Raw genomic sequence first — 66,509 nt, 5'->3', positions numbered from 1 at the left:
TATGTGAAATGAATCACCAGTCTAGGTCCGATGCATGATACCCAATGCTCGGGGCTGGTGCACGGGGATGACCCAGAGGGATAGGATGAGGAGGGAGCGGGGAGGGGGGGTTCAGGATGGGGAACACATGTACACCCGTGGTGGATTCATGTCAATGTATGGCAAAACCATTACAATATTGTAAAGTAATTAGCCTCCAATTAAAATAAATAAATTTATATTAAAAAATAAATAAAATAAAATTCTCATTTGGGATAAAACATTTTCGAATAGGAGTTAGTATCAAACAATTAAATACCATTTTAAAGTAAAAAAAAATAAAATATTTTAAAAACAAAAGTATTAGTGAAGTCATTTACATCATGCCATTTCAAATATGCTAGTTTTGTTTACACTCAGGCACGGAAACATTTTCATTTCGCATCTGGATGGTACTGCCTTTTATTTTCATGGATGAACAAAGTTCACCTCATTTGGGTATGATTGACTCCTTCCAAAGCTAAAAAAAAGCAGCATGCCGGAAGGGAAGAAACATCTGTCTCTTCCAAGTACTGAGTCCTTGCAGAGAAAATCATGGTCCTTGCCCAGGCAAACCCTCCACAGTGCGTGGTGGCGGATCCCAAGTCTGGAGCAGGTGGAGGGGTCACTGGCCTGCTCTGCCCACTGCACTGCTGGTCCCATCTTTCACATGCCCAAGTGCTGAACACTCAGTCTGTGCAGTAAAGTATTTGGAATCCCTGCTGGAAGACATAGACTACAATTTTTGAGGCAGAATCAGAGAACTTCCAGAGCTGAGAAGCTCTGAGAGGCCGTCTGGTGTGAGATCCTCGTTTTTGAGTGGGAACAGAGGCCCCCAGAGATGAAGTGTCTGGCCCTTGGTAGCACAGCTCGTCGGTGGCTGAGCTGAGGCTGGATCTGCTGACGTTATTTATGAAGATATCGTTCTGCTTTCCTTAGGGAGGGCTCCTTGAGGGCTGGGTTTCTGCTGATTTCATCTCTGTCATCCTTATTAACTTATTAGCGTCTCTAGGACTGACACAAGGATTCCCTGCTGCTCTGTGAGTTGTTCCTGGGGCACGGAGGACAGTCCCACGCAGCTGTGGGAAGGGCTGATACATGTGAGCTGCAGCCAGCCCTTACTGCGTAACATTTTGTGGTTTTAAGAAACGTGTTAGAGATCGGAATTGTGTGCCTCTGACTCAGTAATTCCGTATTCCCTCTGGGAATGACTTGAAAAGAAAAGACATAGTAAAAATAAATTTGAAATATTAAAGCACAAAGATGTTCATGACAGTGATTTTTATCACAGCACAAGGTATGTAGCAAAGCAAGGTCCAGCAATGAGGACTGATGAAGTAAATGGTGTCTTGTGTTGTCATTTCAATGATGCAAGAACATATGAGATAATATTAAATAGAACATAAAAAGCGAAACTGTATAGACCCTATGATTAGAACACAAAAAAGCAATTTATTTTCTTTAAAAAGTACAACCCCAAATCATGAATGTTATGAAACTAGAAAAACTCATTGTCTTGGATTGGGTAGATTGTAGGTAATGGATTTTTAAAAACTCTATCTAGGAGTTTCTCTGTTTTGTTTAATGAGCATTTCTTATAGAACAACCAGCCTCTATTTCCAAATAAAAATCATACTGATATTTATTATATCATTTGATAACTGCAGCCTCCTAACAGCTTAGGTAAAGCATGCTTTATTACTTCTCATTATATAAACAATGCAAATGAGGCTCGAAGATTTTTTTTTTAAAAGCTCAATTCTTCTCAAGTGTTAATCGTTCAGTCGTGTCTGACTCTTTGTGACCCCGTGGACTGTATTGTCTGCCAGGCTCCTCTGTCCATGGAATTTCTCCAAGCAAGAATACTGGAGTGGGTAGCCATTCCCTTTTCCAGGGAATCTCCCCAACCCAGGGATCAAACTCTGGTCTCTTGCATTGAGGGCAATTTTTCTAGCGAGTGTTGGAGCTGAAATTCATAAGATTTCCAGACTCCTGAACGGATGTTCTTACACAGCCCGGTCTGTCTGTGTGGTGTTTGCCCTTTAGTTTTACCCAACAGCACAGCACGCTTTGTGGCAACTGGGAAAAACCAGCACTTGGTCCTGTTATATTGGCTGGGTAAGTTTTCTTGTTCCTCTACATGCCCTAATAATGTACCTCTTAGTAGCAAGAAACTAGCTCTCTTGGGTAAGGAACTCACTAGAAAAGCTCTTTTTTAAACAGTTTTCTCAAACCCTGGAGCAGACTGTCTTAGAAACCTTAGGAAGTGGTGGTGGTGGTTTAGTTGCTAAGTCGTGTCCAACTCTTGCAACCCCATGGACAGAGGAGCCTGACAGGCTACAGTCCATGGGATTCTCCAGGCAAGAATACTGGAGTGCATCGCCATTATTATTATCATTGAGATTATTGTGATTAACTATTCCCATTGTCCAGATGGGGAAGCTGAGGCCCAGGGAGCTCAAGCAACTAATTCTTTCAGGTTTACCCACTTAGGAAGATGCATCACTGGCAACTCTCAAATCCACTCCCTTGGCTACTCTGCCAGGATCTTCCAAATTTATCTGATAATAAGAAGCCCACGTGGTTATGTAAACATACAGATTTCCATGTCTCTTCTATCAATCATGATTCAGTGGTTATGGGGAAGGCCTGGGAATCTGGATTCTTAGTGCCTCAGCTGATTCTCTTGATCATATAACTACAACTGTCTCATTTTTAAGATACCAAACCCAGAGTCTGCCTGGCAAATGCAAATGATTCCTGTTTCTGTATTCCTACACCTGAACTCAGGTCGTGCTTTTAAAATGTGAAGTCAACTAAACCCCATCTTTATGTCCTGGGGGACAGCCTGGTTGCTTCCTTATCATTCAAAGAAAATGGTAGGCTATAAATTCAGGGTGATTGGGTATTTTTGAGAATACGTGTGAAAAAACCCCAAGCAAATTAAACCCAAAGATTCATAATTGCCACTGGGCCTCACTAAAGTTCTACTCAAATATATCAAAGTTTCAGAATATTCATTAGCCCTCCTGTCTTCGAGGAGGGAGTGTTGTTATTGATGCTGCTGTCTTTTAATTTTTAAAAAATTCTCATCCTATTACCACAATTAAGATAAAGAATTTATTTGAGATGACACAGTGTGGTAAAAAGTGAGACGAGGGTATCTGAGTGCTCCTACGAAATGGCTGTGTGCTCTGGAGAAAACTATTTCCCAGACTCCATTTTCCAAACTGTTGAATGGGAGGTTCTCTCTAAAGCCCCTGCTCTTTATGAATTAAACAAACAAAATAAAAACTAAATAAATGAATAAATAGAACCGATAGCACAAAAATAAAACCAAAAATGGCTGTTCTAACTTGTAGCAGCATGCTCATCTCAAAAACCCCACCTGGTGGGTGGCTGCTAATGTATTTTTCTGAGAAAATATACAGCAGATGTTCTTTGGGACCCTCTTTTGTGTCAGGCAATTAAGACAGGAGCTGAGAAGAAAATACCGAGCCTCCCTAATCTCACCGAAAAAAAAACCAAACAGAATACTCTGACTTTAAAGTGTTTACAGTTTAGGAAGGAGAAAGACACTAATGAATCACATAAATAATGACACATATTACAATATCAATATTGCATATTATGTCAACAATAGGCTAATTATTTAAATAATATTGGAACAGGGGTGAGTGCCATGAGAAAGAGAGGTTTCCTGGAGGAGGTAAGGATGGATCTGAGAATGAAAAGGGAAGTGGGAACATAGAGCTCATTGGGCCCTAAAACATAATGGTTGTCAGTCAAATCTGACTTTAAATAAATGGAAACTCCACAAAGAAAAATTAACCCCAAACAGAAGTAAATTTGCTGCAATTCCAAAAATTCTGAATAGTTGCACCAGCCTGAGCCAACTCTTGAAATCTAATAACTATATTTTGGGGAATTTTGCAAGTGGTTTGTTTCACACAGCCATTATTAAAAATTAGACTGTTTAACTTTTCAATTAAGTAAATCATATTCAAAAGAAAGGTAATATATATTTAAAGGTCATCACTTCCTAATTATTATTACCATATTGCTGATCTTGAGATTATTACTATAGCTGTGTGATGGAAATGCTACGTCAGATGTGCTATTCAATCTGCCCCTTTTCCCAACTTCACGTTCTGTGATATATTGGTAGCTGGAAATTGACTAGAGTAGGAATATTTGGGCTTCCCACGTGGTGCTAGTGGCAAAAACCCTCCTTCCAGTGCAGGAGACACGGGTTTGATCCCTGGGTTGGGAAGATCCCCTGGAGGAGGGCTTGGGAACCCACTCCAGTATTCTTGCCTGGAGAATCCCATGGACAGAGGAGCCTGGCGGGCTATAGTCCATGGGTTGCAAAGAGTTGGACATGACTGAAGCAACTTAGCATGCACTCAGGGGTATTTATCCTCTAGGAATCAGCCAACAGTAAGAATCAGAGCTTTCTTTTTCTCTACCCTACAGAGCCAGCCAGTTGTTAAACCAATGCCCCACTGCCTGGAGCTGCCCTTCAGAGCTGCTGACTCCAGCTAGCCATCGAGTCATGAAGTCCAATCAGTCAGCCCACTGCAGTGTGAGGACCAGTTGGTGGACCTCAGTCCCCAAGGACCCAGAGTGGCATCCGGTTGCTTTAGAAAGGCAGTTGAACCTCGGTGAGGACGAGCACAGGACAGAGATCACTGCTGTGCTTCTAGGGCATTTGAGGCTCAGTCTGACTCTGTCTGAGCTGGCATCATTGGGCACTTTGCTGTACTGTAGGTGGCCCTGCAACAGAGGTGAATGAATGAATCAATATTTCTTCAGTACTTGGAAGCCAACAAGTAAGAGGTAAAGAGGAGGGAGTCTGTAAGAAGAGAGAATAAAAGGAGAGATCTGTGGCAATTTCCTCCTGGGGAAGTTTAATAACTACTATTTAAAATAATAAAGTCATTCATTGTCATGGTTTAAAAAATTCAAAACCAGAATTTATGAGGAGGGAAAAGTAGCCCCCTTCCCCATCCATTCCCCTAGCTGTGGTTTCCCTAGGTAGCCTTCCAGACATTTCCATGGAAATGCAAAATTTCTCATTCTCTTCCCACACCAGCTTGCTATGCTGTTCAGTGACTTGATTTTGCCTCTTACTCACTTAATGATGGGGCCAGGCTCTTCAGAGAGGCAGCGCAGCCTAGTGTTTAGAGCATCATTCTGGAGTCAGACTGCCTTGGCTCACCAACTACCAGCAGTATAACCCTGGACAAGTTCCTCTCCTTTCTCAGTTTTCTAATCTGTAAAACTGGACCAGAGTGAAAGCACCTGTTTCATAGGACTTTATGAGCTATCGGTAATAAATACATGTCAAGCCTAAGGGCAGAAGTGACACCTATTAACTTTTTATATCAGATCATTTCTTTCACTTCATTTTTTAAGTCACCTACTATTCCATTATATGAATTTACAAAACTATATTTAAGCAGGCTCCTTTATATTTAGGTTATCTCCAGCTTTTTGCTACTACAAACAATGTTACAATATAATCACACAAACATATTTGCACAATTGTGTCAATTTATGCACAAGAACAAAATTCCTGAGAGTTAAACTACGGGCCAAAATTTAATAGCTTTTACTAAAATTATGTGTTTCCCTGGTGGCTCATGGTGAAGAATCTGCTTGCCAATGCAGGAGACGCAGGTTTGATCCCTAGGTCAGGAAGATCCCTGGAGAAGGAAATGGCAACCCTTTCCAGTATTTCTGCTTGGGAAATCTCATGGACAGAGGAGCCTCATGGGGTACAGTCCATGGGCTTGCAAAAGAGTCAGGCACAACTTAGCAAATAAAACAACAACTAAAATTACTCCAAATCAGTTTACAACAAATATATGCACCCCACAAAGAACATCAGAATGTCTGTTGAATTTCAAAGGCAATAACTGTAGGCATTATCCAATCTTCTCATATTTGGATAATCCACTCACTCTTATCCAATGCAGTGAGTGAAAAGTATCTTATTGTTTACATTTTTCAAATTACTGATATGTTTAACCATCTAGTCACATTTTTATTACCTATTGGTAATTCTTTAAAAAACATGTAATGTTTTTGTATTTTGCCCTTTTCTTTATATTTTTGCAGTTTGTTTTCTGATTTATTTTTAGCCACACAAAATATTTTTATGTAGTCAAATTTATCAATCTTTAACATAATAGTGTCTGGGTAGTATGCCATATATGAAATAACCTTCTTCTGCCTTTTTGTTAAAACACAATTATTTAAATTTTCTATTTTTTTATGGTTTCACATATGATATCTAAATATCTGAGACATCTGTAAAAGTTGTAAAATGTGCATTAATGATTAATTTCACTTTTTCCAAATGTTTAGCCAGTTTTCTTAGCACCATTTATTTAATAAACCATAGCTTCTCCATCAATTTAAATAAGACTTTTATTATATGTAAGATTCCTGTATATATTTAGCTTGGATTTTTTTAATTCATTGATTTGCTTCCCTTGTTCTGCACCAGGACCATATTGTTTTTATTATTGCAGCTTCATAACATCCTTTAATATCCTATCGTGCTAGTTCCCCACAATATTTTTTATTTTCAGAATTCTCCTGGAAAATCTTATCAGATTATTTTTCCATATGAATTTTGATATCCTTATGTCAAGGTACTCCAAAAAAATCTCAATGAATGCTTAATTAATAATCACTTCCTTGATGCATGTATTAATTAACTCAGTGAGGGAGGTCCTTTTACAGTGTATACATATATCAAATCATCACACTGTACACTTCAAATGCCACAATATTATTTGTCAATTGTACCTTAGTGAAGCTGGGAAAATATAATTACTTCCTTCTTTGAAAAGCTCTTTCTGACCCACTTTCTCTTTTATGCTTCACAATAATGTTGGGAATCCCTCTTTATAGGTAAAAAATCTGAGACTCAGGGAAATAGTGACATTTGCCTATGGTCCCCCAGCTGACACAGAGGCAATGTCCTAAGACTCAAATCCAGGTTTTCTTTTTCTTTTTTTAATGCATTAAGATGTTTATTTGGACTTCCCTGATGGCTCAGACAGTAAAGCGTCTGCCTAGAATGCGGGAGACCCAGTTTCAATCCCTGAGTGGGGAAGATCCCCTGGAGAAGGCAATGGCACCCCACTCCAGTACTCTTGCCTGGAAAATCCCATGGACGGAGGAGCCTGGTGTGCTGCAGTCCATGGGGTTGCAAAGAGTCGGACACGATTGAGCGACTTCACTTTCACTTTCAAGATGTTTATTGTAGTTTCATGTATAAGTCTAAAAAATTGAAAATATATATACACAGCAATAAAATGGCTACAGTTGTGTAGTACTGATCTAAATATTTTCATACATAATACCTCACCTAATCCTTATTGTGATCTTATGAAATAGATATTATTATTAGTGTAATTTACAGATGGGAAAAAATTATATAGAGATGAATGATTTGTCAAGGCCTAATAAGTAGGGGAACTGATGTCAAACCCAGGTTTTTCTGACTCTAAATCCAATGCCATATCCGTCACCCCCAGAAAATATAAATGAAAGAGTAAGTTTGGAAAAAAGGAAAAAATACAGTCACCTTTATCCAGAGCCTAAAAATAAATCAGTCAATCTGAACTTACTTGGAATCCAGGTATATGTTGAGCTGTGTATTGTGAAATGTCAAACGAAGCCAAATGACACATAATGTCAATGTGGTCCACTTACATTGACCGATTCTGACCTTCCTCAGGCTAGTCCTTACGGCTGACTGTGAAGGAGTAAGTACCAGACAGTGCCCCAGAGGTTCTTGCTAATATTATGTAAGTACAACCAAACTCCTGCTTTGGGCTGCTTCCTTAAGAATGGAGGAAAAAAAAAGAATAATGCTGAGACTTTGATCTCATGTTTTAAATCTGGCTGTTATAAATAGATAGATTTTCAGCTTAAATATACTAATGATTTTTTTTCACTATGCAAATTATATTGGTTCCTTAGCAACAGAACAAATAAGTGTTTCTCCTCTAATTCTGTGTATGTTAGTTTAGAGAAGGCACACAATAAGTTAATTAGAGAGTGGTTGGGGGTGATTTGTAAATGTCATATTAACATGCTCCTTGCTTTGTAGCAGCCGAAGACTTTAAAATAAATGGATGCCATTTTCTGGCATGGTGGATTTATTTTATTTGTCTTTAGAACATTTCTGCAACTAATATTTGGAATAAAGATTTAGAAGTGACCAGCAAACCAAACATACCTTTGGTTGCAGCTTCTAATAATATATGTGCTCAGTTTCAAGAAAAACAGGGATATAAAAATCTAATCTGAAAATGAAGATAAATCAGGGCATTGTTAGGATCCCACTGCATTAGAGATAGTCCTTAGAGCACTTTCATTTTACTGGGGGGACAAGTTGGGCTTAGATGGGGCAAATGACCTACACCAGAGCCCAGTGTAGGTGCTTGGTTATGAAATAATATAAAATATCTATTGGTCTCTGCCCCCGGCTCCCAGACTAGGGCTCCTAAAACTCTTGTAATTTCCTAAGTGGTAAGAACATTAGAAGCATCTCTTGTTCTAATATTGGTCTTTGACCTCTGTGGCTGACACAGAGCTCCAGAAACCCTGGAAATTTCCTGGGTGACAGGATTGTCTTTTGTTCTAATGAAACAACTTGAGTGGGTTCCTGGGTGAGAGCGGGTCATGGGAAAAACCAAGTCATGATTAGAAGTTTAGAATTTTCAGCCCCACTGCCCTCCACCTCCATTTCCTAGAGAAGCGAGAAGGGAAAAACAGAGTTAATGATTGATCACGCCTACGTGATGGAGCCTCCATTAAAATCTCCAAAGTATGGTGATTGGAGAGAATCTGGATTGGTGAGTATATGAAGTCGCTGGGAGAATCGTGAGCCCAGGTGGGACATGGAAGCTCCATGTCCCTTCCCACATACCTTGCCTTGCACATCTCTTCTATCTGTGTCCTTAACCATATCCTTCAATAAACTGGTAAATGTAAGTGTTTCCCAGAGTTTTGGGATCTGCTCTTGCAAAATAATCCAACCCAAGGAGAGAGGTCATTGGACCCTCCAATCTATAGCCAGTTGGTCAAAAACTCAGGTGGCAATCTGGGCTTGTAACTGGCATTCTGACACCACCTCTGGTAGGTAGTGCCAGAAGTGAGTTAAATGTTAAGATATCCAGCTGGTGTTGCAAAGAATTGCTTGTGGTGGAGGAGAAACATACTGGGGCTCAGAAGTGTCACAAGTGAAGTGTTCTTTGTGAGCATGGCAGTAGTGTGAGAGTAAAGAGAGCACACAGGCAAGAAACACATAGTAAGAAAGAACTGGGCTTTTCCCGCACACACGGGAAACTGAGTTTTCCCTTTGTTCTGGTGAAGCTTCTATTAACATTCAAACCCAGGACTCCCTGTTCTGTCTGCCACCTCTCATTCCAAAGCTTGCCCCTGTGCTCCTTAAATAACCACTTTTCTGGTGGCTCAGTGGTAAAGAATTCGCCTGCAATGCAAGACCCACAGGAGAGGCAGGTTTGATCCCTGGGTTGGGACGATCCCCTGGAGGAGGGCATGGCAACCCATTTCAGTATTCCTGCCTGGAGAATTCTATGGACAGAGGAGCCTAGCAGGCTACAGTCCATAGGTTACAAAGAGTCGGACATGATTGAAGTGACTTGGCATGCATTACTATTTGTTGGTAAAGCTTAGTTTATATTTCTGCCTTTTCTGAACTTGATTTCTGTCAAAAGTTACACTTCTGTCCTTTCCTCCCACCATGGATGAACCATATTACATATGATTCATGAACTGTTTGCAGGGACAAGAGAAGGTAGGGGTTGTGCTGGGGGGAGGAATTCTGTGATATCCAGGATAAATTGTGAGGTGTAAAAGCTGAAAAGAGCATTGAGGAAATATAAGCATAAATTTATTCATTTAAATAATAGCTCATTTTCTATTTTGATTGTTTCAGTTGCATGGTATGTTAAGTTTCAGCATATATTTATATCAGTTTAAACCACTATCTTCATTATGATTATTAAAAATGTAAGGTGGAAATTCCAGGAAGTCCAGTGGTTAGGATTCAATGCTTTCGCTGCAGAGGACCTGGGTTCAATCCCTGATCAGGGAATTAAAATTCCACAAGCCACACAGAGCAGCCAAGAAAAGAAAAAAGTAAGGCAAAGACTGCCTTTATGCTTTATATCACCCAGCAGAACAAAGAACAGTTAAATAGACAATGATACAAGCTTTGCATTTAGAGACAAAAGCAAATTTTATGTCAATTAAGAATGCATTTAGCTGCAAGTACTAGAAAACCCAACCAATAGTGGCTTCAAACAAAGGACAGTCACTGTCAGGTTATGTTAAGTCTGGATATATGCAGTCCCAGTATTGGTTCAGAATACAAATGACGTCAGGGTTGAAACAGTGGTCCCAGCTGGTGCCACTGCTCCAGGCATGACCTCACATAACCCGTCCAAAGGCAGGAAACACGTGGAGGCCAGGAAGTGAGCATGTGAATCTGTTTCCTTTAAATGGGAAAGAAAAAAAAAAATCTTTCCCAGAAGCCTCCAAAGGGTGTTCTGTTATAGCTCATCAGCCAAAAGAAAGCCAACTTTAGCTGCAGAGAGAGCAGGGAAAACCTCTTTGCTGGGAGACAGGTAAGGATGAAGGGATTGGGCATGATGCTCCTTGGCAGCCCTGGGGCCTCCCACGTATTGACTCTGCTTGCAGCATCTCTGTGGCAGTCTTCATACATGCTGCTGCTGCTAAGTCACTTCAGTCGTGTCCGACTCTCTGCAACCCCGTAGACGGCAGCCCACCAGGCTCCCCCATCCCTGGGATTCTCCAGGCAAGAACACTGGACTGGGTTGCCATTTCCTTCTCCAATGCATGAAAGTGAAAAGTGAAAGCGAAGTCGCTCAGTCGTGTCCGACCCTCAGCGACCCCATGGAGCACAGCCTTCCAGGCTCCTCCGTCCACGGGATTCTCCAGGCAGGAGTACTGGAGTGGGGTGCCATCGCCTTCTCTCCTCCGTCCACGGGATTCTCCAGGCAGGAGTACTGGAGTGGGGTGCCATCGCCTTCTCCGCTCCATACATGCTAGTTGTGTTCTACTGTGAGGGGCTGGGGCTTTCTCTTTTCTGCATGTTGGCATTCCCTTGGGGCTGGGAAATTACACCTCTGGGAGCAAATCAGATGTGGAGGAGACACTGGAGATGAACACCAGCTCCCTGGCCCTCGAGTGGGGCAGCTCTAAGACATATTTCATGTTAGTTTCCAGTGGTTTCCAGTGGGATTGAGCCCAACTGCCCGCAGAAATAACCTGTTTGTCCATGCACTCTGAATTGACTTCCTTGCCTTTTCTGTCTTCCTTCTCAACCCTTGCACTGGTATTTTCTGAGGCTATATTCCAAAGAAACCACTTGTATTCAAGTCTTGGCTTCCCTGGTGGCTCAGTGGTAAAGAATCCACTTGCCAACGCAGGAGATGTGGGTTTGATCCCTGGTTTGGGAAGATCCCCAGGAGAAGGACCTTGCAACTCACTCCAGTATTCTTGCCTGAAGAATCCCCAGGGACAGAGGAGCCTGGCGGGCTACAGTCCATGGGTTCACAAAGAGTCGGACACAACTGAGTGACTAAGCATAACACATATTTAAAGTCTTTTTTGAATTTGTCAGGCTTCCTTGGTGGCTCAGCAGTAAAGAACCGGCTTGCCAATTCAGGAGATGGTGGTTCAATCCCTGGGTCGGAAGGTCCCCTGGAGGAGGGCATGACAACCCATTCCAGTATTCTCGCTTGGAGAATCCCATAGACAGAGGGGCCTGGTGGGCTATAGTCCATGGGGTCACAAAAGGGTCAGACATGACTTAGCAACTGAACAACAACAATTCAACTCTTGCTTTCAAGTTAGCTTCCAGGGGAAATCCAGTCTTGCCATGTGAACCTCTTCAACGTCAGTTCTTCTAACTGTGGAAGGGAGAGAATCTCCACTAGGATAGCCACTCGTGAGGGCTAATGACGAAACACATGAAAATACATTGCAAACTGTAGAGCATTAAGTGGACAAAGGGATAATGTGGGCTGGAAAACACAAGGTGGTTTCACCAAGCTACCAGTTTAAATTCCATTTCTGTAATTTCACCCAGACTTGCCAAGGACTGAATTCTTTGGGCAGAGATCCCTTCCTCTGACAGGTAAAGGAAGTGTAATTGTTAAAATGGTACTTCCCCTCAATCTCAGCTGACAGCCTGGCTTTTATGGCTGTTACTGCGCTAGAATTCCAATTAACTATTACTTCTTTAGAGATGGGGAGTTGGCGATGAAATGGACTACATGGTTGCATTACAGTTTTTAATATTCAGTATGTTGACAAAGATAAACAGGTCATTCTCTATTACAGGTACTCAGCTGGAAATCTGTTGGGACTGCCTCAGAAAACTTTACCCCAGGTTTCATTTCTCCACAGGGGAAAAAGGGTGATTGTATTGGGTACAATCACCTTAATGAAGCCAGGCTTTTAAAAAATAAAAAGCAACGTCATCTATTTCCATGTTGTTGAAAACCTCATCTTGAAAAAAAATCATTTTTAATTGAAGTGTAGTTGATGTACAATATTGTGTCAGTTTCAGATGGACAGCAGAATGATATGTTTTTCCAATTCTTTTCCATTATAGGTTATTACAAGATATTGAATATAGTTCCCTGTGCTGTACAGGACGTAGAAAGGTGAAAGCCATGGTAATTTCAGGGTGGGGTTGAAGTAAAGGCACCTGGATAGTGTCCATGCTGTGACCCCCATCTGTCTGCTTCAGTCATGTGTGACTTTTTGTGACCCTATGGACTGTAGCCCTCCAGGGTCCTCTGTCCATGGGATTCTCCAGGCAAGAATACTAGAATGGGTTGCCATGCCCTCCTCCAGGGGGTCTTCCCAACCCAGGGATCAAATCTGTGTCTCTCATGTCTCCAGCATTGGCAGGTGGGTTCTTTACCACTGGTGCCACCCGAGAACCCCCTGTATGATTATATTAAACCCTAAAAGTAAAACCACTGCTGCTTGAATTTAAAGCTGAGATGGCAGGGCAACTTTGGCGATGTGAGTACTTCAGCCAAGAAGCCACAGGTACTAGAAAAACTATGCCAGGAGGAAGTACATCTCCACTTTTATGATGCTATGCAGTGTTTTATAGACTTTCAGTGTTTTATAAATGTCAAATTTGACACCAGAGTTTTTATTTCCTGTTGTGGAACTTGGCACCCTATAGTAGGGGTTAGTTTGGCTGGAGAATGGGGAGATGGGGACCTCAACTCTAGAAGTGGCTTTCTCCAAAAAGTGCTGTCCAGGGAGGTTGGATTTCTCCTTTGGGAGATGGAGTGGAAATGTTAAAACTATCACTTACATTCTACTTTTAAATATACATATTTACATGTATATATATATGTAAATATACATAATAAATATAAATACACATAATGTATAATTATGTATAAATATAAATATACATTATGTATAAATATAAATAATGTATATTTATATTTATTATGTATATTTTAGTACATGCATGTAATTTATAAACAAACACACCTATATTTGGGGTGCACTTCTGAACATTTTTTATAAAAATAATAGACACTATCTGGCACTCTCTGTTTATTCTTATAAAAAGATTATTTTTAACAGCTTTACTGAGGTATTTGGGCTTCCCTGGTGGCTCAGCTGGTAAGGAACCCACCAGCCAATGCAGGAGATGCAGAAGAGGTGGGTTCGATTCCTGGGGTGGGAAGATCCGCTGGAGGAGGAAATGGCAACCCGTTCCAGTATTCTTGCCTGGAAAATTCCATGGCCAGAGGAACCTGGTGGGCTATAGTCCCTGGGGGTGCAAAGAGTTGGACAGGACTGAGTGAATGACCACATTGAGGCATAATTGATCCACACAAATGACACATATTTAATGTATACAGTTCAATGAGTTTGGGCATCTGCATACACTGGTGAAACCATGCCCACATCCCAGGTAATGAATATGTCCATCACCTCCCAAAGTTTCCTTGTGTTCCTTTTTGAGTGTGTTTGTTTTTGTTTTGTTTGGGGGTAAGAAGAATTGACATGAGATTCACCTCCCACAACAGATTTTTAAGAGGTCAGTGCAATATCACTAATGATGGGCAAATTTTTCTTGAACAAGAATCAAACAGGTAAATCACACTTTGGCCAAAAATAAAGAAGCAGATCCATATATACTGAGGTTTCCAGGGTCTTGAACTCAAGTTCAGAAATTTGGGCTCTTTTCTTTTCACATGCCTTTGATTTACTCTCCAACTCTCAGTAAACTTCCGTCTCCCCTGCTTTTCTCTTATTTTTTCTTTCCTGATCTCTTCTCTCCTTCCTCATTTGTTCACCTTTCCAGGTTGGGTTTTGGACATCTACTTCTGATGGGTCACTGCACTTGGTGTAGGGAGCAAGGTGGACAAAACTGGCTTCTTTCTGTCCTTCCCTCCCTACCACTGGATTCATCGTGCCATTAAGGCTTTTCATCCTGTAGCAGGAGCAGTGTTAGTCGCTCCATTGTGTCAGATGCTTTGCAATCCCTTGGACTGTAACCCACCAGGATCCTCTGTCCATGGGATTCCCTAGGAGAAGAATACTGGAGTGGGTAGCCATTCCCTTCTCCAGGCGATCTTCCTGAACCATGGATCGAATCTGGATCTCCTGCATTGCTGGCTGATTCTTTACTGTCTGAGCCACCAGCGAAGCCCTTTGTGTCCCGAGTCACTATCATCCCCTCCCACCTGTAGGCATTCATTTTTCTCTTTACAACTTACCCCTCTAGACACATCCACATATTCAAGTGCCTTCTCTGACAGTCATATTCCAAAAACTGTCAGCTCCATGCAAGAGGCCTCTCTCTCCTGGATTTATGGCTTGGCAGAGCCATTTTGTAAAAAAATGATTAACGATAATTAACATTTTAACTTCAGGCCATTTAATGACGCTCGACAAAGGGGTCAAGTGAAACTCATGGGTGTCATATGTCAAATGTCACAGTGAAGGGAGGGGGCTGAATAGGAGCTGAGAGTTAGATGAAGAGAGAGTGGGAGGAACCACAGATGGAGCTTCTGCATCTATCCCAGGGCCTGTTGCCTCCTGGACCACAGTGAAAAGGATACTGCCTACACCAAAGATTAGAAGTGTCTTTGCTTCAGTTAGAATGTATGCTGGAGTATTCAGTTTTGTACTAAATGCAATAACAGCCCACGCCCTTCTGCCACATGCATTCAATGTATAGCATACTGCACATTAAGTAAAGTCTACTGGATACCCAGAGTTGAGGGACTTCATTTCCTGAACATCCCAGGCTTGGTCACCCTACAGCTGGCTCCTCATCTCTGAAGTCTCTGAACTGACATCCTCCATGCCCATTCATCTTCGTGTCCTCATTTCACTTCCTCTCCCCAATCCAGGCTCCATTTCTGCTTTTCCCCCACGTATTCCTTTCCCTCTTTTTTGCTCACTGAAAGTTTACAGATCTCACCAGTGCTCAGGAATACCCTCCCCGAGGATAGCCTCATCCCGCTGCTCTGCCCCAACCTTAGGGATGGAGCCTAAACACCAACCACCACCAACAAAAAGCTGAGCATAGGTGAGACCAAGAACCAACATGTTTCAGCAATGGAAGGTTGGAGCATCTCATTGACAGGGAAGCCTGGTGGTTACAGTCCATGGGGTTGCAAAGAGTTGGACATGACTGAGCGACTAACACACACACAAATTTATTTATTAAGCTTCGCTGGATCTTAGTTGCTGCATGTGGGATCTGGTTTCCTGACCAGGGATGAAACCCAGGCCCCCTGCATTGGGAGTGTGGGGTCTTAGCCACTGGACCACCAGGACTGTCCCTATATCTGCGTTCTTAATCACACTACCACACCACCTCTCGACTAGCTGAGTGTGTCATGGTGGCCACACAGCAGGGGAAGGGCAGACATAAAGAGTAGGTACCAATACAAAGTTGCCTTTTCAAAAACATTTATTTAAAATGTTAAAGCGAGTATATGTGAAGGAAAATATCAAGAGAAAATGGTGCAAGTTTGGCTAGGGCCTGAATCTTAAAGGTGAAATGAAAACTGGCATAGGCTGATAGCTCTGACACAAGCATAGCTGAATCCAGTAAATGGTGCTAGTGGGTGTGTTTGAGGAGCCAGAAGGAAAAATGAGGAGCTTTCCAATGTAATAAAAAAAATCCCCACTGTTAGGCCCAGGGACAGTCCCTGTGGTCGGCAGCGTTCTGACCTTGCCTCGAGTGTCAATGTCAATAGCTGTTGTCACCAGGCAGTGGGCCTCCCGTTTGGTACTTAGAGATTCTCTTTATGCACTTAAAAGGCATCATTAGTACCAAGTGGCTATTAAAGCAGTCTTGCTGTTCAGAACGATTTTCTGAAGCAAATGCAGAGGAAGCGTGTTGAGGGTTGAAGTCATTAGCTGAGACCACAGAAGGACTGACCGTGGGCAATGATGCCATTAATCTTGATAAGGGAAAGTGTGAGCAATTCATAAAAGTCTGCTGGGTGAGGTTTCTCCCTAAATGGACACCCGGGAGAGTGACCCCATGTCTTTGCTCTAGGTAAGAGGGACATGTGTGAGCTGTGACATCGACTTGGCAGAAGGAACAGGGCAGGCGGGGGTGGGGACAGTGATTTCAAGATTCCCTGGGGAGGCAGGGACCACGGGGGTACAGTCATAGGAAAAGAAGTTGCAGGTAGCAATTTACATAATACGTACTATTGACCAGGTACACGATTCTAATGCTTTACATATTAACTCTTTCTTCTTCACCACAGTCCAATGAGGCAGGCACTATTATAATTCCCATTTTGGAGACGAGTAAACTGAGGTCCAGACAGGTTATGCCATTTGCCTCAGGTGGCACAGCCTGTAAATCGCAGAGCTGGGATTTAAACTCATAGGTCTGCTTTTAGAAGTCACTTTGCTCCCAGCATGATCTGAGAATGGAGGCACTCAGCCTCCTTCTCTCTTCTCTTGAAGGATGGCATGGACTTTGGGGGTCACACAGACCTGGGTTGGAACCCCAACTCTGTCATTTTCCAGATGTAGCACCTTGGAAAAAGGACTTTGCTTCTTTTTGTGTGTGTGTTTTGTTTTATTTAATTAATTTTGAAATTTTGGTTGCGTTGGATCTCTGTTGCAGCATGCAGGCTCTCTAGTTGTGGCACACAGGCTTTCTAGTTGAAGCATGAAGGCTTAATTGCCCTGCAGCATGTGAGATCTCAGTCCCCTGACCAGGGATCGAACCCACACCCCCTGCATTGGAAAGTAGATTCTTAACCACTGGATCACCAGAGAAGTCCCAGGACTTTGCTTCTTAAAACTCAGTTCCTTCCTTTATAGAGTGCTATGAAATTATATGTGGTGTCAGAGACTTAATGGCTTTTGAATATGTTACTGGCTTCTTCTTCCCCATCAAGGCTGCAGACATGATCACCAGGGCAGGATGTTGATGGGGGAATATGATTGGCAGCTAGATGCCTGCTCCAGCCAGCATCTCTTTGGCTAGTGGCTGGTATAGATCATTGGTCAGAGAGTCAGCACCCTTTTCTCAATCACCTACTTCCTAACTGGACTTGTTTAACTTGGGTTCTCGGTTAGGGTCTGCTATGAGCTAAATGTTTATGGCCCTTCAGAACCCCTATGTTGAAGGCCTCAACCTGAGTGGGACTGTATTTGAAGATAGGGCCTGTGCAGAGGTGATAAAGGTCAAATGAGGCCATAAGGGCAGGCCCCCAATCCTACAGGACTGGTGCCCTTGTAAGTAGAGGAAGAAACACCAGCATTCTCCCTTTCCACCATGAGAGGGTACCATGATACAGTGGCCATCTGTGAGCCAAGAAGAGAGCTCTCATTAGAAACCAGATTGACTTGCACCTTGGTCGTGAACTTCCCAGACTGGAATTGTGAGAAAATAAATGTCTGTTGGTAAAACCACTCAGGCTGTGGTATTTTGTTATGGCAGCCTTAGCTGACTAAGACAGAACCCCAAATCCACAAGTTGAATGGAAGAATAATAAACTCTGCAAGTACATTCAGAACTGTACCTTCAGCAATGATCCCAATTTGGGTAAAGATTGTTTGTTATTATTCAGTCACTAAGTCGTGTTTGACTCTGTGACCCCATGAACTGCAGCATGCCAGGCTTTCTTGCCCTTCACTATCTCCCAGAGTTTGCACAAACTCATGTCCATTGAGTCGATGATGCCATCCAACCATCTCATCCTCTGTTGTCCCCTTCTCTTCCCGCCCTCAATATTTCCCAGCATTAGGGTCTTTTCCAATGAGTCGGCTGTTCGCATCAAGGTGGCCACAGTATTGGAGCTTCAGATTCAGCATCAGTCCTTCCAATGAATATTCAAGATTGATTTCCTTTAGGATTGACTGGTTTGATCTCCTTGCTGTCCGAGGGACTCTCAAGTGTCTTCTCCAGCACCACAATTTAAAAGTACCAATTCTTCAGCGCTCAGCCTTCTTTATGGTCCAGCTCTCTACTACGAACTCTATGCTACTCCTCCCATTAAATGGTAGAGTTGAATTCCTCTCCTCCTGACTCCAGACAAGCTTTAGTGACTTGCTAAACCAACAGAATACAGTGGAAGTGACATCGTGTGACTTCTGAGGATGGGTCATAAGAAACCCTGCAGCTTGTCCCAGGCCTCTTGGAACACTTGCTCTCCAAACCCGGCTGCCATAATGTAAGGAAACTCAAGCAGCCCATGGGGTGGGTGGAAACTTATTCAGGGGGTGGAACCCCACATCCTCCTTGGAAGTGGGTCCTCCAATTTCAGTCAAGCTGCATCTACTAACACCTCACGGACCAGAAACAAATCATTCCCAGTAAACACTGCCCACATGTCAGATCCATGGGCAAAATCAGTGACTGTTGAGCCACTAAGTTCGAAGGAGATTTTTCCCTCTGCAATACATAATTGGAACACCAAGAAACACTTCCAAAGGGCTCCCAACCCTGCTCAGAGCCACCTCTGAGCTGTCCCAGGCATGACTTGGCTCATGTGCCTAGGACCTTCCACTCTATGTGCAGGCAGCTGGGATATGAGATGAGCAAGGCTCAAGAAGGTCTCCCTGGCTTGACACTGGCCACTGATCTCCCAGATTACATCCATCTCTGAGCTCCTTCATAAACAAAATAGAAAAATGTAACTGTTATACCTCATTTTATCCTGGGGAAAACATGAAGTCCATAGGGTCTAGGGAGCAACTAGAGGCTCGTCAACTTTTTCTGCTAAACCTCATTACTTACTCCTACACTGTTCTAAAAAATGCTGGGGCTAGAAAGAGAAACAGCCTTGTTATAGTTCACCGATTCTCAATCTTGGCTGTACATTGGAATTACTGAAATTCAAAATTACTGTGTGGGCCTACCCCTAGAGGTGGAATTTAGTTGGTCCAGGGTATGGCTTCCCAGGTGGCTCTAGTGGTAAAGAAGCTGCTGGCCAATGCAAAAGATGTTAAGAGACAGGAGTTCAATCCCTGGGTCGGGAAGATCCCTTGGAGGAGGGCATGGCAACCCACACCAGTATTCTTGCCTGGAGAATCCCATGGACATAGGAGCCTGGAGGGCTACAGTCCATAAGATTGCAAAGAGTTGGACATGATTGAAGTGACTTAGCACACACAGCTTGGATATTGGTACAAAAAATCAAAACAAAACAAAACACTTGCCTGGCTGATTTTATGCACCCCCAGGGTTGAGAACAAATACTCTAGCCTCATCATCATTATCATTGTTGGCATTATTGTGCTAAGGTAGGTTGTCTAAGACTCTAAATAAAGCCAAGTTGGAATTTGGAGACAGTCCCAGGCAATGAGGGAAGACCTCTGTCTCTGATGATCTCATAAATAATAATCACCCTTCACATTAATACAGATTAACTCGCCAAACAGTTGAATGTGTACCAGCCTTGATGTGAGCTGATCGTGGCATTAACTAATGCTGAATCTCAGCGTGACCCAATGAGGCCCTCTTCAACTGTCTTCAAATCCTCCAATTCACAAAGGAGAAACCTCTGTTTGGTTGCTAGCATGTCTTTAACATCTCTCCAACTCTTGGCAAAAATCAGGGCATTGATTTGCACTGACCAAAATTTAAGTAACACTGACCTACATCTTTGTCTCCATGGCAGCTAGAGAAATTGTGAAACAGCCATATGGTTCAATGTGATTTCAACCTACCAGGAGAAAGCTGAATCTCAGAGGCTTTTGATGACTTGCCCAAGGACTCAGGTCACTGCCTCTCCACCCTCTCCAGTTTCAGTTTCAGTTCAGTCACTCAGTTATGTCTGACTATTTGTGACCCCATGGACTGCAACATGCCAGGCCTCCCTGTCCATCACCAACTCCTGGTTAGTGATGCCATCCAACCATCTCATTCTCTGTTGTCCCCTTCTCCTTCTGCCTTCAATCTTTCCCAGCATCAGGGTCTTTTCAAATGAGTCAGCTCTTCGCATCAGGTGGCCAAAGTATTGGAGTTTCAGCTTCAACATCAGTCCTTCCAATGAATGTTCAGGGCTGATTTCTTTTAGGATGGACTGGTTGGATCTGCTTGCTGTCTAAGGAACTCTCAAGAGTCTTTTCCAACACCACAATTCAAAACCACACTCTCCAACTTAGTATTTAATGAAAATCATGCCAATGGAGGGGGTCTTCCACCATATAACTGGGAGATAGCCGTTGGGCTCCATTCGTACTCTGATCTCAGAGTAAGGGCCAAGCAGATCCCACTGAGAGGGCAAGGGAAAGAAGGCATCCAGGGTAGGACAAAGAACCTGGAATTGTGGAGAAGAGTAAGACTCACTGGTTCAAGAGATTGATTTCAGGAGGGATGTGGAGAAAAAAAAAATTGGTTCAAAAAAGAAAGAACCTTCTATTGCAGCCAAGGCTGCAACAGGAGACAGTGAGAGACTCACCCCCTCCATCACTTCTTTTGTTTGCTTAAGATACAATCTTCCCTTCGTGGTGTTGACTTTTCTTGAATATGTCAGGATTCTGGACAGCAGGCAGAACTCTATTACATGAAGAGGTGCTGGGAGCTCCAAAGATGCTTCCAACGCTGGAACCCTAGTTAGCTGTCAGACTGCTGGGGGAGGCAAGTTCATCTCCCAGGTCACCTCCTCCTCCTCCTCTGATAACAACTAATCTTTGAGCTTCAGGATGGGGGGTGGGGAGCTGAACCAGATGAGGCAATTGCATGTGAATCCAGATTAAATCCTGGAGGGAATATTTGCACCTGTTACTGGGATGTGATTTACTCTTGGCCAACATCAGGCATTTTAAAGCCTCAGGCTGAACTTAGGGTCTGGCCACTTGAGGGTCAGCCACTACTATTCAGGTCAGAGGCCCCTCAGGCTACTTAGGGTGCTTGTCACATAAGCAAATCTTCCAGCCCACCTCTCAGCGGGATCCTTTAGTCATGGTCTGATTGCAATGGTGGAGATCCACAGGCTATATTTTAGCAAACACTGACCAGGGTGTCTCAGACAGTCTTGACCCAGGGAAAGGTGGGCAGTGGGAAAGGGGTGGGGATGCTCTTGGCCAGGATGTGGGGGCAGGTCCAGGAAGCACTGAAAGTCCTTTTCCATTGGACATTCCTGAGAAGAAAGCAGGGCAACCTGGAGCTCCAGAGGCAACAGATAACACTCATAGACAGACTGTCAGAGACAAGGCTCTTATTCATAATAGAATAAAAGAATTTTAAAACAAGAAAATGCACTGACAGTAGAACTTAGTGGTTAAGGGGCTTCGCAGTGGTTCAGATGATAAGGAATCTGCCTGCAATGCGGGAGACTTGGGTTCGATCCTTGGGTCGGGAAGATCCCCTGAAGAAGGGAATGACTACCCACTCCAGTATTCTTGCCTGGAGAATTTCATGGACAGAGGAGCCTGGTGGGCTATAGTCCATGGAGTTGCAAAGAGTCAGACATGACCAAGCAACTAATTTTCACCTTTCATTTAAGAATCAGCCATACTCAGGGTCTGACTTCTTTACTTGCTAACTGGATAACTGACATCAAGGTATTTTACTTCCCTGAGCTTCATTTTTTTTCATTGAGTAGATGGGACATACTAGAAAATACAAAGGTTCCTGGGACTCTTGCAACGTATAAATAAGTCAGTGCATTTAAAGGACATGGCACTGAGTCTGGCACATGAAAAGGGCTTTATAAGCTCTTATCATCATTACCAGGGTCATAGGATGTTGCAGCCAAAAGTGATCATAGAGGTCATCTAGTGAGTCCCATGCCAATGTCATGACTACTGGCCGGAAAGGAATCAATAAAGGAAGAAGGCACTTAAGTGCTACGGCTCCCTCGGCTCAGCCTCTCTCTACCCAGTCCTCTGGTGGTTGCTCTCCAGCCAAGGAAAGAAGCACATTTGTCATCAAGGGAGTTTGGAGAGACCTTCCTATAGTCTCTCCAAGCCTGAGAACGTCACCTTGCTGCCTTGATCGTCGCTCACTTTGCAGGGCTCACAGGCCAGCTGTCTGCAGGCCCCAGCAGGCTCAGCCAAGGACAGCCGGGTTGCATCCCCCCTCCCCTTGCTCAGACGTTTAATCAAAACAGTATTCAAAATATGATTCTGGGAGATTATATTGGGAGATTTGCAGGAGGCTCTCAGTGGGGGCAGAGATAGTGGGAACAGATTGCTGCTGAGGGCCAGAGGCTGGGATCGCAGGCTCAGACTCGCCATTCTCAGGCTTTTGGCTTTACTCTTGGAGCCGACCATCAGCTCTGCAGAGAACATTGAGCACAAGGATGGAGAACTAGATTATCTCCATACTTGACTGCAGGGGAAACTAAGAGAGGGCAAAGGGCTTGTCCACGGCCACATATTGAGGGAGTAATGGGCTTCCCAGGTGGCTCAGTGGTAAAGAATCTGCCTGCTAATTCAGGAGACATAGGAGAGGTGGGTTCGACCCCTGGGTTGGGAAGATCTCTTGGAGGAGGGCATGGCAAGCCACTCCAGTATTCTTGCCTGGAAAAATCCCATGGGCAGAGGAGCCTGGCAGGTTGTAGTCCATGGGATTGCAAAGAGTAGGACACAACTGAGCATGCAATGCAACGGGATTAAGGTGGCCAAGCCACTTCCTGGGATTGAAGGCTACTCTTTATGGCCCCTCTCATACTCCAGCCCTTCTCACATTCCAGCCAACCAGTCCCAGATCTTTGGGACAAGCCTGGGCTACAGGCTCCTGCTTTGGGTTGTGGGAGGTAGGGAGAGGCTGGATCCTGTAGATGAGGTCCTGGATGGTACCTGGACCTTATTTTCTGAGGTTCAGGGTCCTATAAAAGCTCCATGACTGGAGGCAGGGTGCAGGTAAACCCTCTGCCCACTACCACCCTCCCTATACTCTGCATCCTAGTCCCAGTTCAGTCACATGACCTTGATTTAGGTGAGTCTCTTCTCTCAGGAGTTCACTTTCCCATCTGGAAATCTGACTCCATGTGATGCTACCGTCCCTCTCCCCTCCACAGAATGGTTAGCTGGTGCCCCACTTCCAACTGGGGGCACTGGGAACTAGCTTCCGCAGCCTGGCGGTGGGGTGGGGCTGGGGTGGGTGGGGGTGGGTTTACCTGGCCCCCTAGGAGGGGGTGGGGTCGAAAGTGCCTTGAAAGAAACCTCTAGCTAATGCTCTTTATTACAAGCGTTAATCCTGCAAAGCCGACTGGAAATAATGTTTATCTTTTCGCAGTTTAATTTCCCTGACCCTAAGCCGCCGGACAGTGAGGGCGACTGGAGGGTCCCTGGAGAGGCTGTGGGTAGGAGCAGCTGTCACCCAGGAGCAAAAAGAAGGCAGGGAGGGGGTTTCCCAGAGGAAGAAGGAGAGGAGTCAGAGCGAAAGGGGGCCTTGGACGCTGAGTGGAGAGTTAGATTTATCTTCACCACGGGTTCTCTATGACCCTGAGTCAGTCCCTGTCATTTGGCCTCAGTTTCCTCATCTGAGGAAGGGGTTTGTGCTTTTGTAATTCATTATCTCTGACTATTCTATAGAAAAGGCAGAGTGGGGCGCGGGCAGGTGGCCTGTTCCCCTTGATTTTTTAAACATCCACTTTTCCTCTCTGCAGCCTTCAAGGTTCTTAAAATCTCCTCGCAAGGTTGCAGATCCTTCCTGTCCCAGACTTCAGTGACCAGTCTGCTGGCACCGCGCTGGTCTGAAAGGCTGTCACCCAGCCACGGCCGGAGGGGCTGGAGCCCTGCAGTGGAGACAGGGCCCCTAGGCGCACACCCCAGCAGCCCCCCGCCCCACCCCCGCCTCCCCGTCCCCATCGGCTCCCCGGACCTCCCACTAGGGCACCATCCCGGGTTCGCCTCTCTCTTTCCTCTCGCACAGCGGCGAACGCACTCGCGGGCAAAAGCCGAAGCCACTAGGCCGGGGACACGAACTCAGGGCTCTCACCTCCGCCCCTCCGCACTCCACAGCCCTAGTCTGGACGCTGTTCACTCCGGGGACAAAGCCGCTTTCCCCGCTCATCGGCTCCCATTGGTTGGCCCGTACCGGAAGTGTTTGCTGACACTTGATTAAACGGGAAGGGTGCCCTCTTCTCGCCTCTAATCGACCGGGCAAGCTGTCCGACTTGACCGTTGGGTCAGAGGGGTGGAGCGGACCCCCATCGCCCCTCCTCCCAAGAAACTTAAAACTCAAATACGAAACAAATCCAGCTTCTACCCAAATATCCGGACAGCTCCCCTCTCCCTTTTCCTGCCCCAACCCCAAGTTGTGCACTCGTTCCCCCTCTCCAACTCCTCGGAATCGGCCGGGAGTGTCTGCAAAGTTTTGTGGGCCTTGGCCATTACCTTGTCAGTTTCTCTCCCAGCTACAAATGGGACTGAAATCTGCAGCCCATGCTGCCCTGTCTCCAGAACCTCTGACCGCATCCCCTCCTCCCCACCACCCCGACCTCACTGAGCTCCCCAGTTGCAAACAGGCCACACAGCTTGGGTTCGGTGGATTATTTTTAAGGACACAAAGAGTGAGAAAGGGGAAGAGACACGCGTGGTCCTTAGGAGCCAGGTCAGCATTGGAGTTACAAAGTGAGGGTGATGGGGTGAGTGAACAGGAGAGGGAGTGGCTTGAGACCTGAATCCAGAGGGGAGAGGCAGACTAGAGTGCTGAGCTAGGTGCCCTGGGCACACTCGCCCAGCCTTCCCACTTGACCTTCCCCAAGGTGCCCTTCCACCTCCTCTGGGGATCTGAAAAGACGGACCTCTGCCAGCCACTCCCCTCCTCTGAGTGCCAGGAGGGCCATTCGGAGTATTTCTGTATGTCTGTCTCTTAGGCGAAGTGAGAGCCCCAGACCCTGGTGAGGTCTCTTAGCTTCTTAGTGTGGAGGTGAGTTCCAAAAAGCAGGGCTTATTTCCAGGATGCTTCTGCTAATTGCAGCCATTGCGCTAACCTGCTGAGAGAGGAAAGGTTGATTAAAACCCGAAGGCCACTCAGGGGCTATTCCTAGGAAATCCAAGGTCGGTGGTGTCTCATCACAAGGGAATCCAAGGTCTACAGGCAATTTGCTTGCCAGGGGTAACATTTGGACCCTGTTAGGTAGAAGTTCAAATAAGACTGTAACCCAATTTTCTAAGCTAGTAGTTAATCCTGAGAGAAATGACTTCAAAGAGCAGAATCTGATGGTAATTGCTGGAGGCTTCCAAATGCTTTGGGAATGTCCCTTTGTGGGGTGAAATTCCCTTCCAACCCAACACAGCCAGTGAACCAGTGAACCAGCCAGGTGCAGGAGACAGCTGATTGGCAGTCCTACCCAGCTTGGTAAGACGGCCCTACTCAGACAGCACTCATCTGAACTACACCCCTAGGGATTTCAGTGGGCTGCACAGAGAGCTTCTGGCCTTAAGCACTGGCCTTGAACAGACTATAGGTATCTGGCCTTTCCCCTGAGACTTCTGGGAAAGCCCTTGTGCCTGCCTGGCCCTAGCAAACTCTTGGTACAAGACCATCAGGGGAGCCAGCTGGCCTCCTCCAAAGGGCAGGCAGGGGACAAGAATGCTTGGGCTGGAGGGTCATGACGGTGCCCACCTGGCACATCTGGAGAGATCTAAACATTGGAGAGACCTTCTCCTCAATGACTTTCTAAGTGTTTCCTAGGTAAGTTACTGTCTCATTCTAGCATAATCTAGTATTTGGTTTTAAGACGATTCAGGAGCTAGAACTCTGATCTCTAAACTTCTGTTTCAAGGAATGCGGTGAGACACACTTGAGCTAGGCTATGTCTGAACCTGGGCAGAGAGCCTGTGCAGCGGCTGGGTACCCCAGAGCTGGGGTACGGGGACTGGGGTGAGGGAAGGTGGGGAGGGGAGGGGTCTTGGTCAGACACGCCCAGAGCCATTGGGGGCCCACTACCTTCCGCTCCTGATGGGTACTGGCACCGCACCGCCGGCTCCCTCCGCCGCGGGCAGGGCGCACAGTTCAGCGGCAGACCCTGTAGGGCAAACGTGGGGTTTCCAAAGGCTTTGGCTACTCGGGGAGACTCTTGGCACGCGGAGTCTCTGGGGACCGCGGGTCGCGCGCCCGGGCCTGGAGGCTGTCCGGGAATCAGATGGTGCTCAGGACTTCGTGGCTGGGGCAGGTTTGGAGGTGCCCCTTCGACGACGCTGGCGGCCGCCGTGTGCGCCAGAGACCAGATGCGCGGTGGTTTCTCGCTGCAGGGGTAGTGCATGGTCAACGTGGGGCCTCCTGGCTCGGCCCGGAGGAAGTCGGCTTCTCCCGATCTGGGGGGCTCAGTGAACAAGAAGCGGGGTGCCGCCAGACTGCACTCCCTGCGCTCCTGCCGGCCCTCTCGAGCGGCGGCACATTGCGCCGCCGGCAGCGGCTGAGTGTCTTTATGGAACTCAGCCAGTCTGTCCGTAGCTGTGGCCACTGCTTCCTCTTCATCCGCCTCCTCTTCCTCTTCCTCCAGGTCTTCCAGGTCACTCAGCCGGAGCCCCCGGGGCTCCTGGCCAGCAGTAACGTCTGAGGGAAATCAAGAACGAGTGAGAAAAGCCCCAGGCCCCAAGGGAAATCCTCGGGAGTGCCCATCCCGGAGAAGCTTTTAGCAAGATGTGCCCTGCACTCAAGGCAAACTCGGTGTAATTCACCAGGATGGCCACAGCGCCTCCGACACTTGTCCCAGGGCTGTGGGCCTGCGGCTGGGAAAGAATTCCCGCCCTTAGTTAGACCTGCTCTTACCCTTCGGAAGAGCCCTCCCCTTTGATAGCGCAAGGAAATGGACACTTTCCCTAAGACCTGGATCTCAGTTTCTCGGCCTTAAAAAAGCAGAGGACAGTTTTTATCCAGTGTCAACACTCAGCAGTGGCTGGTGTGTATTATTTAATTCAGAAAATATTTACTGAGCACCAGCTATGTGCCAGACATCATTGAGGCTTTTAAGTATTAGGAATTTAGAGAATACAGCAGTGGAGGCTTTCTCTGGTGGAGCTAACATCCCTAAGAGGGTAAGTATGCCACAGGAAATAAAGTAGGCGCATGTGGTAGAGAATAACTAGGGAAACTAGCTGGTGTGGGTGCACAGGGAAGGCTTTTTGGAGGTGGTGCTTTCAAGTCTGGAAGAAGGCAGTTCCCAGTTCTGTAGGGAATTCCAGGCAAAGGGAACTGATTGCACAGGCAAAGGCCCAGAGGCATGCAGGGGTTGCAGGTGTCAAAGGAAGCCAGGGGAAGCCTTCCACAGAAGCTATGCCATTCAGTGGTTGTGAAATCCGATCAAACTGTTTGATGAGTGGAAAACCCAGGTAAGTTGGGGCAGGGAACATGGGGTACCTTTGGTGTCACCATTTAGGCAGCCCAGCAATTCCTCTGCTCCACCCTCCTCCTTCCTTTCTTCCCCGCCTTTGTTCTTGGGTGCCCAGGTCATCTTGTTCTCCTTTTTGAGGCGCCGGCGCGCATTGGCGAACCAGGTGGACACCTGGGTGAGGGTCATCTTGGTGATGATGGCCAGCATGATCTTCTCGCCCTTGGTGGGGTAGGGGTTCTTGCGGTGCTCGTTGAGCCAGGCCTTGAGTGTGCTAGTGGTCTCCCGGGTGGCATTTTTTCTGCGCCCAGCACCACTCAACTCCACCGCTCCATACCTGCGGGGAGAATCTGGCTCACAGTTCTGGGGCTGGGAACCTGGGGCTGCAGGCAGGAGACAATCTCTGTCCCTGAAGGAAGTGAGGTTCTGCTCACCATCCTAGCCCACAGCCCCCCCACCCCATGCTCTGTGGATTGGTCCTACCTTGGCAGGGGAGGAGGAAAGGACTTATGATGCCAGCCACCAACGCCCCATGCCTTACCGCTCATACTGGTACTGCCCCAGTGTTGGCTCATAGGGATAATAGGCTCCTGGTTGTGCCAGGCTGGATGTAAAGTTCCCCGCAGCCTCCTTAAATTCATACTGTGGATTCTGGAGGGGGAGGAGGGAAGAAATAAGGACTACATTTGGGGAGGAGGGGTGGGGAGTTGCTAAGGGTGTGAACTCTGGAGTCAAGTCTGGTTAGTACTGCAGCACCACCACTGGCATTGACTGTGTGATCCTGGGCACAGCTGTTTAACCCCTCTGTGCCTCAGTTTCCTCTTGGTAAATGGGATGACAATCATGCCTAAAGGTTACTGAAGAAACATGCTTGGCAGAATTCCTGGTGCAGCATAAGCAATATTCGCTGTCATTTAACTGTTACTACTTGTGTCTCCCCAGCTGCCTCCCAACAGCTGGGGCACTTTCTTACTTCCTTTCCGGAGCCATTCTCTGCCTCTTTCTATCTCTGTGACTTTGGGTAAGGTTACTCAAGCCACTGTGAACCTTAGATTCCTCACCTGTACACTGAGCCTAGTGATGACTTGCCTACTTCACACAATTAATCGAGGTACAGATGTTTTCTAAACAGGATGGACTTCTACAAACTGTAACATGTTGTAAAGATTTTTTTTTTTTTTTTTACTTTATATAGAATCGTAACCATTTCCTTTCCTCGAACTGGTGCTGTACGTCCTAGATTTTCCTAGATGGAAATATCACACGGGATTTCGCCCCTGCCGCTCCTGCCCCCAGGCGGGTGGGTTCTGTCGCGGGGACCCAGGCTTCACCCCGGGTACTCACCAGCGCCCCGTACAGCCCCGGCGGCTCGGGGCTGTAGGGCAGGTAGCCTGGGTAGCTCTGGGCAGCTGCAGCGGCCGAGTAGGGAGCTCCATAGATGCCCAAGGCCGCGCCCAGCTCCGGCCTCGCACTGCCCAGCAGCCGACTGTCGTAGGGTGCGCAGCAGAGCGCGGCCGCCGGGGTGGAGCCCGAGGCCACATCTGGGACCGAGCGCGGGGCGGATTCGCAGCAAGTGGCGCTGGAACTTGCAGAGACCAGAAACTACGGGGGCGAGAGAGGGGGCATCGGAGGTCAGAGACCGGCGCCTAGGGCTGACGGGAGCCAGCGGCGGAACTGCCAGATCAGTCCTTCCTTCAATGTGAACTTAATTCCCCCTTGTGCTGAGCGTTCTCCTGAGGACTGTGACGGAAATGATCCGTAGACGCCATTTATCCAAACCGCCTTTATAGACTCTCTTAAAGCTTTGCTAAAGCTCCAGAGTTCCAGGGGCTCCGGGTCATGGGAAGGTTCTGAAACCGGAATTACAAAAGCCAGACTCGGCCAGTTCCCTGGTGAACCCTCCCTCCTCGCAGCCACAGGATCCTACCAAGGCCGAACTTCAAGTTTGCCTTAGAGACCGCGTCTCACTCTTCCCACTTTATAGATAGGGAATGAGGACTACGGAGAATAGGAGGCTTATCCGAGATCACAAAGCAGGGCAGAGGTCAAGCTGGGGCTAGTCCTTGGGCTCTCTGCTGAGAAACTGAACAGGGGTGGGCGTCTCCAGAATTTCCCCAGGAGACCCTGTCACTGCACAGTGCCCACCCAGATCTGGAAAATCGAAGGAACCGGAAGCTGAGAGCTTGGACCTACCCGTGGAAGGGAGAGGAAAAGAACAGAGGATCACAAACGAACGAGCCCAGAAAAAGAGTGAGACAGAGTCTGAGACCCTCCCGGCCACCTCGGATATCTGTACAGCGAGGAGGCCTGTCTGGAAGGTTCCCGAGATCCCACCCACCTCGCGGAGCGCGAGGTCAGAGTGCCCAAGTTTCGGGTCACACGATTCTTCAGCTTGCCTGGGGGAGCGGCGCATTCTCTGCCAGGGATGGGGCATGTCAGAGGGGTCTGCGGTACACTATCCAGGTTCCTGCTCTCTCTGGCTTCCCTGGGAACTCGTGGGAGAGGAGGGCTTTGCGGGCAGGTCCCGGCACTGGGCACTCCCTCCTTCCAGTCTGCCCCCATCCCCCATGGGGGCGGCTCTTACCTGGGAAGCACTGCCGTAAGGGTGTCCAAAGTGCGGGAAGGACATCGTGACTGTCCGTGACCCCGCCGCCCTCTTCTCTTGCGGGTTGCCGCCTCAGCCCCGCGGTTCTGCGCCTCCAGCCGTCCGCGGCCTCGGTTCCTTACACGGTCGCCGGTGCCCAGTGCTGGGTCCTCCGCCGGCTTGGCGTGGCTGGAGGCAGAGCCAAAGGCAGCGCGGCTGCCGAGCCCTGCGCTCCAGAAGGCTCCCCTCCGGCCCGCGAGGTCCGGAAGACAGAAGGGCCCATGGATGGGCAGGGGAAGGGAGAGGATGCGGGTTCCCAAAAGCGCGCGGAGGCGAGGCCAGGTGAGGCGCGGTGCGGGGCTGTGCGGCTCCCGAGGTGCCCCAGTCCAAGGTGGCCAGAGGCTCAGTGTGACGTCACGGTAATCCCGGGCCGCCAGGCGGGCCCCCGGGCCCTGGGGCCCCGGGCCACCAAGCCTGCCAAGCGCAGCCAGCCCGTGAGCGCGCGCGCGCTCTTAACCACACTCAGACTTGTTCCGGGAGGTTTGTGCAGCTGGTGAGGAACGTCAAAGACCCTGACCCTCTCTGCTTGGCGCAGGATCCTACCCCTTTTCGCCTTAAGCTCACGCGCGCGCGCACATACAATCTCTCCAAATTACCCGGGAGAAGTAGGAGAAACGCCTCCCACCGCGCCACGCAGGCCCCGGGCGCAGCGCGCCTACCTCCTCCCCTGCGGCCCGGAGGAGGAGAGAAGCACCGGGCGGCGAGGGAGGAGAGAATACAAAAGAAGAGACAGGAGAAACAACAGGAGGAAAGTGGGGGAGAAAGGCTAGAGGGAGAAGGAGGAGGGGAGAGGAGAGAGATGAGGAGTCTAAGTGAGCAGAGGCGCGCGGGGGAGGGGAGGAAACAGGGGTGGGCGAAGGCTGGGTGGAGGTGGAATGCTGGCAGGTGGAGGAGCGCAGAGGCTCGGGGGACAAGCCTCCAGCCCGGCCCCCCAGCCCCCACCTCCGCTGCAGGAAAGTTTGTTCGCGCCGCTGGCCCCCAGCTCGTTGGGGGCAGCGTCGGTGGATCCACTGTTCCGGCCGTCTTTTGTCCTCGGGGGCCTGGCTCCCCGCCCTAGGACTCTAGCTCGATCCAGGATCTCCATGACCCGGTCTTTACTAGGGTCTTGACCCCAGGGTTTCTCTGCTGCTCTCTGGTCCTCTAATAGACCGAATAGCGCCCTCTCCAGGTCAAGTTCAGATCCCCCCCTCGGACTGTGTGGGTAAAGGCGCCAAGTCGGACCCCCCTGGGCATCTGCAGACGGCAGGCGGAGATTCCTGGGCGTCTTCTCGGAAGGCGAGACTTGGCTGTCTCGTGCGCGCCGCTCGCTGGGTCCACGGGGGACCGGGGAGCCGCACGAAGGCGCTGGGGCCGGGCTGCAGCCACTGAGCTCCGCTGGGGGTGGCGCTGGCGAGCCACGGTTCAGCGCGCGGGGAGGGCGGCTGGTTCTCCGAGCTCCTCTGGGTCTCCTGGCTGGGCCCAGCGATCTGACCATCCCCTGCACTCTAGGGGCCCTCAAAGGGGCACTGATGGCGGACGAGCTCATTGGTGCCTGGGAGGGGGCTGTGTCCTCAGGGCGAGGAGCCGCCAGTTTGCGAGGACGGGAGAAACTGGACTCCTGAAGGCTCAATCCCCAGGCCTCCCGGGGCCTCCAACCCCAGGACATCTGGGGGGCGTAAAGGGGTTGTTAGTCCGGTGGGAAGAGGTCTTCCGGGGATGCTGCCGGCATCCGAGTGGAACTCTAGGGTTTTCAGGTTTGCAGGCCAGACACCTCAGATTGTCTCAGAATGTTACTCGAGGGGTCACCGAGCTTTACATCTTACAAAAACGCTCTCCCAGGCCCTCTCTGCGCCTTCCCAGAGGAACCGGGGGTGGTGGTTCAAAGGCCTAGCTCTATTTTCTAGCTGAAACGCAAGAACGCGGGGCCTGGAGGTTAGGAACTATCGGGATCTCTGACCTGGGTTCTGGCGAGGCAAGGAGGAAGCCCAGGGACGGGTAAGGTCTGGGTCCCTGGCCCCGAGCCTTCTCAGGCACTTTTCAGCGGAGACTAGTAGGCCCGGAAGTCAGCTTCTTTTTTCTTTACAGATTCTGCAGAACGCGCACCGTGCTTGAATAAGCCGCAAACCGCAGACTCCACCGCCTAAGAGATTATTAACAGGAGCACCAGATCCATTCCAAATAGGAACAAATCCAGCGAGGTTTCCTGGCTGCGGCTACCTCGTGTCGTTACCTTGGAGAACCTTGCGTTCAACCCGGGAAAATCCTAGTTAGAAGAATTACAGTTATCGCCAGATTGATTTAGTGATAAAAATTCACCGTAATAGATAAGATTCCTTGATTTTTCAAAATGCATTTTGGAGCCATCTACACGTTTGCAGCTGGGATACATCTTTTTTTTTTTTTTTTTAAGTAAGAATCGGAGAGAATTCATTAAATTAGTCCCTTGGGGAAGATTACTGCTAATTAATTAATTGCAAACATTTCCAGAGGGATGGTATGTCAGTTGTAAACTAATAAAATTAGGTAGTTGAAATACTTACTCAGCAACTTTGTTTGCCCATTCATTCCTAAGAAGATTTTTTTTTTTTTTAATGACAGAAAAATGGGGAGGGTGGTGAAGAAAAAGCATTAGTTCTGTCCCCTGGCGATTGGGTTGCAAAGGAGAAACTACCATATAGGATTTATTGATTTTCGAGTGATTTATAAGATCTCTGTGGTATCAGTGCTGTGAGCAGAGCCTCCAGGCCTACCTCTTGTCTTCCCTCTCCAGGATTCAAAAAAAGCAACATGATTTGGAGAAAAAAAAAAAAGAAAGAAAAGAGGAGGAAGAACAGTGGTGAAGTGAATTGGGAGGTGTGATATAAATGCTTCAGCATTTTTCCTCATCTGCAGAAAAGAAAACAAACAAAAGAGCCGGTTTTTTTGTTAAGGCATCTTTCTTTCTATTGTGTTCAAAGTTGTTTTAAGATATAAGAATGTCTTGGGGAGGAAGGCTGCTCTTTCCAGGCATGGAGACCTTGATTTCACATTGCTTTCCTGGAGAGGCGGCACCCAAAGCAAGTCTACCTGGTGCCACTGACATTTGATTGTCACCACCGTAAGCATTTAGTAGGGTTCCGTAAAAGTGTTCCTATGAAGTGTGCCTTTTCCCATTATTTGGGGACCCTCATTACAAAACCAAACCATCAGGTTCAACCAGTATCAGCCTCTGTCAGGCAGAAACCTCGGGTGAAAAGGAGTGTTTCCTGGAAAGTGATTCAGGGAAGCTGCCATGGAATTTGCTCTCTTCCGGACTTGTTGACAGGCAGTCACATCGACAGCCAAGTGCCCTGAGCCTCTCCACCATGCTGGCTTTTCATTGCTTTGTTCAGCCCTGACTCATTTAGTTTGGGGAGAACTGCCCAATTGTCTGTGTGTCCGTATTGAATTTTACTGAAGCAAGTAAATAAACCTATCGAATACAGACCCAATTATATTTAAGGGAGTCATTCCACCTTGCTTTATACAGATGATACAGATTCTTTTATTGTATTATACCACATACCCTGATAGTGCCTCTAACCGCTCATTAAAACAAATCTGAAACAGTCAACAGTCAAAGGCCTCTTTGGAGCAGGGAGAGTACTAATCTGACATTGTTTATTTGAAGTTCAGGTTGCTTTGATTGAAATGTACTGAAGGTCTCGAGCAGGCAGAGTAAGGGATGTGCCTTGATAGTAAACCTGAATGCAGGTGCCACACACATGAAAAGGAAAATAAATCATACTGTACTATTTTGAATATTTTAAATATCTCTGATTTCCTAATGATTTAGAAAGACAGCAGATTTTTACAGGGAGAGGATGATAACAGCAAAATGCCCCAAATCAACTTTAGATGCCTCAGATCATAGATGGAATGTGTGAGTATATGGATAAAATAACACTGATGAAAATGTGCTGTTATATTTTTTAAGTATGAATTTTTTGTGTGACTGTTTTTGAACTGAGAAGGGTGACATCTCCTCAAATCTATGCATGAATGAACAAGTGCATCTGGACACGTGCATCTATAATTTATACTGATCAGTCACCACAGGTCTCCCCGAGTAAAATCGAAATGAACACTAATTGTTTTGACGGAAGTAGTGTGCATGGCATCTGATTGTGAAACACAGCGAGCCCCTGCCTTGCCTGAATACATATTGTCAGCAGCAACTCTGGCATCAGGAGAGGAAAATAAAAAGGCAATAATTCCCAGATGAGGGTGTTGATGTTGCTTGTTAGGAAATAAAAATAGAAAGAAAGAATGAACTTCTAGATAAAGTGAAAAATGAGACAATGCAGAGATCCTGGTGTGTCAGCAAGCCAGGTAGAAACCTGAGCTCAGACTTAAAGAATTGTAGCTTTGCATTTGTAGATTCTTGGGAGCTATCCTAAACACCTCTGCTTTATCTTATTTAAGGCTCATGATAAGGAAATTGAAAAGGTGGGAAGCAAACCTCAGATCACACAAATGAGCAGATGACAGAGGAGGAAACAGAACTGCAGTTATGGTCTTTCCACAAAACCTTATTTCAAACATATATAAAGCCAGATACAGCTGGAGATGTAGTGCCCTGGAATAACACAATGTAATTTAGCCCAGAAATATCTGACGGGACACCACAGTAAGCACATTAGTTCAAGTCTCTACTACATGCTTTTATATCAATTTGTTTTATGAAAGAGCTTATGTGATAATTTAGGAGTTTTAGAAATTTGATGAAGATCATTAATTAAAATAGAAAATGGCAAACAGACCCATCTGTGATGGATAAGAATAATAATAATTTAAAATCCCAGCAACAACAAAAACTTCTAAAAAAATCCACCCAAGATTATGTCTATATGATGGTTTATAAAACAATTAATGCAATTTTGTTAGTGACTGTGTCAGGAAGAGATATATATATATATATATATATATATATATATATATATGAAAGTATTGGTCTCTCAGTCGTATCTGACTCTTTGCAACCCCATGGACTGTAGCCTGCCAGGCTCCTCTGTCCATGAAATTCTCCGGGGAAGAATACTGGAATGGTTTGCCACTTCCTTCTCCAAGGGCTCTTTCCCAGCCAGAGATCGAACTCGGGTCTCCTATATACATAGTTGGGAGACCCGGGTTTGATTCCTGGATCGGTATATATATCTATATCTATTTACCAACCAAATTATTTACATTTGTATATATATATTTTAATCTTTGTTTTTGCATCAGTAGACTGGGGGGATTGGTGCATTAACTTCTCAGTTACAAAGCAGCTTTTATGTGTAGAAATTCTTCGTTATTTTTATCTTTGACATTTTTCTCATGACAGCTCAAGGAATCTCAAGGAATTAAAATTCGAAGTCAACAAGAGATGTATGGATTTGAAAGCCAGGGAACAGTTCCAGAAGCCAAAGTCTTTGGGAAAAAAAAAAAAAATGCGTGTAAAAAACAAAAACCTGAAAGAGGCAACATATAAAGGCTTGCTAGGATAGGATGCTGTGTACTTTCTCCCCTTTGCACCAGGGGAAACCACCAAGAGTGGTTTTGAGTGTACAGTTAGGGAACAGACCTCCATGGCCAAGACCAGTAGGAAAGGGAGCTGATTTGGCGCTGGCTCTGATTCTAGCCAGGGACTGTGCCTTTTTGCATACAACTCTCTAACTGGATCATTGCTAATAGGCCATAATTAAGGATGCTATTTTGTCATTCTTCTCCCTAAAGTATTTCACTGTCGTAGACTTTAAGGCTTCAATTAAAATACGAGCAGCTTCAAGCCACACACATTTTGTCTGATTAGCTGCATTCCGCCAGTTTTCTCTTTCACTGTGGTTTCTCCTACTTTTAAAACTGAGCATTAGAACTGGCCAGGAGCCTTCTTTTTTGTGCCACCTGGGGCCCACTACTTTAGGGAAGCTGGGACCATTTGTGATGTCACGTGCTGGCCAGAGTAATTTACGACAAATCTTCACAAATCAATAAAAATATGGAAAGTATATCATTTTTAAAGGGGGAAAAAAAAGAGAAACATATGAGACATGCCCATTAGGGGCATAGCCATTCTAATACCTGCATGTCTGCTTAGGTCTGCAATTAAAAACATTCTGATAATAAATCTCCTTGCAGTCTCTTTTAATGCTTTTAACTTTCCTGAAGGTTCAAATTGGTATCCCAAAAATGTGCCAGGACTTTCACAAGGTATTTTATAGACTCATAAATATATATGGCAATTAATCTCTGCTATATTTCTTTCATATTTGATGACAATTTATTATGGCATTCACCCATTCGGTGCACAAAAACTCTAATGCACTTAAAATCGGATTTCAAACCAAACATTTTATGGGAAAATATAGTATTGATCATCCATTTAAAGATATCATGAAGATGATTCATAACCTGCTGTAAAAAAAAGATCTCATGAGAATCTTACAAATGAGTGGGGTGGTGGAATCGCCTATTCATAAAACCAGAGCTGTTGGATCGGTTCCTCTTGTTTTCTTCATCTATCTTTGAGCTTTCCAGCACTGATTACTTTCATAAGTTGCTGTTTTACAAGAAAAATCCTTTTCCATGACATTTTTCATAGTGACAGAGGTTGTGAAATTTCACAGTATTTTCTTGTGCAATTTTCTTTCAAAATTCTGTCTGCAGGAAGAGTTTCCAGGGCAATAGAAGATGTTTCCATTACTTTGGAGTCAAAAGTACTGTATAACCCTCATGACACTTACATGTAATTGGCAGATCGTGGTGGTTCTAAGAAACCTTGAGCCCCTGATAGTCCACTGAACTCATCTGCTTTGAATGTTTGAATATCTTTTGTGTACACACAGTCGGGGTGAGAATATAAGAAAATTCTTCCCTTCAAGTAGCACATGGCCTGTCTGGGAAGAAAGACCCAAATCATTTATTCAGTAGACATTTTCTGAGTGTCTACTGAATGCTGCACATGGTTCTAGGAGGTGAGGATTCAGAACTGGACAAAACCGTTCCCTGCCTCATGAAGGTTACATTCAAATGAGTTAAATATTATTTGCATCATCCTGAAATCACTTATCTAGCACTGTAATACTTTGGGAAAGTGGCTTAGTATTTACTGAATGCTCACAAGACTCAAGGCATAAAGTTAAGAACCTTTTATACCTTCATTCATTCCTTTGCCAAGTATTCACTGAGTTCTTGTTTTTTAAGAGCACTGACTTAGGGGATGTGAATTTAGTTCAAAGAGACGATGAAAATTTCTGTCCCTATGGAGTTTACAGTTTAGTTGTAATGTCTACCTGATATTAAAAATCATTTGTTTTGTTTTACAGAAGTTGGATCCTAAGAGAGCTTAACTTGCCCAGTGTAACAGAGCTAGTTCTGAAAATCTGGGGTTTGAACTAACTTCTGGCTTTAAAATCTGGGGAAAATAACATTTCTGATTAAATACTTACTTGCTGAGATGATGCTGTTTCAAGAAATAACCACCTCCCCTAACATACAGATGATCTGAACTGCTGTGTAATTTTTTATAGCATATGATTGGCTTCCCCTACCTTTTAAAGTCTATGTAATACCAATTTTCTGCATAGAGATGAAAAAAATGGAGCAGCTAAGTGGATGTTTTGGTCCCGTTGACACCAACACCTTGGATTCTCAGGGGTTAGTTTAGTTTTTCCATTCGCCTTTGACTGATGTACTGATGACTAGGGTTGTATATAATGTCTAAATGACTAGGAAAACACATCTCATAAATAGTGGCTGATGGGAATAGGAGATGGAGCACTGCTGAGCTGTGACTCAGTTGCTTCGGTGACTCAGTTGCTTCAAATCTACCTATATTACCTGCTACATCTATTACAGGTCCATTACTTACTTTCTTCTTTCTTCTTTTCTCTTAGTCACTCTGAGGGTTAAATAGGGGAGGTTTTCTTACCCTCTTTTCACAGATGAATAATCAGGGTTCAGAGGGATTAAACCTCTGGTTTAGGGCAAATAACTGAGTAGCATTTGAGACAATCTTGGAACCAATGGGTCGCTGAACTGATGCATGGTCTTCTCATGGGTTCCAGCACCGTTTGCAAGAAAGCATGAAGTCCAAACTTGGATTTCTATACAGGTTTTGGGAAGTAGCCTAGCAGCTCTTTATATCTCTGGGAAGGTGGCACCTTGATCTTTCATTTTGGTTTTGCTATCAGGTTTCCCCTGGCAGTTTTAAAGCCATACATGCATCTGCTTTCTGCCTAAGTATCCTCTGTCCATGAAACTCTCCAAGTAAGGATACTGGAGTGGGTTGCCATTCCCTTCTCTAGGGAATCTTTCCAACCCAGGGATCAAACCCTTGTCTCCTGCATTGCAGGCAGGTTCTTTACCCTCTGAGCCACCTGGGAAGCTTTCTGATGTTTCAGGTTTATTCTAACAGAGAGCTCAGAAGAGAGAGTTTGCAGTGCTCACAGCAATGACAGGGCATGACACTGAATATGAGAATTTAATCAACAGTAATAAATCCACCAACAGGACTTTGGATCTCCTGCCTGCATTTCTGAAACCCCAAAGCTGGCGTCTTTCAGAGGGGATACCTACATTAGCTCCAGGCACATGCTGCTTTGAACCTGCAGAGATGGAGACACTGGGCGCAGTGTCTATCTCATGGCCAGGAGAAAATGGACTTGACAGAGACAGCATGAAATACATGAGTGGGATTAGACTGTCAGTGTAGACCGGAGAACATAAACCATTGCCTGTGTCACTCTCCAGCTCAAGGGCAGGGGCAGAGCAGAGGGGAAACCTGCAACTATAATTATGAAATATAAATTTATACATATATAAAGGGGAAGGCTGAAAGTGGATATTAACCACTAAAACTCCTTTTACATTATACACCACAGGGATATGGAAAAGCAGTGTGGGGATTAAGGACATCTTTTTGCTAGAGTAATTTATTACTCTAGATTATGCAGTTAACGGAGAAAGGGAAAGTTGATACTTGATTGTTTCTCTGTAAAAGTTAAATGTGAGTAACTGGAAGGTCTTGCCCCTGGCTGTAAACACTTGGTGTTAGAGGAAAAGATGGCCAAGAGCTTAGCAGAGCACTGGTTTGAGAGACAACGCTGGAATCTAGCCTTGGTCCTGCTGCTTTTGTCTGGAAGGCTTTAGACAAGTCTCTTTTCCTCTGGAAGCCTCAGTTTACTCATCTGCAAAATGGAGAGCCTGAGTTCCATGATCTACAAGGGTCCCTTGGGCTCACATCTTTCTGGAAGTCAGGTCATGCTTCCTTTTCCAGGACTTAAAAATTCTTCTGCTACCTTTATAAGCACAGACTCTCTGGAAAGTTCTTTTTTATCATGGATGGCAGATTGAAGACTTTTGAGCATTTAAAAAAAATATACATGACCAGCCTCGCCTTCTGAGATTCTGAGCAAGCCTGAAGTGTGGCCTGGACATCTGTATTCAAGAAAAATATAAAATATAGTAGTGTGCGCATGTCAATCCCAAACTTTCAATCTAGCTCTCTGCCCTACCCTTCCTCCCTGGTAAGCATAAGTTCATTCTCTAAGTCTTAAGTCTATTTCTGCTTTGTAAATAAGTTCATTTGTATAATTTTTTTTAGATAACACATATAAGTGATATCATATGAAATCTGTCTTTCTCTGTCTGATGTATTTTACTTAGTATGATAATCTCCAGGTCCATCCATGTTCCTGACATGTACATATTACTATATTTAAATAGATAACCAATAAGGACCTATTGCATAGCATAGGGAACTCTGCTCAATACTCATAATAACCTACATGGGAAAATAATTTGAAATATATATATATGTAAAACTGAATCACTTTACTGTACACTTGAAACTTACGTAACATTGTTAATCAACTACGCTCCAATATAAAATAAAATTTTTAAAAAAGAAAAATAAAAAAATAAAACAAATAGAAAAATAAAAAATAAAAAGTAGAATATGCATGTGATAAAATGCTGTACTACCTGTGGGTGATATGACTGATTGTCTAGCTCATACCCAATCCCTGCTTCTTCCTAACTAAACATGTTCTGATGTTGTCTGGGGTGACTATGCACAGTTGTAACTACTTGCTTATGGATTTCTAGCACCTTTCAGTGAGGGAGAGGAGCATGCCATGTGAACCAATTCTGGCCAATCAAACATAGAAGAGATTTGCATGAAGGATTCTGGGAAAGCACTTGTTTTCATGATAAGAGAGGCCAGGGGCAATGTGGAACACACATTCTCTTTTCAGTCTGAACAGCCACTTTCATTTGCTCATTAGTTCAACAAATGTTTATTGAGCACTTACTCTGTACTGGGTAGGATTCTAAGATGTGGGGGTACAGTTGTGAACAAAACAAAATCGCCAGCCTCATGGAGCTGATATCCTGGCAAGAGTCAGACAATAAACAAGGAACACAGGTAAAGTACAGAGATTCTAGAGGAAGAGAAAGGCTACGGAGGAAAAAAAGAAAGCAAGGAAGGAGAGTCACTGCAAGTAAAGGGTCCAGATAACTGCACAAAAGTACCCCTTTATCAGGGAGCCAGTTAAACACTACCTCTGGTTATGTCAGACAAACTGGTTTTGTCTAAGTCTCTGTTAATTGGGTTTTCTATTACTTTCAGCTGAATGGATTCCTGAGACAGTGTAGTGGGGGCACAAAGAGACAAGTAAGTCATCTGATTATTTCATCCCCACTCTCCAGAGGCGCAGACTCCTAACAGTTTCTTGGCTGCCTTCCAGAAATTTTCTATGTTAATACAAGTCATATAAATATAAGCTATACATGCAATCTCCTAATCCCTCTCTCTCTCTGTCTCTCTCTCTCTCTCACACACACACACACAATTAATGACAGTATAGCATGGGGGTTGGAGGTTTGGATATAGGCAACCTGTGTAGTATAGCACAGGTATTATATGTGCAGTTTATATAGTATTGCATGATATACAGGCTGCCTATGTAGTGACCCCAACACTTTCTAGCCATGACTATCTTGAATAAGTTCCTTTTTTAAATTAAAAAAAATTTTTTTTGGTTGCTCTGCTGGGTCTTGGGCTCTTTGTTGCAGCATTCACGCTTCTCTAGTTGTGGGACACAGGCTCCAGAATGCTCAAGCTCAGCAGTTGTGGCCCACAGGCCTAGTTGCCCTGGGGTCCATGGAGTCTTCCTTTCCTGACCAGGGATCGAACCCGCATCCGCTGCATGGGAAGGCAGATTCTTTACCACTGGACTGCCAGGGAAGTCCCTTGAATAAGTTTCTTAATTCCTATTTTTCAATTTCCCCCATTAGGAAAATGAGAATAACAAGCTTACCACAGTTTCTTCTGATGATTTAATATACTATGAGATGAAGCATATATAGCTCTCTCTGGTACACTGTGACCACTCAAAAGTGTTTGCTACTTTATACACAGAAGGCACACAGATATCCCTCCTTTGGACCCCAGCGTATTATTCCTTAGTACAGAGATCAGTATTTTTTCTCTTAATGTCCATGGGACATTTGAATGAGCCCTCTTGATGGAGGATCATGTTCTAAAAGGATTTATGTCACTCAGCAGCTGGCTAACAGCACAAGGAGAATCTGCTGAGGTTGGCTTTCTTTCTTTTTTGCTAGTTTTCCCTTTTCACAGCTCCTTGTCTAATAAACTTTCCCCTTTAGTTATTTTCAGAGCTAGGCACCCTCACAGGGCAGCATTTATGATGCGTTCTACTTCAGCATCTAAGAACTAGATCTTTGCAGACTTTTCCTCCATGAGGCTGCGTCTCTTGTTTTAGGGTGGGTGGGTAGACAAGTAAATGAACAAACAAGGAAACCAACCTAGAAGTCCTCTATGTACAGAGACAACATGATAGGTAATTTGGTGACATTAATCCTATGAAGGAAGGGGTATTTAAATGACAACTAGTCCAATGGGGGCACAGACATGAAATAAATCAGATAATAATACCGTTACACGTGAAGTGTAATGAGGGAGAATAAGCATAAAGGGCAATGGGAGTGACTAATCTTAGCTAATTTTGCCTTATAGCTTGTGCTGAAGACCAGGGAATAATCTGGCCATGACAGGCAAGCTGGGTTTTTGATCAGAGAAGGAGGGAGGGGGCATTCCATGTGAGGGAGGAAATGAGCATAGGCAGCTCCATGAAGTGAGATATGGGGGATGATAATAGGGTACGTGGGAAGGCATGGATGGGATAGGGCCAGAGGAAGTGATGTGAACGGACTGAGAAGGGTGTTGGGTACCACTGAGTCTCTGATTCATGTCTCTGGGATCGAGGAGTGTCATAAATGACAAATGTAGCATTTTCTGGAACTCTAACCTTTGCCCAGTGCACACTCTCTGCTTCTTTCCTATCCCACCCTCCTATAGGCTGTCCTATTCTGTGGGGGCTCCAAAAGAAAGGGGTGAAAAGTGGCTGAGTTTGGGAGAGAAGTACAGAAGCGTAGGTCACAGGCAGCAGCCACCTGATGTGAACAGCCATCTCATTGGAAAAGACTGTGATGCTGGGAAAGATCGAGGGCAGGAGGAGAAGAGGGTGTCAGAGGATGAGACGGCTGGATGGCATCACTGAAGCAATGGATGTGAGTGTGAGCAAACTTTGGGAGATGGTAAAGGACAGGGAAGCCTGCTCTGCTGCAGTCCCTGGGGTCACAAAGAGTCGGACATGACTAGCGACTGAGCAAGAACAAAGGCAGTGGGAAGGCTGAAGATGATATGCCTGTGTCTTGAGAGTGGGTGCTAATTCAGGTATCAGTCAAGATTCTTTTTGTTGCTACAATAGATGAAGCCAGGCTCAGTTAAGAACAAAAGGTAAATGGAGACTGGATTAAAGGACGAGTTAGCAATCTTACTTTAGGAAAACACATCCAGAGATCTCAGCCTTCCCAGATGTTGCAGTGGTAAAAAATTCAGCTGCAGAAGATGCAGGTTCGATCCCTGGGTAGGGAAGATCCCCTGGAGAAGGAAATGGCAACCCACTCCATTATTCTTGTTTGGGAAATCCCATCGACAGAGGAGCCTGGCGGGCCACAGTCTATGGTGTTGCAAAGAGTCAGACACAACTGAATGACTGAACACACATTTTCAGAGATCTCTGCAAGAGACTTGAGGACTTTTCCTCCAGAAGGAATGATGCCATCGGATGCTGTTAAGCATCCAATAACAATATCCCTTTTAATAAGTGTGATATTCCTGAGAGAGAGAATATGATTGGTCCATTTTCAGTCTAGTATTATTGTGACTGGACCAATCATCTTTGGCCACAGAAAGATGGGGTGATGGCTCAAACTTGGGCACTGAGGCTTGCAAGGTCTACTTGTTATAAGCCAAGCAACACTTTGAAATCTAAAGTGGTGGATCAAAAAATAAATCAGGACAATCTCCAGGAGTGGAGCAAAGTTATCCTTCGCTCAGGGCTTGGAGGAGGGCAGTTAGAGTTACCTCTGCTGGATCCTGGCCCTAAGAAATTTGGACTTCATAATTTACGAAGGCAACAGGGAGCCAACAAATCCATTCAGCACACATGAAATATTTCAAGTGAGGCACAAGGGACTTGGAACAGGTCTTAGAGAAGATGGATTTACATCTGGCAATAAAATCCCAACTCCAGTAACCTTTGCACTTAGGTCTGGATTTTGTCTGGATCTTAAAGCTTTTATAAGTGTTTAAGAGCATGAACTCTGTAGGGTTTGGAATTTCTCTTGCCTTCTCTCTCCCCAAGGATTGGGCTACCATGATAAGGTTGGGGGCTGGGGGTACCTACTTTTCATTTGCCTGGTGCTGGAACTCTTGGGTGATGTAATTAAACTTGCTGAGCTCCAGCATCCTCACCTGCGAAATGGGGGTCTTTCTACTGACCTTATAGGACTGTCATGAGTGCAAAGTCCAGAACACATTTGGAAGCATTTTGTAAAACAACACATGAGTGAATATGATTATATTGCTGGAATTGAGTTTTGGAGGCGAAAATCATTGCTTTGGGTCTCAGCTTTGCTTAGGAAAGTCACCTGGCCTCTCGGATCCTCAGTCTCCTCATCTATGAAATGGGGACAGTAGTGCCTATCTTGCAATGTTATTGTGAATGTTCGAGGATCATTTACACAAGTGATCTTGTATGGGTGTGAGCACAGGGTCCAGGCACAGCACATGATAATCCTCCCTAGCTCCTGCAAGGGTGTTTAAGAAATCACATCTAACATTCACGGTGCGTGAGGGTCTCTCCAGGAACCAAGAGATCTTCAGAGTCCTCGTTTGTGGCAGGCATTTTTAGTGTTCACCTATATACTTCTCCTTTCTTTTTTGTGGCCTGGAGAAGACACGTCCAAGCTTCCTTGCCATTAGACAGTGCCATGTTACTGGTCTGGGCCATAGGATAATGAACAATATGGGTCACTTCCGGGCTAAGGCAATGAGAAATCTCTGTGTGAGAGGGCTATCATTCTTTTTCCTTGAATCTGCAAATGTGTGGGTCTCATGTGGACATGGTCTCACTGCATGGAGGATGGTTAGCTTTAAGATTCTCTGACATGCAGCAAAGTTTGCAAGAATTAAGAGACTTAGATTTGGGAGACATTTGTTGATGCAGCAGATTCTAACCTATCCTGACTAGTATATTGCTTACTGCCTATGTGGACAAGTAACTTCTCTGAGTCTTCCTTTTGTTTATCTGTAAAATAGGATAGATAATGGCATCAACTCATAAGGTTATTAAATGAGATGATGCATGTAAAATGCTTAGCTCTGGGTTTGGCCATAGAATATGCTTGATGATCATGGCAATAGTGATGGTAATAATGATGGTGGGGTGATGGTGATGGTGATGGTGATGCTGGCAGTGATTCAGAAGCTGGATACAGTAACTGGATTCAAACCCTTCTATTTAAGTAGGAGAACCCAGATAATCTCCAGTTCTGGGCAGCAGTGGGTGAGCATCTTCTCTGGCACATACTGAAAGTGAAACTCACTCAGTCATGTCTGATTCTTTGTCAGACTCAGTCATGTCCGACTCTTTCCATGGACTCTATACAGTCCATGGAATTCCCCAGGCCAGAATACTGGAGTGAGTAGCTGTTCCTTTCTCTGGAGGCTTGTCCCATACTAGGGATCGAACCCAGGTCTCCCGCATTGCAGGTGGATTCTTTAGGGAAGCCCTGGCACATACTGGTGCACAGTTTATTGTATCATATGAAACCAATTAAGCGTCAATACCTATGGCGGTCTATGCAACTGCCTAGTCTATATATAAAAGAACAAATACAAAAAAGGGAGCTCAACCAGCAATATGCTCTTCTATTCTTAGTGTTGTGACTTCTTTCATTTGCTAAGAATATGAAGCCAGACATTGTGCTGAGTGCTGCCACTGTAGGGAGAAATGAGAACTGGTATGTGCCCTCAAGGAGTTCATAGTCCGTGCAACATTTATAATAATTGCACCAAGACACTATAAGAACAGAAGTTCTTATATGTTTTATATCTCCATCCCTACTTTGCCCCAAAAACAAATCGCACAAAATTGTCCATGGAAAGAATTTGGGCTTCATGGACAGAGGGATGAGAGTCTGAATTCCAGCTCTGCTACTTCCTGGCTGAGTCTTTGGGTAAAATTCTTCACTTCTGTTAGCCTGAATTTCCTTTTCTTTAAAAAGGGGATGACAGCTGCTATCATGTTCTGAGAATTAATTTTAATATATGTAACATACCTTTGGCAGAGCTTAGCATTTAATAGGTGCTTAATAAATATTAGCAGCTCTTAAGTTCCTTGAGAGTCTATGTTATTTTGGACTCCCAACATCTAGCTCATAGAGAGTGGTCCATATGTATTGATGGAATGGCAGGTAGAGAAAATGCTTTTCAATAATAAAGCACCCTTTGAAGTATTTGTATATTTTGAATCCATTTTCTGTTTAAAGCAGGGACTTTTACTTGGCTTTAATTAAAAATAGAATTCTGTTGGGACTTTCTTGGTGGTCCAGTGGCTCAGACTCCATGCTTGCAATGCAAAGGTCCCAAGTTTGATCCCAGGTCAGAGAACTAGATCCACATGCCACAACGAAGAGTTCACATGCCACAGCGAAAAGATCCTGCATTTTGCGATTAAGACCTGGTGCAGCCAAATAAATAAATATTAAAAAATATGGAATTATATTACTCATATTTTTCTATTCTTAGCCAGTTATTAACACTGAGTGAATTTTTCTTGCTAACTTTATTTCCTTTTTTCTGTGATTTCCATTTCACTCCCCTTCGTATGTAAGGACATGTGTGATATATGTAAAATATGTAATGTGGTTTTTTTTGTGTGTGTGTTTAATTTATATGAATTGGATTATATATTAAACATTCTGCTCTCTTTCCTACTTTTCTCATGAAGCCTTCTGTTTTGTGATCCGTCCACATCATTCTATCTACGTCTGGTTCATGGTTCCTCACTACTGTGTATATTATGTATTCCATGTCATCCCTTTTTATTAACCAGAACATTGGATTTACCAGAACACCTTTATTCCCCAGCCAAGACTACTTTGCTAGAAATATTGTCTTCATTTTCTACCGAGTAAATCAGTCATTAAATTATGACCTTATGATACAATTATGGCAATAATGATGTCTGTGCCCAGTTGCCCACATTGAGAATTATCGTAGGAAAGAACTGAAAGCAAGCTCTTTGGTTTTATGTCTCTCCGTTCCGTGTATGCTTGCCCATATGCCTGTGTGCTATTGGCCATATTGTACTTTCCTGTGTTTTAAATAAATATTCCAATTTACATAATTTTAGTGAATTTCCATGGTGCATGAAAATATAAACTCAAGGCTATGATGTCAATTAAGACAATTCATATCCCGTAATAAAAGCAGCCTTAAGTTTAGAGGCAGCCAATCTGCATTCGAGTTTGGGTTCTGCCTCTTGTTAGCTGTGTGATTTCAGCCAAGCCATTTAACATTTTCAGTAAAGTGGAGAGTAATAAATACAGAGTTGTCGTGAGGATAAATGCAATAATAGTTAGACACGATATAGAAATGCAACATCATATCATATTTTTTTTTGTTTCAGATACAGACTTTTAAAACTGTAATTGGCAAAAATCTGAGGGCCTCTGATGGTGCCCCTTTCCCGTTTGTGCCCGTGAAAGATGTTGTTAATTGAGCTGGACACAACCTCACAATCCTTTTCAACTTAGTACTCCAGGAAGACCACTGATTGATTAGGGATAATTTGCACCCCAAATTTTAATTTTTAGTTTTTGCCATCCTTGATTTAGGAACTGTGTTGTGTCCACTGGGGAAGCGCAGAGATGAGCACATGCTAGGTTTACCTTCGGAAAGCCTAAAGTCATGCAGAGCTGGTGGAGCAGATGCAATTAGCTCCAAAACAAGACAAAGTAGGATGTTATGATGAATTATTCAAGTGTTACTGACACACAGAAAAATGGGAAATGGACACACAATGGGCACCATTGAAAGTTTCTTAGAGCTGGTAGCATTTCAGTTAAGCCTTCAAGGTCTGAGATGATTTGGGAGGTGCACACATTGTAAAGAACATTTCAGGTAGGAGGACGGGTCTAAATCAAGTTCAAGATATGAGAAATGCAAAGTATGTGTGGACAGCTGCTCAGTCTGGTTTAAATCCAGGTACCGTAAAATAGACAAGATACACTGAACATTATGATAAGAAGTTTAGAGTATTCTCTTCTGTTTTTGCTACTACTATTAGCACTGTAACTATTAATAATACAAACTGGTGTATATTGAGCACTTGGGCTTCCCTGGTGGTTCAGATAGTAAAGAATCTGCCTGCAATGAGGAGACCTGAGTTCATTCCCTGGAGAAAGGAATGGCTACCCACTCCAGTATTCTTGCCTGAAGAATTCCATGAACAGAGAAGCCTGGCATGCTTCAGTCCATGGGGTTGCAAAGAGTTGGACACAACTAACTTTTAGGCTGCTCTAAGCATTGTGCTAGCATATTAAATATATGATATCATTTGATAATTATAAAAACTGTATAAAATAATGTATCAGTTAGCTATTACTGCATAACAAACAATCCCAAAGTTTAGTAGCTTAAAGTTATAATCACTTATTATTTATCATGAGTCTAGAGAAGTTCTGCAGATCTGGGCCAAACTTGGCTGATTTCAGGCTCACTCATATGTCTGTATTCAACTGATGGGTCCGCTTGGGTCTAGCTGGTCTAAGATGACCTAAGCTAGGCAGCCTCTGCCGAATGCTTTCACATTCTTTCATCAGGACATCTTGGATGTTCATGTGTCTTTGACAGGATTCTGAGACAGAGACTGGAAGGATTCTGAGTCCGAGATTGGAAACATGCAAAGCCTATGAAGTCTTCTAGGTTTGGAACTGACACAGTCACTGTTCTATTTGACCAGTCCAGATTCTAGGAATGGGGAAATAGGCTCCACTTCCTGATAGGAGATGCTGCAAAAATCACTGATGCGTAATCAATCTACCACAAGTAGTAGCTACTATTATTATCTTTACAAGTGAAGAAATTGTGGCTTGTGTCTTGCCCAAGTTGTGGGAGGCTGTGTCTTGCCCAAGTTCACATAGCTGGTAATGAAGGACCAGAACTTGTACTTGACCTGGGGAAAGCCCGATAGAGACCATGGGCACAGGAGTGATGTTGTCAGCTGACATGGAAGGAAGTGGGTATTTCTATGGCTAAAAGCTGGGACCAGGATTTCTCTGGTGGTCTAGTGGCTAAGACTCTATGCTCCCAAGGCAGGAGTCCTAGGTTCTATCCTTGGTCAGAGAACTAGATCCCACATGCCGCAGCTAAGAGTTTGCATGCTCAGCTAAGGGTTTGCATTGTTGTTTTTGTTTAGTTGCTCAGTCATGTCCGACTGTTTGGGAAACCTATGGGATGTAGCCCACCAGCCCCCCAGACTCCTCTGTTCGTGGATTTCCCAGGCAAGAATACTGGGGTGGGTTGCCATTTTCTCCTCCAGAGGATCTTTCCAACCCAAGGACTGACCCTGCATCTCTTGCACTGGCAGGCGGATTCTTTACTGCTGAGCCACCAGGGAAGCTCCAAGAGTTTACATATTGTGACTAAAGATCCCACATGCTACCATGAAGATCGAAGATCCCTGCATGTTGCAAATAAGACCTAGGGCAACCAAATAAACAAATAAAATAAATATAAAAAAGTAAAATAAGAGCTGACAACATGGAGAATGCAAACCTTGATTATTTCAACAACAGTCCATTCCACTTTCAACTCAGTTGGCCTTGGGACATAGCGTTCTCTTGGAGCACTAGGTGGTTATGGCATTTGGCTTTGAAAGACACTGTCATTGAGCCTAATTTTGCTCCCCTTAATCCTCTGCACCTTTCAGGAAGCCATGCATGTCCTTTTGGGGCATCTTTCCAGCATGTTCTGTGATTATCAGGCATCTTCAAACTGAAAGGGACTGTCGTTTCAAGGACTTGTGTCACCCAGCATCCCTGCATGGCAGCTACCAGTGGCTGAATGCTCTGAAGACTGTGGAGAATTAGTGTGGAACTAGCATCCCAGTGGCCTCACTTGCCATCATTGAGAGGTCTGGGCACGGCAACATGGGACCCTTCCTGGAGGCACAAGCAAACTTGAATTGAACCTTAATCAGATGTGGGCTTCAGAACTGGACACCTGCTAACTCTGGTGACTGGAGATTAAAAGTATAGCATGGCTTGATTTTCTCTTAGGTGAAGGCTGAGAGACTTTTTCTAAGTAAAGTTACTCACAGATTACAAATTAAGAGTCATGGTTCCCATTACCATTGATTCCAGGTGGCCACTTGCCCAGGAAAGACATTCTGAAGCTTAGTGGGAAGTTAAGAGCACGTGCTTTGAAAAAAGACAAACCCAGGGTCGAATTCTACAGCCCACTGCCTTTCTGTGAGGTGCCTAGCACGTGTGTGCTCTGTCGTTTCATGTGAGTCGTGTCCGACTCTTTGCAACCCTGTGGACTGTAGCCTGCCAGGCTCCTCTGTCCATAGGATTCTCTAGGCAAAAATACTGGAGTGGGTTGACATGCCCTCCTCCAGGGGATCTTCCCAACCTGAAGGACAAATATGGGTCTCCTGCGTTTCTTGCACTGCAGGCAGATTCTTTACCCATTGAGCCACCCAGGAAGCCTGAGAAGTACCTAGACAAGTGACTTAATCTTTCTGGGCTTTCGTTTCCTTTTCATAAAATGAAGACAGTAACATCTAAATATTAGGACTGGCATCAGATTTAGATGAACTGGTGTGTTGGAGCTCTCCCAACGGCCACTCTGATCAAGAGCAGGGTTGTCTCACTGAAAAAGAGGAAACTCTGAAATCTTACAGAGCCAACCAGAAAAAGCCAAGTGCTTGCAAAGAATCCAACTGTTCCTCCTCCAAACCTTGATATTCATAATTAACACCTCTGCCCACTACTAATGGGCTTGGCTTGAGGAGACCCACTGTGTCAGTGGTTCTCAAAACTGGCTGCACATTATAATCACTTGGGGAGCTTTAAAATATTCTTAATGTCCAGGTCCATTACTAGCTCAGTTAAATCAGAACCTCTGGGGTGTGGCCCAGGAATCAGCATTTTGCAATGTAAATGTACATCAACAGACGAATGGATAAAGAAGATGTGGTATATACAAACAATGGAATATTACTCAGTCACAAAAAGGAACAAAACTGTGCCATTTTCAGAGAAGTGGATGTATGCAGAGACTGTCATACAGAGTGAAGTAAGTCAGAAAGAGAAAACCAAGTATTGCGTATTAGTTCATATATGTAGAATTTAGAAAAATGGTACAGATGAACCTGTTTGCAAAGCAGAAAAAGAGACACAGATATAGAGAACAAATGTACAGGCACCAAGGGGGGAAAGGAGGGTGGGATAAATTTGGACACTGGGACTGACATATATACACTACTGTGTAAAAAATACATAACTAATGAGAAACTGTATGGCACAGGGACCTCTAGTCAATGCTCTGGTGGTGACCTAAACGGTTGTTGTTTAGCCACTCAGTTGTGTCCAACTCTTTGAGACCCCATGTCCTTCACCATCTCCCAGAGCTTGTTCAAACTCATGTCCATTGAGTCAGTGATGTCATCCAACCATCTCGTCCTCTGCCATCCCCTTCTCCACCTGCCTTCAATTTTTCTCCAGCATCAGGGTCTTTTCCAATGAGTTGGCTCTTCACATCAGGTGGCCAAAATGTTGGAGTTTCAGCTTCAGTATCAGTCCTTCCAGTGAATATTCAAGACTGATTTCCTTTAGGATTGATTGGTTTGATCTCCTTGCAGTCCAAGGGACTCTCAAGAATCTTCTCCAAGACCATAGTTAGAAAGCATCAATTCTTCAATGCTCAGCCTTCTTTGTGGTCCAACTCTCACATCCATACATGACTACTGGAAAAACCATAGCTTTGACTACACAGAACTTTGTTAGCAAAGTAACATCTCTGCTTTTTAATACACTGTCTAGGTTTCTCATAGCTTTTCTTTCAAGGAGCAAGCATCTTTTAAATTCTAATTAAAATGGTAAGGAAATCCCCCCCAAAAGAGGGGATATATGTATATGCATAGCTGATTCATTTTGCTGTACAGCAGCAACGAACACCACATTGTAAAGCAATATACTCCAATAGAAATGAAAAAGAATCCCCCAGGGTCAGAACCAGGGTAAGGCATAGGAGCTGCCTAGTATGCACGATTTAAGGAGGCACCCACAGTCAGGTGCTAACTGTGTGCTTGCAGGATGCTGAGAGTGAGTGACTCCTTAAATGTTGCATCCTAGGTACCTCACTCTGCTCACTCTGGTCCTGGCTCTTTCCCCAGGGTAATTTCAGTCATCAATCAATTTTAGGAATTGTTAAAACTATGAACTTATATATCCATGGGCCACAAAAGTGATCTAGCTCCATTTTACTTTCCTGTTCTGTCTGCCCTCTTCTCCTCCACTCTATTTTTTTCCTTGACAAATGGAATGAACCACTTAACTTGATTTCCAGATCATCGAAGTGTCCAGTAAACAAAGCATCCTTTAGTTAAAAGAGCTTATTCTCTTAAGCGTATAGCTAGGCAAATTTTTGTCTTCCTCCTTTTAGGGAGACCCCTCCCCACTGTACCCTCATAGCTTACCAAGATTTTTAATAAGCGACATAGCACTAGCACTGGACTTCCTATGAGAATGGTCTCCTAAAAATCTCAAAAATCCTCTTTATTTTATGGTCCTGATTGCTTACATTTATCATGTTGTAGTAGGTTCTCCCTGTGAAAACAGGGAGAAAACAGAAATCATGTTCATTCATCGTTATGACACTCCATCACATAGAAAACCACCTGGCATATTGTAGTAACATTCAATGAATAAATGAATGAAGGATTAGGCTGGTGTTTAGACTCCATTGCACCTTTTTGCTTGGGACCTCGTAGTCCAATTGCATCATCGTTCTCTCTTGGAACTGCTTGAGGATGGAGACAAACCATCAGAATCCCATTTTTGCACACAGTAGAAAGGCAGGAAATGTTTATTACAATGAGGCAAAGCACCTTTGGAACCCCCGCCTTCCCTCTCTGTCTGTGAGTAGCTTAAAGAAGCTTCCCAGAGGGACTTCCCTGGTGGTCCAGTGGTAAATAATCCACCTGCCAATGCAGGGGACACAGGTTCGATCCCTGGTCCAGGAAGATTTCACATGCCGTGGGGCAACTAAGCCCCCAGAACTACTGAGCCCAAGCGCTACTTGGCCAAGTACTCTGCATGCCCTAGAGCCTGTGCTCCACAGCAGGAGAAGGCACCGCCACGAGAGAGTAGCTCCTGCTCGCTACAACTAGAGAAAGTCCTCGCACAGCAAGAAGACCCAGAACAGATGGAAAAAAAAAAAAAAAAAAAGACTTCCCATAGCTCACAATTCTTAAGCCAAGAAAAGCTTAGCGTTGGCAACAGGAACCTGCTCCTGACCCATGGTGGGAAAGGTCAGCCTTTGGTCAGGCTGTGGCTTGAGAGCAGGTCAGTGGAGGAGGACAGCCCTGGGGGTCTTCTGCTTGGGGAAGGCAAGCCCTGGCTGGGAGAAGAGAAAGGAAGCCTCTTCTTGGCTCCCCAGTTGGCATCTTAGGGCCTGAGGTTGAGTTTGAGAAATAAGGGTTTGAGGCGAGGACCTGAAGCTCAGTGTAACGTCAGCTACACTCCCAGCTGCCTCTCTTTGAATATGTACGTCTAGGAAAGAGGCCTGCAATTCAGACTAGTGCAGCAGCCAAAATCTTTTCTTTATTAAAATGCTTTGTGCTGCAGGATATGGGGGAGTTAAGCTGATCTGTCTCTGAGAGTGTGTTTGCCTAGAGCGCACTATTAGATACTTTGTCTTCTTTAAAATAATACTAAGAGATGGGCTTTATGAAGTCTCTCTGCTCCTGCCCTATATTGCCGCCTGCAGAAATGGGGCCCGGAGAAGAGACCATTTGCCCTTCTGGGAAGGGCCTTGATGTACCACGAAGTGAGGGCTTTCCCACTGCCTGGATCCCAAGCAGTGTGCAAGCTGGAGTAAACAAACCAGTTTGAGAAGACGCGGTGTTATCCACCAGGATAAAGACACCGTTGCCGCATCTCCATTTCCCGTTACAGATGCTATCAAATCATTCACAGTAGCATTCCTCTTGGATAAAAGATTTTATCGAGATCATTTATTTATAAAGAAAACAGTGCCTATAATGGCATCATTACATTCTCCATTAATCATCCCTCAAGTCTTTCACACTGTGTTCAAGCTCATTAGTATTTGGAAGATAAAATATATACATTTGGTTATCCTTGGGCACCTCATGATTTCAAAAGGAAGAAGAAGGAAAAAAGATCCTGACAGCAAATCCTTGAAAGTGATTGCTTTTTTACAGGCTGCGTGCATGGAGTTTTGTGTTTCTCTGAGCACGTAAAGGCATCTCGTAGCACATATTATGCTGGTAACCTTGGCAGGTTTTTGTCATAAATAACCGCCCTCTTAAGTGGTGCAATATGTATTATTTTTCTCCTGTGAACTTGGGGCCTCACAACGTGATTCTCCAATTGCAAATAATAGAATGTGGGTGAGACAGGTATTCCTAATTCAAGAATAAACTTGAAGAAGTGTCGTGTTTAAAGCTGCATGAACACGGAGACTTAGGGTGATACACTAGTGAGTAGCAAGCAACTTCTCTTTCTGCCCAAATTTGAAGTATTGCCTAAGCCTTGAGCTTCTCCATTTAAATATCTCTTGCTTGGGTTGCCACAAAGAGCCTTTGTACATTATTCTGAAAAGCTGTAGGCATAGGATTATGTGTTCTTACACGTCTTATTTTAGGCATCAGCAGCAAAGTATACCAAAGGCAAATTTATGTTTAGAGCTATCAATAAAACATAACCTAGAGTCTGCTAAATTAGTAATCATGAAAAACCTAGCCAGATCTCTCTTTCTCATGCTTTCTCTCTCTCTCTTTTTATATTACAAAACAACTTCTAAAGTATTTGCCTTTGGTGTGAGGGTGGTCTCCTAAGACAGCGTATTCTTAAATATCTCAGAGGTACCTGCGGGCCTTCTTTTTGGACTAAGGTATCAAGGGAGAGTGAAACTAAAGTCTAATAATGGTTTTAAGTTAAATGCCTTCAAGTACTGCCAAGGGCCTTTACAATCAGATGTCCATCACGAAAGGCATAATTTATCAGCAAGATGGAAAAGATAGTGTTTGTCAGCGGTTGTTATTAACTCAAATGAATAGATAGTTTTGCCGGGCCTCAGAAAGCTCTATTTCAACCTCACGGACACCAAAACACTACACATGAAACCATTTAGCCGAGAGGGAAAATTACTCCCCATCTTACCACAATGACTCTGGATTTTCTGAAGGGAACATAAACAGTAAAGCAGCAAGGAAGATGCCCGCCATGGGGCGGTGTCAGGGAGGATAAGTCCAGCCCAAGAGAGAAAGCTCTTTCTTTATGATGGGTTTCATATCCGGAGGGAGAGCTTTTCTCATCATTGGGGGGTAACAGAGCCATCTGGTACCCCCAGAAGGCAGCACGCAGACAGGCGTCTGGGTGTGGTTTCTTTTCGGTGCCTGAATCATTTGCAAGAGGTCGAAGGACTAGAAAACACAGACAATTATCTCTCGGCTGCTAGGATATGAGGGCTGGAAGGCCTTGGAGATCAGTTGGCAGAGTGGTTTTCATTTTCTTTCTAGCCTCAGAATTCTTTCTTCTTTCAAAATATCATGCAGAACTCTAATTATAAAAGAGATAAAAGCAGAACACTCTGGTTAAGGTGGGGATGGGGGCCTCAAAATCCCACCCACTGAGCCCCAGACCCTCCTCCTTCAGCAGCTTCTGTGAAGCGCCTCAGGGCTCAGCAGAACATACATTTAGAACCACCACTTCATAAGCTTCCTTCATTCCCAATCCTGACACTCAGAGAGGGTAAGTGACTTGTCCAAAGTCACACAGCTCACACGAAGGGCAGAGAAGAAACAAGCAATGCCAGTTATAAGATTTGTCTGCTTTAATGACTAAGCTTCAGAAGCAGATAATTTGCTCCGTGGCCACACCTGGCCTGCCACGTGCTTTGACAGCTTCAGAAGCTGTGCATATCCCGGTGGTTCTATCTTTCGCTTTTCTTGCTTTATTCTTTCAGCAGTGAGCAGGCATCCTTATCATTAAACAGTTTTAAAGATGATGTATAACCCTAATGATTATGTCCACCTCATCGTGTTTTTAATGTTGGATGCTTGCATGTATATTTCATCTCTTCAATTTCCCATAACTCTATAGAGAAGCTGGGACTTTCGTTACTGTTGGGAAATCCATGGTGTGTAGGCTCAGCACCACCCAACAGTCCTATTATACTCATTTTAGCCACGTGATTCCAGCGGGAGCCACCCAGTTTTCACAGATCCCCACCCCACTGACCTCAGTTGGATCAGCATTAGATGCTGAGTGGAACCACATGATAAGAAGCAGAAGTTGTGGACTCAGCCACATTTCCTACTAAGGGGGATTCTCAATTGTGGTGAGAGAAAATGAATTCCACCCGCTATGTCTGAGGAGGCAAGAGTAAACCCCTGGATCCAGTTGTTTAGTTTTCTTCAGCTGCAGACCAGGCCCAGCTGTTTCATGGTCCCTCACGTGCTCTGGCTGTTTCACCCTTCCTTCAGTCCTGGACAACCAACAGAGCACTGCAGGTTAGAGATGGAGGGTCTGGGGCGTGGAGTCATGTAAACATGCTCGCTAACTCCATCTACAGGAAGTCACTTACTTGCTCTTTCTGTCTCAGGTCTTTTAAAGATGTTTCAATGTGGACCATTTTAAAAATATTTATTGAACTTGTTACAATATTGCTTCTGTGTTATGGTTTGGTATTTCTGGCCACAAAGCATGTGGGATCTTAGCTCTCCAACCAGGGATTGAACCCACACTTCCTGCATTGGAAGGTGAAGTCTTAACCAGACTGCCAGGGAATTCCCCTTGGTTTATCTGTACAATGAGGAAGAGAAAAGTACCTGTCTCATAGAGTTATTGCAGCTAAACACTTGAATGCAATTTCTAGGACTTAGTCCTGTAAAAATCAACCTTAGGTTCACTCGGGGTGTCAGTTCAGGAATGTGTTTGTATAAGTGAGTAGGGGAGTGGCCAGAGACTGCAAAGAGTCAGGGGAGGTGAGAACCAGAAGGGTATTAACCATTGACCTTTCTCATGAAGATTAAAATGGAAATCTTTCATCCAAGCAGGTGGTTTCAGTCTGGGGCCTTGATGGTTGCATGCTGTGCTATCTTCTGCTTGGCATAGCATCTCTGATAATTTCTGACTTCCTCGATATGATAAAACCTTAATATTCTCTGAGTCTGTGAGCATCTTCCCATCAGTAACATCTCCATCACACTGTGACAATCATATGCTTTTCTTTCCATACATTCTGCTAACTAGAGTTTTGTATTTTAGCCCTTGTAACCAAGGAAGCCCCACATATTTAGATACATCTAATCCCTGATTCCAAGCTTCAAGATTGAGTTCTTTCCTGATGCCCATGTCTTTTACTGAAGTACCACAATTGGGGTAATCTATAGGCAGAATTTTAACTTTTTAATTTTTAAAATTGTATTTATTTTTACTTTAAATTTTTTTATTGAAGTATAATTGCTTTACAATGTTGCATTAATTTCTGCTGTACAATGAAGTGAGTCAGCTATATTTATACATATATCCCCTCTCTCGGACTTCCTTCCCACTCCACCCCTCCAACTGCTCATGTAACTCAAATATCAAAACAACAAACAACCCAATCAAAAAATGGGCAGAAGACCGAAATAGACATTTCTTCAAAAAGACATATGGATGCCTAAGATGCACATGCTCAACATCACTAAATTACTAGAGAAATGCATATCAAAACTACCATGAGGTATCACCGCACACCAGTCTGAATGGCCACCATCAAAAAATTTACAAACAAAAGATGCTGGAGAGGGTATGGAGAAAAGGGAACCCTCTTACACTGTTGATGGGAATGTGTAAATTGGTGCAGCCACTATAGAGAACAGTATGGAGTTTCCTTAAAAAACTAAAAATAGATGTAAGGGTTGATCCAGCAATCCCACTCCTGGGCATACAAGCAGAGTTTAATACATTGTTTCCAACAGTTTCTGAGTACCTCCAGGGAAATAAGAGGTAGATAGCAATATAAGGTAGTAAGGGTTCCAAAGGAGAGAGGAGAAAAAGATCTATGCGAGTGTGGGGCAAAGAGGGACTGCTTGCAGCTCTGGGGGTTGGGAAAGGGCTCACAGAGAAGGTGGCTTTCGCGCTGGGTCTTGAGGAGAAGGGGAACATCGGTGACCAGGTAGGGGGTCAAGACAACGCAGAGTGTGCTGGAGGCAGTGACTCTTCCTTAATGCGACACATCTTTGTGTGATCTGCGGGAAGCACAGATCGGAGTCTGGTGGTACCAAGTGGTAGTGATAATAATAGAGAGCATTTTGGGGATGCTTCCTATTGGCCAGATTTCTTCTGTGGGGTTTCTCCCGATGGTCAGCAGTAAAGCATCTGCCTGCAATGCAGGAGACAGAGGTTTGATCCCTGGGTTGGGAAGATCCCCTGGAGGAAGAAATGGCAACCTGGTCCAGTATTTTTGCCTGAAAAAATCCCATGGACAGAGGAGCCTGGCAGGCTATCGTCCATGGGGTCACGAAGAGTCAGACATGACTGAGCACACACACATGCATATACATGCTTCCTATTGGCCAGATTTTGTTGCTTAACAGATATTCTTTCATTGGATGCTCACAGCACGCTGTGATAGAGCCTGCATTATTAACGCTTCACATAGGAGTTCCCATGTGTCAGTGGTGGGGCTGGGATGCAGCCTCCTAACCAGGTCATTGGACCCTCACATCCACCAACGGTATACTTAATGGTCCCAAGCACAGGGCCACACCCTGGGGAGATGCTGGTGCAAAGGACAAAAGGGATTTCTTGTCCTCTTGGAGTTCATGGTTCAGTCTATGTTGATAAGCATCCGGACTAAACTCTTTCTCATGTCACTGTTTTTATGAATACTGGTTTATATGCCAGAATCTTCACCCTCCAGTGTTGTGTTTGTTTGGCTTTTAAGTTTATGTGAGGACCTTGGTGGTTACATCTCTAGCGTGCATTCTTTCTACCATTCCCCACTTTCCCGACAGGCCCTGATTTTTGTGATTTTGGGCAGGCTCTAGCACTCCTGGCCCAGGCTGGAATGTGACTGAGACCAGGCTAAGTCAATCAATGCATTCTACCTACTGGCCCCAGTTGGTGGTTCAGGAGTGGAAGGGTGAATTTAGTTGGTCTGATTATATTGACTTTCAGGTCTTTGGGAATACTGAGATAAAGGTTCTCTTTCTTCTTCCCCAGGACACAAACAAAGGAAGAGGAAGCTCTTCAAACTGCTGAAAGCTGTCTTGGGACTGGAAATGCTAACTGAGATTGGAGTCATAACCAAGCAAATGGAGCTGAAAAAGTCGAGAGAAAGAATCTGGGTTCTGGTGACATTACTCAGCTCCTGGATGATGCCTTACCTGAAGTCTTAGCCGTTTCACCTCTGGATTTTAAGGTTGAGTCAGGAATCAATTGAAATCCAAAGCTTATAATTTAAGGGGTTGTGGGGGCCACTGTTGGCCTGGAAAAGCCTTCTGTGAGTCCCAGTCTGCTCCCCAGTGCTCGTGTGACCTCTGTTCTCCAATCTCAGTTTCTTCATCTGTAAAAGGAGAAAGATAAGATTGAAACAATAGCAGGGAAGAGGATGGTGGCGATGACCGCCACTTCTCAGTCACTTTCTGTTTCGATCTGCTTTGCTGAAGGTTCTTATATACAGTATCTCATTTAGTTGGTCCAACAACCTCATGAAGTAAAACTATAAGGAGACTGATGCCCATAGAGATTGAATCACAATGTGATTAATAAATGGCATAGCTGAGATTTGAATCAGACATCTAACACTGTGGACCAGGTGATTTATTTATTTTCTGAACTGGGGCTACAGCTATGTTATTCAAACTGTATTCCTCTAGCACCAAGCTTAATACTTGGCAAGGAGTAGACATCTAATGCATATTGGTTGAATAAATGAATGAATGACTGAATGAACGAATAAATGAATGAGTGGCTAGGGGTCAGCTCTGAAGTCCTTTGAAATCTGCTTCATGCTCTTTGACTAATGAGAGTTCCCAGAAGCATTTCTCAAGTGAAGGGCAAACTCCTTTCTCCTCCTCTGAACTAGTGTTTGCTCCACTGTCTGCCTCCCACTAATGAGGGGACACAGCCCAAGGGGACCGTGTCTCCAGGCTAATTATTTTGTGGTTGCTCTGACCACACGATTCAAAATATTCAGGCTATTGTTGGTGTTTTACATCTTGCCACAGTTGCCCTTGTCAACTTCCAAGGGCACGAAGCCATGGCCCAATGGGCTGGCCTTTCCAAGGTCAGCTTGACGGCAAACACAAACTTAATTGAGCTGGAATAATAATTTTTTTCCTTTGCTTGATGTGCAGGTGACAATACTTAAAATATCGACATGCCTTAATACTTTTAAATTCAGTTGTTTGCTGATCAGCAGCAGCTACTTAAATTGACCAATCTATCTTGCCCAGCTGGAGATCAAGGGATCAGCACTTAATTTCATTCCCTGAATAAAGAATTTTTTTTTTTTATATCCACATGGAAATATCAGAACATGAAAGGTTAAATCAATATGGAGTTTTACATTGCTTAAAGGGCATTTGCATCAAAGCAGCCCTGAATGCAATTCACTTGTTTAATGAATTTTTTATGCTTATTTAATGAATTTCACAAAGGTTTGGTGTTTTTCATAAAATGGATAAGGACTTCCAGTTTTATGAAATAATAAAAATGGAACTGAAGTTATGAAATGAGCAATCTCATTAGTTAGGCATGATATATTCATATGAAAATGTACATGTCTCTGTATTATTGCCTGGGCACCATTATGCGAACAGTGGCTTGTTATAATAGCATGGCAAATATTCCTCTAGTTAAGATATCAAGAAGTGACAGAAGGAAATTGCATTTTCTCCCCATTTCTAATAATGACATAATTAATGCTCATTTAAAATAATTACCTGGGCATTGTTTCCCAGGAGTGCTGAGGCCTAACTCGATGGTGAATGGGTCCTGAGACACTTTCGAACCTTGCTAACTCCAGTGACGTCCCTTGCTTTATAATTTGTTATTTGTTGAAGTAACAGTGATCCCCTGACTTTCCATTTTGATGTCCTGGCGCACAAACACAATATTCCAGACTCAATTTATCAAAATGTCCACATACAGAAGAAATACCTTGTGTCCGAATGGAGAAAGAGAGAGATTGATTATATAATCAGTTCTATGGCTTTTTTGGGAGGGTTGTACATTTCCTTGGATCTAAGGCTTTTCATTGGGTGTTCAGAGTTCGGTAAATTGGTTAGATCCTGTCTTATGGACTCATCTTTGATTTCCAGAGGTCAGGTTACCAGTTTAGGCTTTGAAACACAGCTCTATGTTTTACAGCTATTTGACCTCTTTGAACCTCCGTCATAAAATAAAGATCATATTTAGTAGTTCCTGCCTCAGAGGAATGTAGGCAAGACTAAGGAGGTCTATGCAGGAAAAGTTCTTAGCACAGTGTCAGGCATCTGCTAGACACCCTGTAATGTCAGCTGTTGTCATATAAGCTGTTGATAAGAAGCTGTCCCTTAGGTTTGCTGCCTGCTCTGGTGTCGGATCTGAACAGAAGTTATGAATCAGTGCTAGGCGGGCCCTCGCTGGGGGAAACTCGAAACTATTTCATCGCTCTTTCTGCCTATTCAAGAGAACAGGCAGTTGGAATGCTCCTCTGGCCTTCAACGCTGATATCAATCTCAGCAACATTAATAATACAGTGCAATTGAATTAATTCTGGCTTCTCTGATTTTACAGAGCGGACAAATTCAAATGAGCATTTCAGTGAGCGTGCCTGGGGCACCCACTGTGTGCTGGACTTTCCCCAAGAAATGGGAAAGGCAGAGCTCCCTGTGCTCAAGGAGTGTGGAACCTTGGTAGGGCAATATGGGAGAGCCAGGATACAATTTTACTACCCATAAATCTCCTCATAGCTGTATGGCACTTTGTACTTTTCAGAAACCTTCCAAAGGACCAGCTCATCCCTTAGGACACGTTTGACAGTAGATTGAAATAATTTCTTCAGCTTCAGAGAGGTACTTAGCCTTGTGGTTAGCAAATTGATCTCTGTGCTTAGAACTGAGTTCTGATGCCAGCTCTGCACAGTTCTAGCTGTGTGGCTTCCTGCAAATCACTTAACCTCTCTGAGCATCAGTTTCTTCATCTTTTTCTTAATATCTGTTTTTATTTATTTGGCTGTGCTGGGTCTTAGCTACGGTACATGGGTTCTTTAGTTGCAGCATGAGAACTCTTTAGTTGTGGTACCTGGGATCTTAGTTCCCTGACCAGGAGTTGAACCCAGATCCCCTGAATTAGGAGCACAGAATCTTAGCCACTGGGCCACCAGGGAGGTCCCAGTTTCTCTGTCTTTTAAATGGAGATGATAAGAAGACCCACAAAATTTGCTGGCAAAAAAAACATTGCTCCGACTTTCCTCCACACCCTGAAAATTACTGTGTGCCCCAAGTGCCCGTATTCCAGGTGGAAATGAGCCTTAAAGAGAGAAAGTAATGGAAGCCACTACCCCCCAGTGGTGGAGTTAGGAAATTCAAAGTAGTGGTTCAGTTGTATCTGACTGTTCGTGACCCCAGGGGCTGTAGACAAACAGGCTCCTCTGTCCAAGGGATTTCCCAGGCAAGAATCCTGGAGTGGGTAGCCATTCCCTTCTCCAGGGGATCTTCCCAATCCAGGGATCAATCCCAGGTCTCCCGCCTTGCAGGCAGATTCTTCATGGTCTGAGTTACCCGGGAAGCCCTCACAGCAAAGATAAGAGTACAATTGCCTTTTGGTAGTGGGAGTAGTTGGTACATTTTTGCTTATAAAACATTTTAAGTAAAAATAAGAAGCAGGTCACATGACATTAAAATTTGAGTTATTTCTGCTATTTTCTAGATTTGCTGACATATATGTGTATGTATACCTATTAATATATATATACACAAAACATATACACATGTGTAATTTTTAAAGCTGTGTCATTTTATACTCTTAGAAGAGCTAGTTATTACTGAATACCCAGAAATTATGACTTTCTACTGAATTCCAATATATAGTCTACTGTATTTACATTAATAACACAAAAAGTAGTAAAATTATAGGATAATATTTTTTCCCATACAAAATCACTTTAATATCACCTTTAATATAGACAGTAAAAATACTTGGTTTCTTCCTTTTTCTATTAATTTTCTTCTAGTATTAGGAGGAATCAGCATATTTTGTTAATAAATCTAATAATATTTTTTAAACTCAGATCTTCACCCCCAATATCAGAGATGCTTCTAAGACAGGGCACTGTCTATCATCTTCACATGTTCGCATCTTTGCTGGAACTCTAAATTTCTAGTTCATCTTCAGAGCACAGCTGGAGACCTTTGGGACCCACACAAGCCCACAGCTCTAGCCAGAGAACTCATAGGTTGGAGTGACCTGGGAATTACACTTTTCATCTATGTAATGAGAACACCCCCTATTATAATTCTAATTTGTCCCTTGGAGAGAAACCATGATACTGAAGCAATAGGTAAGAAACCCTGAAAGAATGTAGCATGGATTCTAAACAAAAATGATGAGGGAATAAAGGTAATCTTTACAAGCAAGGCTAGGTATAAAATCTGCCTTCACCCACATCATTTTGCTCATCACTTTACACTGCAGCCCCTCAAGTTTGATAAGAGTCTCATTTTATGTTACATGAGAAGATGCTTAGATTCAGGTAGAGCCAGGTAAGCTCACCTGTCCCACTGCACACCTCCATCTCTCACAGGTGTTGGGCTCTCCAGGTGTTCAGGTCCAAGCTTTGGAGTCATCCTTGATTACTCTCTGACTCTCAGCAGAGTCAGATGGGGGCTTCCCCTCAACATTCCCACCCTGAATGTCATTCCCAACACGTACAACATACATCAGAAAATCCTGCCAGCTCTACCACTGAAACCTACATGGTGACAATTTCTCACCATGCGCATCATCTGGGTCACCATCACATACAGCCCGCATTGTACAGCAGTGTGGTACCTGCCCTTCCCTTTCTTACTCCTGCCCCCTGGAAGCCACAGGGATGCTTTTCAAATGTAAATCAGACCCCATCTTCCCTCTGCTCAAAACCCATCTCAGAATAAAAGCTGAACTCCTTCTGGCAGCCTGTCTAGCAGGTCTCCTTCCCTAAATTTCCAGCCCCTCTCCTCTCACTGGCTTGGCCCTCTGCTTGGACAACTCTTCCCCATTATCTGTTGGCTTCACTCCCTCTCCCAAGATGCCCCTCTCCTAAAGAACCCCTACCCCTTCAAGTTGCTTAATTTTTCTTTGCAGCTCTTAGGATCACTTAACATAGCACAGATTTACACATTCCCTTGTTTGCTGTCTGTCTGCCTTCCTTGCTAGAACGTGGGGGCTTAGGGCTTAGGTCTTTACTGCCTAGAACAGTGTGCATGGTAAGCGGTGGATGAACACTTGTTGAATGAATGAATGAATGAATTTCTAGGCCCCAGGACAACCTATAGTCAGTGCTGGAAACTATCTCCTTGTCTCTGTGTGTGTGTTAGTCACTCAGCTGTGTCTGACTCTCTGTGACCTTATGGATGGTAGCCCACCAGTCTCCTCTGTCCCTGGGATTATCCAGGCAAGAATACTGGAGTGGGTAGTCCTTTCCTCCTCCAGGGAATCTTCCCAACCTAGGGATTGAAACCAAGTGTCCTGCATTGCAAGCGGATGCTTTACCTTCTGAGCTACTAGGGAAGCGCTCTCCTCTTCCCAAGTCATAATTCAGGGACAAAGAAGGACTCATTTCAGTCATGCTTTCATCTGACTTAGTCTCCCGGCCCAGGGAGGGGAAGGACCCGATGTAGAATTAAACATGTGCAGAAACCAGACCAGCTCTTTAAAATGCTTTAGACAAAAGCCCAAACAGAACAGAAACCGTCTAATCCTTGAGCTTATCCTCTCCCACTGGCCTTGTCCTCTTTCGAGGAGAGAGTCATTTATAAAATTCAGTTCAATGAGGTTTCCAGCTAATTGAGGCTTTCCTGAATATCCTATTTGGTGCATTGATTAAGCACCTCTCTGTGCTTTGTGCCATGGAGGGCTGGTAGGTAAAACAGCGAACAAGACGAGGCCTGTGCCCTCCAGGTGCTGACAACTCCAGCGGGGAGGGAGACAGACACACAGGCACTCATAACCCAGGGCAGAGAGAAAGGTGAGTTAAGCAGAGCTGACAGCTCTGTGCTTGGGGCCAGGAGGGTCCATTACATCAATGCTTGTTCGGTCCAATTTATTACCGCTGCTCTTACTAATCTAATAATAATAATAATTTCTAGTAGGCTTGCCATCTTTGATATCAAAGGGTTATTTTTCTACCACCAAAATGAATGATAAAAGAAAAACAACTCCCTGGAATTAAAAGCAGTTGTGCTTGCTGATGGGAGAGAGATGTACGGGCTCTTCTTGGGAGAATGAGGGGAGGAGGGGGCTGGTGACTATCTCTTTAAGGACCCACCTCCCCCCCAGGAGCTCCTCCAGCAGCGAGAGCATTATGGCCTATGCCAAAATCAAAGTCACATTGGGTCCGTCTCTATCAGCTCTGCCATTTAATGTTTAACATCTGGGAGGGAAAAAGTCCTGAAGCTTTTCAAAATAAATGAAGACATGCATTCCAGGTTTGTGGTGAGAACGGCGACAGAGCTGGCAGCTCTCACGTGCTGGGGGCCTGAGTTGGCCAAGGTGCACGGCGGTGTGTAGGAACCCCACACCACCCACAGGAAGATCTTGGCAGGGGGTGGATTTCTAGGGGCCTGGTTTGACTGGGCATGGTTCCTAGATTTCAAAGACTGCCTGACACAGGGCGTGGGTCAGCATTTTCCAACCTCATTTTCTGTTGTACTCCTTTAGCTCTGGATCTGCATCACCATCTTTGCCAAAACCATCCTAGGTTGTTGGGCCGAATGGATCCACTATTAGATATTAGAGCAAATGCTGAAAATAGCTATGTGTATACTATAGTTGGGGCTTCCCTGGTAGCTCAGCTGGTAAAGAATCCGCCTGCCATGCGGGAGACCTGGGTTTGATCTCTGGTAGGAGGGCATGGGAAGATCCCTTGGAGGAGGGCATGGCAACCCACTCCAGTATTCTTGCTGGAGAACCCCCATGGACAGAAGAGCTTGGTGGGCTACAGTCCATGGACTCGCAAAGAGTTGGACACAACTGAGCGACTGAGCACAGCACAGCACATGCTATAGTATGCTTCCCAAGTGGCACCAGTGGTAAAGTATCTGCTTGCTGATGCAGAAGACGCGGGTTCCTGATCCCCGGGTCAGGAAGATCCCCTGGAAGAGGGC

General features: G+C 44.8%; 1 protein-coding gene and 1 long non-coding RNA gene across 3 annotated transcripts; one reads left to right on the top strand and one right to left on the bottom strand.

Annotated features, from left to right (window-relative positions):
- Positions 1 to 25,053: 25,053 nt before the first annotated feature.
- IRX6 (iroquois homeobox 6) lies at positions 25,054 to 31,323 on the bottom strand. 2 transcript variants are annotated; one of them, XM_005218709.5, is made up of 6 exons: positions 30,439 to 31,323; positions 29,199 to 29,456; positions 28,396 to 28,505; positions 27,884 to 28,191; positions 26,471 to 27,079; positions 25,054 to 25,511 (listed from the first exon to the last, which is right to left on the bottom strand). In XM_005218709.5, the coding sequence occupies exons 1-6, from the start codon at positions 30,481 to 30,483 to the stop codon at positions 25,507 to 25,509; spliced, it is 1,335 nt and encodes a 444-aa protein (XP_005218766.1). In that variant the 5' UTR covers positions 30,484 to 31,323; the 3' UTR covers positions 25,054 to 25,506. The 2 variants fall into 2 exon arrangements, with proteins under 2 accessions (XP_005218766.1, NP_001179926.1); NM_001192997.1 differs by having other exon boundaries at positions 25,061 to 25,514; positions 30,439 to 31,026.
- Positions 29,377 to 33,016, top strand: LOC132342809 (uncharacterized). The gene is made up of 2 exons (XR_009491316.1): positions 29,377 to 30,207; positions 32,563 to 33,016. It is a non-coding gene; the product is annotated as an uncharacterized lncRNA (long non-coding RNA).
- Positions 33,017 to 66,509: the final 33,493 nt, after the last annotated feature.

Source organism: Bos taurus, chromosome 18, assembly GCF_002263795.3.
Source record: "Bos taurus isolate L1 Dominette 01449 registration number 42190680 breed Hereford chromosome 18, ARS-UCD2.0, whole genome shotgun sequence".
Lineage (NCBI taxonomy): Eukaryota > Metazoa > Chordata > Mammalia > Artiodactyla > Bovidae > Bos > Bos taurus.
Note: the sequence above shows the minus strand (reverse complement) of the source record. Positions and strands in the feature narration are given on the sequence as shown.

Coding starts and splice junctions, on each gene's coding strand:
- IRX6 (NM_001192997.1), bottom strand. CDS start 30,483: ATGTCCTTCCCGCACTTTGGACACCCTTACGGCAGTGCTTCCCAG. Junction 29,457..30,438: donor CTTACGGCAGTGCTTCCCAG/GTAAGAGCCGCC, acceptor TCGCCCCCGTAG/TTTCTGGTCTCTGCAAGTTC. Junction 27,080..27,883: donor CCTAAATGGTGACACCAAAG/GTACCCCATGTT, acceptor GATTTCCCTCAG/ACGTTACTGCTGGCCAGGAG.